Source organism: Selaginella moellendorffii, unplaced genomic scaffold, assembly GCF_000143415.4.
Source record: "Selaginella moellendorffii unplaced genomic scaffold, v1.0 SELMOscaffold_46, whole genome shotgun sequence".
Taxonomy (NCBI): domain Eukaryota; kingdom Viridiplantae; phylum Streptophyta; class Lycopodiopsida; order Selaginellales; family Selaginellaceae; genus Selaginella; species Selaginella moellendorffii.
The window spans coordinates 1,243,960-1,297,340 of NW_003314307.1; the positions used below are offsets into that span (position 1 = coordinate 1,243,960).

The 53,381-nt window shown below is 42.1% G+C and overlaps 3 protein-coding genes across 4 annotated transcripts; 1 reads left to right on the top strand and 2 right to left on the bottom strand.

The window, feature by feature from the left end:
• Positions 1-26,278: 26,278 nt before the first annotated feature.
• On the top strand, positions 26,279-29,466 carry LOC9657024 (receptor protein kinase TMK1). The gene is made up of 2 exons (XM_002980804.2): positions 26,279-28,888; positions 28,940-29,466. Exons 1-2 carry the CDS (start codon positions 26,578-26,580, stop codon positions 29,428-29,430), a joined length of 2,802 nt encoding a protein of 933 aa, XP_002980850.2. The 5' UTR covers positions 26,279-26,577; the 3' UTR covers positions 29,431-29,466.
• Positions 29,467-29,529: 63 nt separating this feature from the next.
• LOC9657025 (ethylene-responsive transcription factor ABI4) lies at positions 29,530-30,675 on the bottom strand. Its single transcript, XM_024685897.1, has one exon. It carries the CDS (start codon positions 30,640-30,642, stop codon positions 29,560-29,562), a length of 1,083 nt encoding a protein of 360 aa, XP_024541665.1. The 5' UTR covers positions 30,643-30,675; the 3' UTR covers positions 29,530-29,559.
• A 947-nt stretch (positions 30,676-31,622) lies between these two features.
• On the bottom strand, positions 31,623-33,641 carry LOC9657617 (probable polyketide biosynthesis zinc-dependent hydrolase PksB). Of its 2 annotated transcripts, XM_024685901.1 has the most exons (13): positions 33,462-33,641; positions 33,358-33,408; positions 33,206-33,289; positions 33,058-33,135; positions 32,941-32,994; positions 32,779-32,877; positions 32,686-32,724; positions 32,507-32,629; positions 32,364-32,441; positions 32,223-32,314; positions 32,118-32,168; positions 31,959-32,048; positions 31,623-31,906 (listed from the first exon to the last, which is right to left on the bottom strand). In XM_024685901.1, the coding sequence occupies exons 1-13, from the start codon at positions 33,639-33,641 to the stop codon at positions 31,792-31,794; spliced, it is 1,134 nt and encodes a 377-aa protein (XP_024541669.1). In that variant the 3' UTR covers positions 31,623-31,791. The 2 variants fall into 2 exon arrangements, with proteins under 2 accessions (XP_024541669.1, XP_024541670.1); XM_024685902.1 differs by lacking the exon at positions 33,462-33,641 and having other exon boundaries at positions 33,058-33,142; positions 33,358-33,381.
• Between the last annotated feature and the right edge of the window lie 19,740 nt (positions 33,642-53,381).

Sequence of the window (53,381 nt, forward strand, 5' to 3'; positions counted from 1 at the left end):
AAGGGGAACACAGAGTGGGGAAGTGAGGAAATCAGGTTCAGAAGGAGAGGAGTTCACCTCTATCCCAGCTGGAACCTCTCTGATCTTCAACTCGGCTTCACGACTGTGGAAAAAACGAGCTGGAAAGTTGTCGAGTTCGGGGTCGTACTCCACCGACTGGAGTCTTGAAACCTCCACAGCGTTGCACTCCACAACGAGAGGCACATCCTCCACCAGGTCCTCAACTTTCTGGAGCAACTCCTGACCGAGAAACAGATGTTCCTCGGCTTCCTCCAGCTTGTCCAGTTGCAGCACCAGGAACCGGGTGGTGACCAGAAACTCTCCCACGATCAGAGCAACTGTAGGGATGAATCCACGAACCTGGTGGTAAACTCCAGGAAGTATCTCCAACAGCAGGCCTGGAAAGCCGAACTCCTGCACATCATACTCCTCGGCCACCGCAGCAGTCATGAAGCAGGTCTGCACCTCATGCAAAACCTAAGCTCGGAGGGTCCCCACATCCACCAAGCGAACGTCCACCACTTGAGCCGAAGGCAATGTGATCACTCGGAGCATGTAGCAAGGGGGATCAAGCTCTCCTCTTCGAAAAAGGTACAGCCTGCTCCGCTGTCCGAATTCATCTGTTGTGACCACAGTCTCGTGCAAGTAGTTCATCTCAGCATTAGTAGTCCTCAGCCAGTCTGATCCAAGGACAACAGCAATGTCTCCTGGTCGCTTAATCACCAACAGGTTCACGATGAAGCGTTGGTTGCCGAGGAAGAGAAAAACATCCTCCACCTTGCCGTAAATGGGAAAAACGTCCCCATCAGCACATACGGCCACTTGGTCCTGCTCAGTGATGGTGATCCGCAGCCGAGCTGCTACAGCAAAGTCAATGGTGATGAAGCTCTGCAGCGCTCCAGGATCCACCAACGTCAAACAATCGAGGCCCTTCACGTACCCCATGGTAAACAGTGAAGCATCCAGCGCAGGATCTCCCCGAACGTTAGGAGGAAAAGGAAGTATCTCCGCTTGGATCATAAGGAAAGGAACCTGGGAAGAAGCTCCCAGCCGCTGAAGAAGATCTTGACTGCTCACCGTTGAGTGGTGATCGGGTATGACCAGCTGCAGCTCTTCATCAGCTCCATTCTCAGAAACGTTCTCCTCAGCCACGAGCTGCTGGAGCTCCACACCGGGCATCTCCTCTTCCGACACCTCCTCTTGAAACACATCCTCCTCAGTGGATTCAGATGTAGTATCGGAGTCTCCATCTTCTGGTTCCACAGCTACTGGTTTTTCCCGCTTATATCCCGGCCTGACATGCACTTGGATTGGAATTCGGAAGTTCCCATCCCCGATGGTCAGCACCCCCGTTCCCCAGTTATGCTCAGCTGATGCTTGAAGCAGCCAGGGCCGGCCCAGCAACAACGGGTAGTTGAGACCTGCTCCCTCCTTCATTTTGAGGACCACGAAATCAATGAAGAAGTTTACTCCTGCGATCCAGGTTTTCACACCCGAAACAAGTCCCACGGGCTGAACTCTCCGTTGATCGGCCATCCGGACAGCAAAATGAACTGGCACAGGCGTGGGAAGCTCAAACCTTCTCCACGTTTCCAGCGGCATGATGTTTACACCGCTTCCTCCATCGAGCGTGCAACCACGTATGAGTTCCCCCTGAATCTCCACATCCACGCAGGGAGAACTCATATCCGCTATGACAGGCCAGGCAGAGTTCACCACCGCCTCTTTGTGTGCCTGCATGGCTGTGGAAATAGCCTTCCTCAAACCCGGTGCCAAAGCTAGAAGCTGAGCAAAACTGATACTCGGCTTCTGATTCTTTAAATCAGCGAGAACGTCGTACGGTGGGGGCTGCAAGTTCGGCACACGCTTGTATCTGCGCCCCTTCTTCCTTGATAGCCCGGCCTCGGGATCTCTCACGCCTTCCTCAGCACTTGCCTTGCCACACTCCATCCTTCGCTCACCACTCGCTTGCTGCAGATGCCCTGTTTGTGAGCCGATGGCACTCTTTAGCGCCGTTCCACCAAGTGCCGTGGCGCTTCCTTCCAGGGGCTTGGCGGATGAACCCGCATCCGCTGCCGCCTTTACCTCCGCGCCCCTTCGCTGCTCGGCCACCACATCCCTAATTCCAAAATTAGGGTTCCTGAGTAATTCTGAATTCTTCGCGTGTGCTGGCGGCGTTGATTCGAATGCACGGTGCAGCGCTGGTTTGTTCTCCATTCCCACTTCCTGCTCCTTGAGGCGCCTCCGGAACCTGCGTACAATCGCCTCTGGATCATCCACGTACTCCCCTGGAGCACAAGATTGAACGCCTCCTGCATTCTGCTGCTGCTGCACTACTTGTGAGCGTGTGGCCACGTTCAGGCAAGGGCGATCGGCTTCCATCTCCCCAGCTCCAAGGTGAATTCCTCCCGATTGCTCCATACTTTGTTTTCCCCTTAATTCAAAATTCGATTTTTGAAAATTAGGGCTCCCGCCAATCTGGGCATTCCCTGTGATGGTTGTAACTCGGCTGCTATCCCCTCGTCGAAGCTGGTGCTGATTCTTTTGCTGCTGCAGCTGCCTGTATTCCTCCTCTGGTTCAACATCAGTGTAGACATCTGCTGCATATCTTCCCTCAGCTGTTTGTTGTGCGTTGAACACGCTTGGCTGCAGCATTTGCCCAGTGGGATCAATTGCATAAGCTTGGGCATTTGCTGTGTAGTGCTCATTCCAGCTGATCGGCTGAACGAAAACAGCCTGAGAGTCAACCACGTTCTTGGCCCTGGTTTTCTGAAGCTTGTGAGGGCAGTTTGCTTGCTCGTGAAGCCCCTGAGTTTGGCAAATGCCACAAATTGGTTGATAACCAATTTGCTTTCGCGGATGCGGGCAATTTGGAGAAATATGGCCCACTTCTCCACAGTTGTAGCATGTCACAGGACCTCTCCTTGGTGGTGCTCGACCCCTTCCTCCTCCTGTAACCCCCGCAGCATAAACTGGGACCATCTCACCCGTATAAACTGGAGCATAAGTAACCGGTGGAGAGTACGGTTGAGGAAGCATGTGGAGTTGTTGCTGCTGAGGCATTCCTCCTGGTGTAGCATGGATGTAAGCTGCTTGAACCTGATTCCCCGGCTTATAGTGGCAATCTTCTGATCTATGATTCGCTCGCTTGCAATGCTTGCAACGAGGTATAGCATCTTGCGGGCATTCGTTGGGATAATGCCCGTAACTTCGGCAACGAACACACCAAATGTTGTCCCTGGTCTTCTGCTGTCGTCCGGGGCTTTGGACTCCCTTAATCCAATTGAGCTGGAGGTCCGACATCTTCTGAGTAAGGGTTTCCACCAAACTTTCTTGTGCTTTCTTCACTTCGGCTTGTACTTCAGCTTTCACATCCGGAACCGGTGATTGTTGATAAATGCCATAAGGCATTTGCTGCTGCATCATGGGAGAAGGAACTTGACCAGGTACCGTTGAGTATGCCATCTTTGTATAGTCCATAGTTCCCATTCCCGCAGGTGCAACTCCTCCGTGGAGTCCACTTGTTGAATACATGGCTGGATTCGTCGTAGCCATGTTGGCCATAGGATTGGCCGATGAACTTCCCGAGCTCATCATTTGACGATTCACTCCAAGATGGGCTTGTTCCCAATTCCCAGCAAAAGCTATTGCGGTATTCAAGTCCGCTGGGCTTTGGCACTTCACGTGAATCTTCAAAGGGAGGGGAAGACCTCCCACAAAGTATCTCACTTGCTCTTCTGCCGTAGGTTGTGGAGTTCTCTTGAGCAAGAGACCTTTGAATCGCAAGGTATAACTTTGTAAGCTCTCTCCGGGCAACATTTGGAAATCATAGAGGCTATCCATGATCCATTGATTGAATCCAACAGGTCGAAACGCTGTTAGGAACGCTGCTCGCAACGCTACCCAATCAGCTCCTGCCGGAATAGTGGTCATCCACTCCGCCGCCACTCCAAGAAGGGTAGCAGGAAATAGCTTCCTCCTTTCCACGGCTCCAGCTTCATCATTTGCTGTAGTGGTGTTCTCAAATGCCATCACGTGAGCGTCTGGATCTCCAACTCCCGTGAAGGTAGAGTATTTCATCTTTGTTGTCGCGGTTGCCATTGCTTGTGGTGGTTGTTGTTGTTGTTGCTGACCTTGTCCTTGTGCTTGTGGTGGTGATGGTGGTGGTGTAGGAGGTGATATCACAACCTCCTCTTGCTCTTCTTCTTCTTCTTCTTGTTCTTCTCTAGATGATCCAACCGGAGATGTCTCTCGGCTTGGTCTTGGGCTTGTCTCCGGAGTGGGTGTAGGGCCTTGTCTCCTACGATACCTCTCCTCCCGGAATAACCTTTGTGCTTCTCTTCTCTCGGCTTCTTGTTGTCTCTCCTCAAGCAATTTCTGGTACTCGTACTGCGAACGGCGCATACACACCCCTCCTTTAGTGAAGTCGCCGAGCTGTCTTCGGCTACCGAGCTGTCTTCGGATTCTTCACTCCATCGGCAGAGCAGCAATGTGCATACCTTCCCGGGCAGTGCACCAGAAATGAAGCTCGAAAGGAAAAACCCCAAGCCCCAACACTACTAGTCTAGAACCCAAGGATCTTTCCACTTGGAAAGTAGCACACACTGCTTTGCCAAAAGGTAGGATGGTTTGCATTGAATGGATGTGAGTATATAAACACAAGGAAGGGTTGCGACCCTTGAGTCGAGGATCAGTGATGTGTCCAAAGGAGGCATCCCTTGGAACCTTGTGTCAACAAAGTAAGGGATGTGACTTATGGATCACTGAGGTGGCGGAGACTCAATGACCCTTGGTGGAGATTGATGAAGTGTCGAAGGGGTGCCACCTAAGGATGGTCTAAACCCAAGGTTTAGCCCTAACCCAAGGATTAGTACTAACCTTAATCCCAAACTCACCACTTAGGCTCAACCTTAGCCCAAGCTAAGTATTTAGGCCATTTTTGGGGTGCGACACTAAGCCCAAGCTCCACGTTGCTCTAGTGGGTGGGGTACCCTCCTCCTCGCGTTAGGCCACTGATATGCCAAAATTGTGCCAAACTCCATCTGACACCATTTTGCATGTAGGTGCTGGATACGGGGAGCTGGTGCTTGCGGGATTGTACCGGACCCTTGTTTCATAGCGCAATAGGCTTGGAGTTCGGCTTCAAATTCAGGTGCGCTACATTTGGTATCAAAGGAATTGTCTCAACAATTTCTATCCAACTTTTGTCAGGTTTTTTTACTCAAGTTGCATACGCAGAGACTCTTCTAGTAGATCCAAAGCAACCTATGTAAGATTAGTGGGATTGCACCATTTAGTAAGAACATTGTATGCATGTTTAGTTACTGATAGAGGCATGTATGCAGCTAGTGGGATGGTGAAAAGGAACCGTATTGATGATGTTGAAACCTCTAGACGGGTGAATCAAAAGGAAGAAACTCTTGCTAGAGATGTTGTAGAAGAGGCTGAAGCTAAGTCAGAAGAGGAAGAGCCAGATGCTGTGGTGCTACAGCGTACTATAAGGAACCAACTCGCCAAGGTGTCGTAGGCTGAAGGATCCCCGAAAGCATGACCAAAATGACAAAGAGTTCATCGGATGGGACTGAGTCGAAGATCGAGTCCAAGACCGACTCTGAGACCGAGTCCAAGGTCGAGTTCGAAGTCGAGTCCAAGATCGGGTCCGAGATCAGGTCCGAGATTGAGTCCGAGACTGAGTCCAAAGTCGGGTTTGAGATCGAGTCCGAGATCAAGTCCGAGACCGAGTACTAATACTACGAGTCAAGGGGTGAAAGCCCAAAGCGTGCGTCTCCCGGGGGGGGGGGGGCGAGGGCTGCAGGGGGTTCCAAAAGTATAATAGGGATAGTGAGGTCCAAGAACCAGTCTTGAAGGAACTTTCCAGTGGTGCTTCCAAACTGACTTGAGGTTGAGACTGGGGTTGAGGGGCCTTGGGTGGGAGTGAGCAAGGACTTGGGTGGTGCCGGAGGGGCCACCCCAGGAAGTGCTCAAAAGCAGCTCCCACTCCTGAAAAGGAAACCGACTGTAGTGCTTCTGGCTCATGTGGAGTGGTGCCCCATTTGAGTACCATGCAGCTCATTGGTCCTCACCCTTCCTAGGGGCTTGGGCCTTCCTTCGGGATGGAAGTGGGGGGGTAGCCCATACTGGGTCATTAGGCCACGGTGTTTCGCCCCAGTGTCCCGAAGCAAGTGTTGCACCCAAGATTTGAAATTTAGAGGGTCCTATGATTAAGTCTTGTGGTACCAAGGTGTGTTAGGAACCTGGAGGTTTGGTGTGCTTGGCTGCTTGTGCCTGCAAGGAGTGTAGCCGAACCTTAAGTCTAATTTAACCTGGGGAGGGGGATTGGGAGAGATTTGGGAATCCGTGGATGGATAGCTAACGCTCCGTTACTCGTGCAGTGAGTAGCTGAAACCAAGTAGGCCCAAGTAGGAGTTGATACCATAGGCGGGAATCTTGGCGAGGGAACTTAGCAAAAGCCAAGGCAGTGTTGGACAGGTAGACGAAGTAAGCTAGCAAATTGGAAAGGAAAAAATTTATGGCTTACAATTTGGTATCAGAGCCTTTTCCTCAGTTCTAGCGAAGGATAGAGGCGGATTGTTGGGAGATGGCAAAGGCAGGGCGGAAGTGAACCAAGGCAAAGACGGAACTTCCTCCAGAGCTGGAGCCTCTGGATGAGGAATCCTTGCATGGGGAGGACTCCAGTGAGGAGACTTCCAAACAGGAGTTTGGTGGCAAGGTTTGGTCGTCCAAGACTCGATTGGACGTTCTATAAGGACAGTTGGCACAGACCAATGCCTTGCTGGAGACTCTCATATGCAAGCTAAAGCGTGACAACAAGCGGAAGAAAAAACGAAAAACCGCGGATGTTGGCAGTGCAGAAGGTGCGGACCCTTCGGTAGGGACTGAGGCAGAACCAAACAAGGTCTAATAGACCAAAGTGGAATCAGTCCCTCAAGTAGTTCCCAAGTACAAACCAAAGCCCCCACTGGTCTTCAAGGGAGTGAATGACTATAAGGTGGTGGAGGATTGGTTTTACGATATCGAGGACTACTTCCGAGTGTTGCGATTACCAAATTCGGAGAAGGTCCCATGTGCAAAACCATACTTGGCAGATAATGCCAAGTCTTGGTGGAGAACGACAGAGACCAACGAAGGACCGGTGGCCACTTGGGACATGATGAAGGCAAGGATCCGCGCAACTTACGTTCCTCCGAATGCTACTCTACATCTAAAAGATGAGCTAAGTAGGCTGAAATAGACCGGAACCATTCAGGAGTATGTGAATGGGTTTATAGTAAAGAGGATACTTGTCACAGACATGGGGGATATGGATGCGTTCCATGCCTTTATATCCGGTTTGCAAACCTGGGCTCGCAATGAGGTGATGTGCTGGAACCTGACCAACTACAAGGAAGTGTTGGATGCGGCCATCAAGGTGCATTTCAACGATAACCTGCGAAAGGGAAACGCGACGGGGTCGGGGTCCACATTTAGCAAAGGGGCCAAACCAAGGGGAACGTATAAGAAAGGGAAATTTAAGAAGAGTTTCTCTAAGAATGAGTCCTCGGGGTTCCGGAAAGGCAAATCTAGTGGCCAGCGAGCGAGTACGTGGGGGAGTCAAGCAAAAAGAGACAAACCCACAGATAAGAAAGTCAAGTCGTTTAGCAACATGGGAAATAACGTATGCTACAACTGCGGTGAAGTGGGACACTTTTCGAGGGAATGTCCCTACCCGAAGAAGGACAGAGCCAATATGGCCATTAAGTCGGGTGAAGTCTAAACTGAAGTATGTGATCCAATCCCTAGCTCAAGGTTACTCATTACACGAGCAACTTTCGCAAAGAGTTGTTCGCGACATCTACTAGCCCTCCGAGGGAAGCTCGGGGGTAGCTTTGTTAAGATCCTTATTGACACGAGTGCTTCGGATAATTTTGTGGCTACAGATATAGTCCGGCAAGCCAGACTAACAGTGCAGCGGCTGGGCGAACCAAGGACTATAGAGTTTGTTCAAGGTAGCGAAAGCACCAATGAGGTACTTTGACAAGCGAGTGTTGAAGTAGAGACTTGGAAAGTAGACATGGATTTCACTGTGTTGGACATGGCGGGATTTGATGTGATCTTTAGGATGGATTGGTTCAATCGATTCATGGTAGCCCTGCATGGATATGGTAGGAACCTTGTGGTACTAGCGAATGCCCAAGGAAAAAGATCCAAGGTAGAGGCCCAAGATCTAAAGGTAGGGCAATGCAAGGCTAAAGATTTGTGCCTAAACCTGGTGTCCACGAGGGGACAACTTACTAAAGGGACTAAGGCTGCATTTTTGTGCTTACTCTCGGTGAAGAGTGACAAAAAGACAGGAACGGAAAAAGTACCTTTAATGATCTAGCGGGTGTTGGACCAATTCCAAGATACCATGTCGGAGGAGCTACCGGCAGGGTTGCCCCCCACACGACCGATAGAACATAAGATTGAGCTAGTCGAGGGTGCTGAGGCAGTGGTTCGCCTTCCCTATCATTTGAACTAAAAAGAACTCCCGAAGCTCAAGCGCCAACTAGAGGAGTTGGTGGACAAAGGGTATGTTAGGTTGAGCAAGTCGCCGTATGGGGCGCCAGTGCTATTTGTGAAAAAGAAAGATGGATCTATGCCCATGTGCATAGACTACCGGTTGCTCAACAAATATACAAAGAAGAACAAGTACCTTTTGCCAAGGATTGTGGACCTGTTCGATAGGTTGGGAAAGGCAAAATACTTCTCGAGGATTGACCTAAGGTCAGGATACTACCAAATCAGGGTAGCAGAGGAAGATGTCGAGAAGACAACCTATCGAACGAGGTATGGGAGCTTCGAGTTTCTGGTGATGCCCTTTGGGCTATGCAATGCACTGGAAACGTTTTTGGCATTGATGAACCATATCTTTGTACCCTATTTGGATCACTTTGTGGTCTTCTATATTGACGACATCCTGATCTATAGCAAAATGCTAGAGGAGCATGCCAAACACTTGACGAAGGTGTTTGAAAAACTAAAGGAACACCAGCTGTATGCTAAAGAGAGCAAATGTGACTTTACTCAACAAAAGGTAAAATTTCTCGGGCATGTGGTGGGCAAGGACGGGCTCAAGGTGGACCCTGAGAAGGTCCAAGCGATCTAGGATTGGGAGCGACTATCGAATGTACATGAGTTAAAGGCATTCTTCGGGCTATGCAACTACTATTGAAAGTTTATCAAACACTATTTGAGAGTAGCCTTGTCTTTACAGGAAAAGGGAAGATGGTATGAACAGCGGAATGCGAGGCGGCATTCGTCCACCTCAAGGGGAAGTTGAGGAAGGCTCCCGTGTTAGCGTTACCAGACTTTGGTAAGGACTTTGAGGTAGAAACGGATGCTTCAGACTTTGCGTTAGGCGCAGTTTTGAAGCAAGACAACCATCTAGTAGCGTTCTTCTCGAAGAAGTTGGATAAGGCTCAACAGAAGTGGCCTGCCCATGAGAAGGCATTGTTTGTGGTGGTCAAGGCGCTCAAGGAGTGGCAACACTACCTTGGGAGACACTTCAAGGTTTACACGGACAATGTGGCAACGAAACACTTCTTATCACAGCCCGACCTGAGGGGAAAACAAGGTTGGTGGGCCAATACTTTGGCCGAGTTTGATTGCGAGATTCTATACAAGCTTGGGAAGAGCAACATTGTGGCAAATACGCTAAGTCGAAAAGCGAGCTTGAAGTTAGCAATATCCAACGCGACAACAATCTTTTGGGATGATGTGCGGACCGCATACGAGAACGATGGCCTAGCATAAGAAGTGTTGCTGAGGAATCTAGAGGCATGGGAAACTCACCAGAGAGGTGAGCTGCCAATGGAAGAGAAAACGCGCTATACGGAATGCAATGGACTCATATATTATAAGCAAACAAGGGTATATGTTCCAGAAGGGGAACTAAGAAAGGTAGCCTTAGAAGAGTGTCATGACGGACCTTTTGTGGGACACGGCGGAGTGCCCAAAACAATAGGCTTACTCAAAAGAAAGTACCACTGGCCAGATATGGCTAAGGACGTCCAAGATTATATAAAGACATGTCCAACATGTCAGTAGGTCAAAGCCGTGACTAAGGCTAATGGGGGCTTGTTACAAAACATCCCAATTCCAGATCGTCCGTGGAAATGTCTTACGATAGAATTCATCACGGGACTCCCTCCAAGCAAAGGGGTTTGATGCGATATTCGTGGTGGTGGATCGATTTTCGAAGATGGCACATTTCATACCCACCACAACGGAAGTGGATGCGGAAGGTGTGGCAAAGCTGTTCTTCAAACAAGTGGTTCGAGTGCGGGGAAGGCTAGAAGAGATTATCTCAGATCAAGATAAGATCTTCACCAGTAGGTTCTAGAGAACACTCCTAGAATAGTATCGCACCAAATTGAAATTCAGCACAGCCTATCACCCACAGACAAGTAATGGGTATTAAGTCAAGTTTGATGGCACTAACACTTCTTGAGAGATGGACAAATGGAAAGGGTGAATAGGCAGCTGGAGGATTATTTGCAATGCTATGTCTCAGGAGACCAGACTGATTGGGTAAGTGGTCCCATGATCAAGTCTTGTGGTACCAAGGGGTGTTAGGAACTTGGAGGTTTGGTGTGTTTGGTTACTTGTGCCTGCAGGGAGTGTAGCTGAACCTTAAGTCTAGTTTAACCCGGGGAGGGGGATTGAGAAAGATTTGGGAATCCGTGGATGGATGGCTAACGCTCTATTGCTCGTGCAGTGAGCAGCTGAAACCAAGTAAGCCCAAGTAGGAGCTAGTACCATAGGCAGGAACCTTGGCGAGGGAACTTAGCAAAAGCCAAGGTAGTGTTGGGCGGGTAGATGAGATAAGCTGGCAAATTGGAAAGGAAAAAATTTATGGCTTACACGTATAGCTCAGGAAGTCGAGATAAAAAATTTGCGAAGGGAGATTCGCAAATTGAAAAAGGAGAACAAAAACAGGAAGAAAGAAGTTGAGGCAGTTAAACTAGCTAAACCTAAGCAACCAAACTCCTCTTCAAGTTCTGAGGACGATGAAGTTCTACAACCGTCCTCGGTTGCACGAGTTTCGAAGTTCAAACCTCCAAAACCACCCAATTTCAGAGGCATGTGGGACTATCATGTTTTGGAAGATTGGGTCTATAATAGGGAAAATTATTTCATAGCAGCAGACGTAGATGATCGTACGAAAGTTGCATGCGCGCAATCCTTTCTCACTGATCATGCCAAAACTTGGTGGCGCTAGGTGTATGCTGAAAAAGGGCAAACTAGAAGTTAGACCAAGATGTGGTCTTGTATCTGTAAGGAATACTTGCCAGATGATCTTGGTTTGAGACTATGCGTGGAGCTGCGGCAATTAAAGTAGTGAGGGACCTCATGCATTACGTTAATGTGTTTGCTTAGAAGTGCATTATAATTGCAAATATGAGTGACGAAGATGCTCGAAGTTATTTCCTAGAAGGTTTAAGTTCACTTTCTCGCAATGAGATTTTGAAGTTTAAATCGGAGATGTACCTGGAATGTAAGGAGGCAGCACAGCAAGTTGCCTTTAGTCACTCACTCATAGAACAATATCAACAGTTGTATACTAGTACCTCAGACAAAAATAAGAATTTTGAGAATAAACAAAGTGATCGGAAACAAAGGGTGGAAGGCAAGTTTCACCCTGGAGGCTCATAAGCAATAGTTAACAAAGGCGGTGGTTGGAGACCACTAGCAGCTTCTTTTGGTCTTAGGCCTTTTGTTCCTCCTTCTGGTGGGTACAAGCAACAGCAACCTACGAAACTTGCTCCTAGTGGAACAGGTAGTGTGGGTCACTGTTTCTATTGTGGAGAGTTAGGATATAGGTCCTTGGAATGTCCCAACAAGCATAAGACAAAATCTCGTGTTAATGTCATGAGGGAATACGGTGGTGGTGAAGCTGAAAGGATTGACGAGTTGATCAATGCAGACTATGAGGAAGAGGAGGTGAGTTATTTTTGTTGTTTTCCTCAAGCTTTACTCGCAGTTAATGCAAACACTGATCTGTTAATATATTTGGTAGGCTTTGTTCACGGACACCAAATTCAAGTGATGATTGACACAGGAGCTACGCACAGCGTGATATCCAAAAACTTAGTTAAGTTATTAGGATTGAATGTTGGGCAAATGTTGCCAATGCACTTCCGGTTTGCGGAAGGTGGGCAAGTAGCCAGAAAGTTTATGAATGATGTTCCAATAAAAATATTCAAGTGGAAAGAAAGAGTGGATTTGATAGTGTTGAAGATACCAGATTTTTAGATGATGTTTGGTATGGACTTCTTTAACAAATACATAAAAGGGATTTATGGTGCTAAACAAAGTCGTATCACGTTGAAGTTAGAAGGATGTCTTAATGTGTCCTTCTAGTTGCAAAAGCGTTCCTCAAAGGATTGGGATGCAAAGTTCTTGATTGCAAGGGCCGCTAAAAAATCAGCTAAGAGGGGATGTTGGACCTTTTGTGCTCAAGTGATGGAAGCTGAGGGTGTTGGTGACTCAATTCGAATCAATGATGGAGTTCATGCTGTACCAATGAAGATATTGGAGTTGTTGGCAAGGAATTAGGATATCTTTCCGAAGGATTTACCACTAGGGCTACCTCCTAACCATGAGGTTGATCATCGGATTGAGGTTATTCTGGGTTCTAAACCATCTATGAAAGCTTGATATCGATTTAACATCAAGGAGATGGCTAAACTCAAGAAGCAACTCATGGAGCTTCTTGACAAAGGTCATATTCGACCAAGCAAGTCATCTTATAGAGCACCGGTCCTTTTTGTTATGAAAAAGGATGGAACCATGAGGATGTGTATTGATTATCGGGCACTCAATAAAATCACGGTTAAAAACAATTATCCTTTGCCTCGCATTGATGACTTGTTTGACCAACTCTTAAAGGCTAAGTATTTTATGCGACTTGATTTGCGGTCCGGGTATCATCAGATATGGGTGGTGGATCAGGATGTGGAGAAGACAACCTTTAAGACTTAGTACGGATCTTATAAGTTTCTTGTCGTGCTGTTTGGGTTATGCAATGCTCTGGCAACGTTTAGCACTATAATGGATAAAATATTTCAAGATTATTTGGACATATTTGTTGTCCTATATATCGATGATGTTCTAGTCTTTAGTGAAACATTGGAGGATCATTTGAAACACTTGGAGCTAGTGTTTCAAAAGTTGTGCGAACATAAACTATATGCTAAGGAAAGTAAATGCACTTTTGGACAATTGTGCGTAAACTTTTTTGGACATATAGTTGGTGGTGGAGTAATTGAGGTAGATTCAAAGAAGGTGGAAGCGGTGAAGTCCTGAGAAGTTCCGACCACTATATCAAATGTTCGTTTTTTTCTCAGTTTGGTGGGATATTATTGCAAGTTTGTCCACAGTTTTGCAAGAATTGCTCTTCCATTGACTGAGTTGACAAAGTGTAGTATTCCGTTTCATTGGACACCAACTTGTTAGCGTGTTTTTGTACAGTTGAAGGAGATTTTAACTATGGTTCCTGTTCCCAAGATTCCGGATCTTGATAAACCCTTTGAAGTGCATTGTGATGCATTTGGCTATGCTATTGGTGCCATGTTACAGCAAAATTGTGACAAAGTGGTTGGTGTTATGCTAAGGCGACATAGTTTTCCCGTTGCATTCTATTCCAAGAAATTGGATGAAACCCAACAAAGATGGCCAATACATAAGAAAGAGATGTTTGTTATAGTGTCGGTGTAAGCTCCTGAGTTTGAACTTCCTGGGAGGTCACCCAACCCAGTACTATTCAAACCCAAGGATGTTTAACCCCAAATATCCTAAGACCCTTAACCGATTAAAAAAGGGGGTGCACTCTTGTTCATAGGCCCTTTCCCTCTATATTTGAACCCCATGGATCATCTCTCAAATCGTTCTCTTTAGTTTTTTACAGTTTACCAACCTTCCCTGCAAGTTCACGCCTTTGTGAATGGAAGCTAAAATGGATCATCTCTTAAATCATTCTCTTTAGTTGCTTACAATTTACCAAGCTTCCCTGCAAGTTCATGCCTTCGTGCATGGAAGCTAAGAGCTATAGCTCTCGCAAGAGCCTTGTTCTATTGACACCCTACCCCTCAGGTCAAGCCTAGTGGGAGCAAACTAGACCAGCCAGATGTCAATGAACATGTGGTGTGATTCCCCTAGACATGGTAAGCTATCATATAGCAATATTGAGGGACTAGTTTCAATATGTAAGGGTTCTTGTCACTAGCAAGTGCAAAACAAAACGAGACAAGAACTCCTTATTGAGCTAAGTATGCTTAGCTAATAGCACGTAAGAATTCTGTCCTTATGCTCATCCCGTCTAAGTGCACATGTGCTGACCAGTTTCTCAACTAACTTGGGCGGAGACCATAGCAGTACCAACCTCTTGCCGTCATGGTAGTAAAGAAAGAGTATCCGTAAAGATTGGCTAACAAGTATCTTTCGATACCTGAAGTCACATTCATGACACTCTCCCCCCTTTGGGGAAGATCGACGTCCTCATTGATGTATACTCGAGTCTAGCAAACCGTCAAGGAAACAACTCCAAAAGTTAACAGAAGGCACACTATATAGGAAATACACTAACTTAAATGAGTTATGGAACAACTTCTCCTCTATGTCCAAAACGTTAAGACTCAGACACCCTCCGGCTGTCACTGACAAGGAAATGACTAACAGAGTTAGCCACCCTTGCTGCTTCGAGTACCATTTGGCTTACAAAAGAATGATACATCCCTACCCGCAGAGATAAAGAGAGAAGGCCGGAGGCCCAACTTCCCCTGAGCAAGAAATCAACCCCATCAGGAAGATTTAAACAACTATTATAAATTGGCAAATTAAGTTATTTACACAACCATGCCCCTTTTTAAAAATGAGTCATTGAGAGAGAGGTGAGGACTTGTGATTAGTCTATAATAGTTATCCCCATGGTTATAGATTGGACCCATGCACTGAAGTGCCGAAGTCAGCCTGCCAAAACTAACCCAAGTATTAACGAACAAGAGAAACGACACTTTGATTTATAAAAATATATTACTTTATTAATTTGCAAGATTTATTACAAGAGTTACAAAATTATTCTTTATTACAATTTTCATACTCTATGACAAGCTCACGAGCATGTCCAAGATTCCTAAGAGGTTCCCAAGTTGATTCACAAAATAGGTAACCTTTCCACTTAATTAGATATTCCTTCGCATGAGCCTGTCTCTAAAACCGAGAATCCAAGATAGCTTCAACTTCATATTTTGGTTCACTATCCACAACATATGGTGGCGGACAAATCTTCCCATGTCATGCAACATCCATAGTGTAAGGAGCCAAGAGATTGGCATGAAATACATTATGAACATGGGATATCTCCATAAGAAGATCTAATTAATATGATATATCACCAATTTGTTTCAACACTTGATAGGGTCCAATAAATCTTGGTAACAGCTTCCAAGACAAAGATCCCTTAATGTTCAAGTTCTGAGAAGATAGCCATACTTGATCTCCCACTTGATAGGATACATCCCAACGATGTTGATCCTTATCATGTCAATACCTATCCTGAGCTTTGCCCATCGCCTCAGTAGTTCTAGACCAACCTTGGCGTAACTGCTCCGCATAAGTCTCAATGGCCAGGCTAAGACTTTGGACATTGGTTTCGGTACAACAATCTATTGAGGCACCCCACAAGCATTCCCTTGCAACATCTCCCATGGAGAATAGCCAATAGTGCTATGAAATGTGTTGTTATAACAAATTTCAGCTGTGTCCAAATGCTCAACCTAGTCGCTTTAGTCTGCCGTGACATAGTACCGCAGATAATCCTCAACTTGAGCATTCATGCGTTCGGTCTGCCCATCAGTTTGAGGATGATAAACCGTACTAAACTTCAATTTGGTACCGAACAACTAGAATAGTGTGCCCCAAAACTTCCCCGTAAATCTCAAATCTCTATTCAGAATCATCTCTTCGGGAAGACCACAAACCCGTACTACTTTATGGAAAAAGAGTTTTGTTGCTTGCTTCACATTCATTGTTCCCACAGTTGGAATGAAGTGTGCAATCTTCGACAACCGATCCACAACCACCATCAAAGTATCATAACCTTTAGATTTTGGCAAGCAAGTGACGAAATCAAGTGTCACACTCTGAAATGGCCATGCCGGTGCTAGAATGCATAACAACTTTCCAACCTGCTTCTCAATTCTATGCTTATATTGCTAGCATATAATGCAAGAATGGACATAGTCCGCTACATCACCTTCCATGCCAAACCAGAAAAATCCCTTTTTCAATAAAGCCAGGGTCTTTTGCTTTCCACTATGTCCTGTTGCCAGAACATCATGATGTTCCTATAGAAACAACAGCTGTAGATCCTTAGAGGGAAGGTACAATCTTTCTTGCTTATAGAATATAAGCCCATCCCAAATTGAAAAGTGAAGTTTCATATTGGTTCGACTAGCAACTTTCACTGCTTCACTATTAGGATTCTGCTTTGACAACCCTGCACGACATAAGATTGTCTTTGCCAATGGATCACTTCCATACGAAGCATAAATGTCCTCCAACTAGTCCAAATTGATTGCCGATATTGCCTGAAACTAAGCCTGACAACTCAATGCATTCGGAACAATATTGTCTTTACCAGTTTATATATGATTTCAATATCATATCTAGCAAGCTTCTCTTGCCAATGGGCCTACTTCAGCATAAGGTTAGGCTACATAGCAAAGTAGCTTAGTGTGTTACTATCTGTATAAACCTTGGTATGTCCACCCAAGTAGTATCTCCAATGTTCTAATGTTGACTGTAAGCAACCAAAGAGAATAACTTGAGAGATAATCCATGGGGTTCAAATATAAAGGGAAAGGGCCCATGAACAAAAGTGCACCCCTTTTTCCAATCAGTTAAGGGTTTTGAGATATTTGGGGTTAAGTGTTCTTGGGTTTGAATAGTACTAAGCTGGGTGACCTCTCGGGAAGTTCAAACTCAGGAGCTTACATTTGGTATCAGAAAAGTCTCGGATCCGACTCTGTTGGTTGGCTACCAAACACCCTTATCATACCCTTTGTGTTAGTCTCATTTCAGTCCCAAATGCTATTTATGGAAAGTGTCTAGATTTGCTCATTTGGCATATCTACAAAATGTCGAGATTGACCTAAACACAATGGTGTTTGTCCTGTGTCCAAATTCACAATTTAGGGACATTCCATATTTAGTAAGTTTTGAGCTTGTCCCAGAGACTAACTCCTTGTACTAAGGGAGGCTTGGGGTGAAAGCCCAAAGCATGTGTTCCTCAGGGGGGGGGGGGGGGCCTATGGGGGGTTCCAAATGCATAGTAAGGATAGTGGTTGGAATGCATGTCCAACCACCTGAGGCATTAATTTGGCTCTTGCTAGGCTATGTTGCTCCTTGTTTTGCGTCTGGCTTGAGTCTAAGCCCAAACTCCATGCTGCTCTAGTCAGTGAATTACCCTCCTCCTCGCATTAGGCCATCAGTATGCCAAAATTGTGCCAGATTACGTCTGACACCATTTTACGTGCAGGTGTTATATACGGGGAGTTGGTGCTCGTGGGATTGTATCGGACCCTTATTTCATAGCGCAACAAGCTTGGAGTTCGGCTCCAAATTCATGTGCACTACATTGATTAATTACCTATATACAATAATTTATCTAAATTTACTAATGGGTTTGGTTTTTTTTTACAATGGTTAGGCCTTTATCTTCTCTTTCTATATCACATATAGATAGAAGCATTGTAAGTGTTTAATTTTTCTATTCTACTTTAGTCATTTAACCACATCTTTGACCATTTGGAAGAGTCTTATTCACAACCTCCATAAATTCTATTGCAGAATTGGGGACTTGCAAGCCCCGTGAATGGCCTTTATACCACTTTGTCTTTACATTTGGTCCAAGTGCTCCACGTGTCCATTCTCACTATAGACATATAAAGGTACCACTAACATATTCGCCTGTTACACTAAAGGTATGTCCATTTACCTTTGTCTTATTGGTAGTCCAAGACAACCTATACCATAGTTCCGTCTCTTAAAGGCTAAGCTATCTATTTATGAGTGGTCTTCCTAGCACCACACCTTAATATCTTTAAAATGCCCAGAGACATAGGGAATAGCCTTCCCTAATATCCCTTCTTCAGTCCCTATCAAGTCCCTCTTCGTCCACGGCCATGTACACTAACACTACTATTAGAAAGTGGGGAGAATACCTATGAGGCTTGCGTAGGGCTATAGTGTTCTAAAATGTTCTCCCATGGAAAGGAAGAAGAGTGGTCCTATGGTGTAGTGACTAAGGATACGATCATGTGGTAAGGAAATCCCAGAGGACAATGGACTTAGTGGTCGGGCCTGTGGGCTTTGTCCTAGTGGTAGTGTTGGCAAACACAGCCATGGACACATACTAAGAAAATTGCGCAACTCAACCACTGTAGTCGATGTAGGTTAATTTTCCACCATAGTCACCTTCCTTGGATCCATCTTGACACCCTTAGATGTCATAATATGGCCTAGATATTCCACCTTTGCAAATTCATATTTGCTCTTCTTCACATAAAGTTTGTTGTCTTGGAGTAACAAAAAAACCTTGCGCAAATGCACCTTATGCTCCTCCATATTCTTGCTAAAAACAAGAATATCATCCAAGAAAATCTCCACAAACTCATAAAGATAACGCCTAAATACCTCCGTTATCAACCGGGTAAATGTGGCTGGTGCATTCGTCAAACTAAACGGCATATCTCTAAACTCAAAATGTCTGAAGCTTGTATTGAATGCTGTCTTGGAGATAGATGCATCATCCATTGCAATCTGAGGATATTCACTCCTCAGATCAATCTTGGTAAACATTCGTGCTTCACCAAGCTTATCCAGGATATCATCCACACGTGGCATTGGCATTTTATCCTTCACTGTCTTTTTGTTCAAAGTGCAGTAGTCAATACACATCTACATTGAACCATCCTTCTTCTTCACAAGCAAGATTAGGGCACCAAATAGGGACTTACTTGGCTGAATAAATCTAAACTCAAGTAACTCTTTGACTTGTCGTTAAACTTCTTGCTCCTCCGCATAACTTAACCAAAATGGACGCATTTCCGGCTCCAATGTAATCCCATGCTCCACACCTAGTAACGGAGGAAACCCATGAGGAAATTCAGATGGAAAAACATCAGAAAACTCGTCAAGTACATCCCGTATTGCTGCTTCTTCCCCACACGTGCCTTGGGCCCCCAAGTCATGAACAAACAACAAGTAACTCGAAAGTGTTTTTCCATTACGACAAGCCCGCTTCAAAGATGTAATAGAGAGCATAACAACTAGTGATTAAACACCTTCGCCAAACCACTCATCTTTAACGCCACCATACTCTAGCAAGATACATTTAATACTCCACTTTATCTCTAAATCCACCTTCACCAACTATGGCATCCTAAGAATGAAATCCACACAATGGATATCCGCGAAATAAAAAATCTCCACAAGTGTGGTTTTGCCAACCAACACTTCCAGCCCCTCAACACAAGCATTAAAATGTTGAGCAAAGGTAGTTGCACCTTCCACTATGTATAGAAGAACTCTGCGTGTGACCAGGCCATGCTCCACAACAAAATTTGCCGAAACAAAGTTGTCATCGCTCCCACTATCTAGTAAAATCCGCACTGGATCACCATGGAACATGTCCTCCAGCATTAAAGCTGATTCACGCATATCCTCGAGCTCCATCTTGTTCCACACACAGTTGAACTGACGAGCAATGATCAAAAGTCTCTTCCTCCGACCGAAATGGTCGTTCTCATCATCCTCATGCTGCAAAGTTTGCAACTTTTTAGTATCTGACTTACCGTGAGAAGAAGATTAGCCATTCTTCTTGTCCTACTACTTGTTCTTCAACTGCGGACAATCAGTCTTGTAATGTCCAAGTTCACCGCAATGATGACAACCCTATCTATAATTCTTCACAAAGAACTTCTGCTAAGTAGTCACCACTGACTTTAACTTGTGATGCTTGTTCCCATTTTTGTGTCCACGGCGATCATCACAATGATTCTTAATAGAAGGACTCCACGAATGCTTGCGAGACTTGTGCTTGTCATTGTCAAGTCGATGAGCCGCATCAAAGAGCTCCTCCAAACTTTTTGTAGGCTGAGAATGATGCAAGTGTTGCCACATGCTCTCACTATGTAGGCCATCAATGAAGTAGGACTTGTTTTAATCTGGATCCTTCATTGGAACATGACTAATCAAGCAAGTAAGCTTCTCAATATAGTCCCCGAGTGTCATTTTCCCTTGCTGGAAATGTCAAAGTTCTGTATGAGTATTCTCCACGTCGTAATGAGGGGCAAAACGTAAACGGAAAGCAATTTCAAACTCATCTATGGTAAACACTAGTGGTTTCTTATTCGCAACACGAAACTCCTCAAGCCAATTCCACCATCAAAGGCCCGCATCACGCAAAACCATTAGAATAGTCACTAAAGCCTTTGCATCTGGAGTTCCCCTAGCAACCAAGAACTTCTTCATATTGGCTAGCCAAGTGAGACACTTGTCCACACCACCATCACTGGAAAAGGTTGGAATTTTGAGTCGATCTACCAAAGAAGGCTTACTTGGAGTGCTACCCTGTCCAGCCTCGAGTGCCTCAACACGCCCACACATGGTATCTATGCATCTCATCTTGCATCTCTTGCTGATTTCGATTAAGGGCTCACAGCTCGTGAACCACATCTTGAATAGTCCAAATCTCCGCAGCTTCATCAACACCATCGTCGGCACCACCATCGACAATAGGATTCTAGCGTTTAGCTTGGTCAGCCATTGCAACCAACTCCTCTGATACCAATGTTATGATCCGGCGCAAAAAGACAAAGATTTAGTCACCCTAGACTATGTTACGCCACCTCTTAAGGTTCCAACCACCTCTAAACTACCTCAAAAGCTCCACTACGCCACCACTCCTCTATGAGCCTTTGGGTAGGTTAAGTCCCCCACCCTAACATGCCTTAATATATCCTTGAGCCTCCCTTTGACTGACATTGATCACATGGTCAAAGTTGGTGCCTAACACGGGACTATGATGCAAGTGGTGTTGGACCATCGGTGTGACTAAGGTGAATGGGTATGGCCTTAGCGTAACGGGTTAATATGTCTATGGTACTTTGGGGTGTCAGTTATAGGATCGGATACATGGAGCACTTGGATTAACTGCAAAGGTTGAGTGGCATGGATGCTATTCTTGGGGCTAGCAAGCTCGAAGTCCTGAATTGGATTTATAGAGGTTGTGAATGAAACTCCTCCAAGTGGTCGAAAATGTGGTTAAGTGACTAAAGTTTAATGGAAAACTTAGTCACTTACACAAGGCTTGTGTAAGGATATAATGTTTTGAAATGTCATCCCAAACTCTCAAACTATGGAAAGGAAGAGGAGTAATCTTTTTATATAGTGACTAAAGGTATGATCATGTGGTGAGGAAATCCTAGAGATCAATAGGACTTAGTGGTTAAGCCTTTAGGTGGTAGTGTTGGCAAGTGAATAGAGAGGGACTTAGTGAGGACCGAAGAAAGGATATTGTGGGAGGGTGGTCCCTATATCTCCAAGCATTTTAAGGATACTAAAGTGTGGTCATCCTTAATAAATGGATGGCTTAATCTTTGAGAGATAAGGCTATAGTATAGGTGGTCTTAGACTAATGAAATAAAGGTAAATGGACATGGATTTAGCATAATGGATTAATATGTTAGTGGTACTTTTGGGTGTTTATTGTGGGATCAAACATGTGGAACATTTGAACCAAGTGCAAAGGTAAAGCGGTATAGAGGCCATTCATAGGGCTAGCAAATCCCCAAGTCAGAAATATAACTTATAAAGGTTGTGAATGAGACTCCTTCAAATGGTTAAATATGTGGTTGCTATATGTCAATTTTAACATATTATATGATTCTTTTAGCCAACTAACAAAGTCGAACTCGAGATCACTCTAATACCAAATGTAAGTTCCTTAAATACCAATTTTCATTTAAAACCATCTTTTTGAACATACAAGAATTGTTTCCTTAATATTGATAATTTTACCTTATAACAGGCTTCAAAACCATGATCCTGTTACACTAGTCTTGAATTATATGTGTGCCTATAAACCATTTATACTCAACTTCCTAAATATTAGCTTACTCAAAATTTGTATTAGGAACATTCAAAGGACCACACCCCTTAGTTTATTGAGACCTCTCCCTTCATAAGCTTTTTACTTGTTATTTGGTCTAATATGGTCACTTTTATACTCTAGACTCTATAATACCATATTTGTAAGTAGTAAACCCTTGGGCTTACATTTGATTCCTCACTCAATTTATATAACCATTTTTTGTTATATCCCTTAGTTTTTATAGTTTGGTTATATCCCTTTACTACTTACTTTAGCTCCATAAGTTTTTTTGCTTATTTTTCTTTATGCTAGGGTAGTTTTGCACTTTCTACTCACATCTTAGTGTATTCTTAAATATAAACCTACTCAATAACTTAGAAAGTGGTTAATCAATTTAGATATACTTAATTTTGTAATCCTACACACAAAGATTAATGTTGTTACTCATAGGCTCTATATGCCCATTGCTAATTGTGTCAACATTATTTTTTCATTATCCACTTTAGATATACAAACTTCCTATATATTTAATTTTCCTTAATCTTAAATCTTAAATATCACTTTTTATTTATTATCCTTTAGGGATTTAATCCTTTGGGCCTTATCTAATGCCATCATGATACTAAACACCATTTAATGCTTTAAAGTGTTTATGTGTTTCAATAATGGACTTTTTAGACAATGAATATTTCCCTTTACAACAATAACTCATTATACTATAACATAAGTAACTTATTCATTAAGAGATATGTCTAACTTCCTCTTTATTCCAACAAGAAGTCTTGAAATGTTAGTTTTCACTATTCCTAATAATAATATTAAACTAATGTTTAGTTACTATAGTGCACTTGAATTTGGAGCCAAACTCCAAGTTGTTTTGCTATGAAATGAGGGTTTAATATACACTCAATATCCTTTATGAGCACTAGCTCCCTAATATCTTTTTCAAGCCGTATAATTTAAACTATTTACTAAAGTTGAAATTAACTAGAGACCTCTTCACTAATTTGTATTGGCTTATAAAAATAGAATGTTTTTTAGGTTAAATGAAAAAATAAATCAATAATTGGAAAAACATTAAAAACATTATAGAAAAAATTTTTATTCAAGAGAAAGAATGACTCTCAATCCAGAAATCAATCCAGAAATACATATTTTTAAAACTCAACCATATTCCTTCTACCTACAACGTCATATAAATTCACCTCAACATAACTTTTTATGACCCAACAGTATGCTTAAGCATTCAATAACAAGCTCATATATCCACCAATGATATCCACAAATGCTAATGAATACTCTAGATTTAATCATGAAAACCATATATTTGCATATTTATATTGCATTAACACTCTTCTTTAATCACCTTCAAGATCCTATATAAAGCCAAAACATTAACAAAAAAAATGATATAAAAAATTAAGTTTTAAAGAAACCTTCTTTTCATTTGAAATAATAATATTACTTCCACTAACATAAATGTTACTAATATCAATGCCTTAACTACATACTTTCTCCATCTAACAATCTAATCTAAGTGTTTATAGAAGTTATAGTAAATGAACAACTTCTCTAAAAAACCTTAATAAGCAAATATTCAAGATATCAACACTAGCTTAGCATAAAATGGATCAGTTAATCTTTAGGATAATCATGAAAACTTATTAAATATGAAATACTATTAAATTACAAATTTTAACATGGAAGCAACACTATTGTGTTTAGGACAATCTCTACATTCTATAGATATTCCTAAGTAGCAAATCTAAGAACTTTTTATAAATAACTAATGGGACCAGAACAAAACCTACATATAGCAAGGATGTTTGGCAAACACAATAAGGTATCATGTTCTGATATTAAAAGACTAGAGCTCAATATGCAGTGGTTCTTATCACTAGCCAATGCAAAACACAACTAAATGAGAACTTTTTATTGAATAGCCCTAGAATATTTAACATCCCAATGTTAAGACTAACACACAAAACAAAGCTAAATAAAGTCTAACACTATTTTAACATACCGATATCCTATATGTATTCCACCAACTAACATGGTTTGGAGTTTAGGCTTAAACTTAAGTCAAATGTAGAATAAAGACAAACATGCTAGCAAGGAGCTAAATTATGTTTTTGATTGATTGATTATGCATAATTACTCACTATCCCTATTATACATTTGGAACCCCCTATGGCCCCCTCTCAGAAATGCATGCTTTATCCCAGGAAGTTAGTCTTTGGGATAATCATGAAAATTTACAAAATATAGAATGGTGCTAGATTGTGAATTTGGATGTGAAAACAACACTATTGTATTCACGGCAATCTCTACATTCCATAAATACATTTGACTAGTAGACCTAGACACTATCTATAAATAGTCAACAAGCCCAAACAAAATTAACATAAATAGCAAGAGTGTACAATAAATTATCATGTAGTGAGTTTTAAAAGATCAAGTTATAAGCCATAAATTTTTCTTTTCCAATTTACCAACTTATGTCATCTATCTGACCACCACTGCCTTGGCTTTAGTTAAGTTCCCTTATTAAAGTGCCCACCTATTATACTAACTTTTACTTAGTTTCAGCTACTTAATGCATGAACAATAGTGTTAACCATCCATTTACAAATTCCCAATTTTTTTCCCAATCCCCCTCTCTGGGTTAAATTAGACTTAAAATTTGGCTACACTCCCCACAAGTATAAACAACCAATCACACCAAGCCTCTAGGTTCTTAACATCTCTTAATATAATAACACTTGATTATAAGAGCCTCTAAATCCCAAGCTTTGGATGCATCTCTTGCTTCAAAACCCTAAAGGGAAACATTGTAGTCTAAAGGCTTAATATGGGTACTTTTACTCCTCCACTTCCATCCTAATTGAAAGGTCTAAGCACCTAAAAAAGAGCAAAGATCAATAAGCTACATAATATTTAAATAAGGCATCACTCCACTTGAGTTGAAAACATCATAATTAGTTCCCTTTCTAAGAGTGGGAGTTGCTCTTGAGCAGTTCTTTAGGTGGCCCTTTTGGCACCACCTAAGTTTGTGCTCACTCCCACTTAAGGCCTTTAACCCCTAGTCTCAACTTTAAATCGATTTGAAAGTACTATTGGAAAGTTCTTTCAAGATTGATTCTTGAATCTCATTATCCCTATTATACTTTTGGAACTTCCTGTAACCCCCCCTAAGAAATAATCACTTTGGGTTTTCACCCCACAACTTGTATTAATATTTAGATTCAGTCTCAGACTCAATCTTAGACTTGACTTTGGAGTTGACATTAGCCTCAATCTTGGACTTGGTCTTGGACTTGATTTCGGATTTTAGATTCGGTCTTGAACTCGGTCTTAAACTCGGTTTTGAATTTGGTTTCGAAGTTAGTCTCAGACTCCATCTTGGACTCAGTGCCATTCGACAAACTCTTTATTGTTCCAATTATGGTTTTAGAAATCCTTTAGCCTACGACACCTTAGGGAGTTGGTTCTTTACACAAACTCAATATTGAGGTCCTAACATTAGCAAGTGCAAGTTAATAACATGAGTTTCTTATCACCGTGTCAAATATATTTGAGTAAATTATAACTTTCTTTTCTTAATGCCAATAATTTGAATTTTGAGCTATATCGCAAATACATTTATTTTACAATGGTTTCTGACAGCCATTAAATTCAATTTGTTTTTCAATTGCTTGTAGACTTTAGCTCATATAATATTAACTATGGAGAATGAATCAAGATAGTTAAAATATGGCTTCTAGAAAAAAAAACTATGATAAGAATAGCAACCTTGTCACAAAAATTTGCCCCATTATATCTCATGGAATTCCAATCGTTCCCCTGACTAAAAACTGCTGCTCTCTAGGTCAAACGCAGGCATGTGGAGAGCATGTGGGCGCCAAAAGTTTAAAACACGGATCGAACGGAGCATATTCTGCCAGTCCTGCCAGGAGTGAGCTGGCTGGCAAACGGTGGCTGGCCACTATTGGAAAAAGCGGTGGCCATTTGTACGACCAACCAATCGTTTTCCGGTGTAAAAGACAGTTGGAATGGGCGGACAGATGTAGGGCCAGGATTGACGCTGGGATTACGTATGCGGAATGTCATGGTTTTGTGGAGCATTCATTCGTTCGCACCGCATTGGCATTGGGAAACGAAGAAAAGAAGGCCGCTCTCTTTCTTGAAGCTACCTATAGGGTTAGAATGGGCGGTGGGATTGATCCATGGCGGCGGTGAGCGGGAGCTGGAGGTCAGTGTAGGTGATTTTCTTCCTTCAATCCTTGCTGCTGGATCTAGGCGCAAGAGTTTCGTCGCGAAGAAGCAAGCGAGATTTCAGTGCTGCCAAGATTCTAGGAGCTCGTCCTCGTCGATCGTCTTCGATGGAGAGATTTAGAGCTGGGGCCATGGCGGGAGCGAGAAATCTATGGAAGAAGCTGCTCTTGCTGGCACTGCTGCTGGTATCGCTGCATTGGAGGTGCACTGCGACGACGAATCCCGGGGACCTGGCGGTCTTACAGAGTTTTCTCCAGGGAATCGACCAGAAATCAGTGCTTACAAACTGGAAGAACAGCGATCCTTGCGGGGACCGATGGATTCACATCAAATGCACTGGCGCGGCCGTCACAGCCTTGGAGATGAACAACCTCCAGCTCGGTGGAACCGTCACTCCCGACATCAACAAGCTCAGTTCTCTGGATTCGCTCCAGCTCCAGCAGAATGGTTTCACGGGATCGCTCCCATCTCTCAGCGGATTAACGTCCCTCTCGCGAGCTTACTTTGGTGGCAATTCCTTCGACACAATCCCGGGCGATTTCTTCACTGGGCTGACAAACGTGATGGAGATTTTCCTCGAGGACAACCACGTCAATTCTACACCGGGGTGGTCGCTTCCAGCGGACATCCAACACTGTTCCAATTTACAGACGCTGTCCATCACCAACACGACCTTGGGTGGAACAATCCCAGATTTTCTCGGTACGATGAGCAGTCTCAAGAACCTCTATCTGGCCTACAACACTCTCCGGGGTGGCATTCCGGCAACTTTTGCGGGCTCCAACTTGATAAAGTTCCAGGCGAACAACCAGCAGGGAAACGAGCCACTTACGGGATCCATCGATCCCGTTGCGAGCATGCAGTCGCTGACGACGCTCTGGCTTCATGTCAACCAGTTCTCTGGAGTGATTCCTCCCGGTCTGGGTAACTTATCGTCACTGCAAGATCTCAAGCTCAACGACAATGAGTTCGTGGGAGTTGTTCCTCAGTCGCTGACGCAGCTACCGGCTCTCAAGAATTTCACCATCAAGGGGAACATGCTCGTCGGGCCCATGCCGGAGCTTGGCTTTTCTTACGATGGCTCCACCAATGGATTCTGCCAAGCTACTCCAGGTTTGCCGTGCGATCCCCGCGTCACAGCTTTACTAGACTTTGCTGGCGCCGCCGACGCGTTTACGTCTCCGTGTATGACGACATGGAAAGGCAACGATCCCTGTAGCTGGACCGGTATAAACTGTGTCAGGGGGACCGTGACAACGATACAACTTCCGAATTGCCAGCTTAACGGCAGCATCTCCACAGCGCTGGCAAACTTGACGGGTCTCACGGCACTGGATCTCCGGAACAACCATATCTCGGGCTTGCTTCCTGCAGCAATCGTTCAGATTCCGACGCTGAGAAACCTCAACCTCTTCAGGAACCGCTTGTCTGGGCCGCTGCCACCTTTCCCGAGTGGCTTGCAAGTCAATGTGGATGAAAATCCGCTGACGCCCGTGTCGCCTGCCTCAGGGAGCGGAGCCAGCCCGTCGGGTTCGTCCGGTACTCAGGCTCCAGGTTCTCCGAACGCTCCTTCTGGAGCGGAGCAAAGTACCCGAAGGAAAGTGTCACCGGCGGCGATTGCTGTGCCAGTTGTAGGCGCTGTGGCGGCAGTGGCTGCTGCCGTCAGCGTCTTCGTGATGTGTAGAAGAAAGAGGCCTCGGTTCATGCGGGTACAGAGCTCCAGCGCGATCGTGGTGCATCCAAGGGACTCGAGCTTCGAGAGAGAAACAGTGAAGTTGCCAACGAGTGTTGCTAAGGAAGGACACAGCGGGCCGAGTGAGGTGCGGGTAGAGACTGGCAACCTGGTTATCTCCATCCATGTTCTACGCAAGGCAACAAACGGTTTCAGTGAGAACAGCATTCTAGGCAGAGGTGGCTTTGGCGTCGTCTACAAGGGGGAACTTGACGATGGAACAAAGATTGCGGTGAAGCGGATGGAGTCAGCGGTGGTGAATAACAAGGGACTTAGTGAATTCCAGGCAGAAATCCAGGTCCTCACCAAAGTCAGGCATCGCCATCTCGTGGCACTGCTCGGCTATTGCATACATGGCAACGAGAAGCTTTTAGTGTACGAGTACATGCCACAGGGAACACTGAGCCAGCACCTCTTCGAGTTTGCAAAGCACGGCTATCATCACCTTACGTGGAAACACCGGTTATCGATTGCGTTGGACGTGGCCAGAGGGATCGAGTACCTTCACGGGTTGGCGCACAAGAGTTTCATCCACAGGGACTTGAAGCCGTCAAATATTCTACTCGACGACACTTTGCACGCCAAAGTCGCGGATTTTGGACTGGTGAAGCTTGCACCAGAGGGAAAGGTCTCTGTGGAGACGAGGCTGGCAGGCACATTTGGCTACCTTGCGCCAGAGTATGCAGGTAAGCAAATTATCAACTCATACTTGTCGTTGAATCTGTATTTCCTTGCAGTGACGGGGCGGGTGACTACGAAGGTGGACGTTTACAGCTTTGGAGTAATTCTGATGGAGCTTATCACCGGTCGACAAGCTTTGGACACAAGCCGCTCGGAGGAGACGATGCACTTGCCAACTTGGTTCAAGCGCATGAGAGTAAACCGGGAAACCTTCAGGAGCTCTCTGGATCCCGTCCTGGAGGTGACGGACGAAGAGTTTGAGAGCATCTGTAGCGTTGCGGAGCTCGCGGGCTATTGCACAATGCGAGAGCCGTATCAGAGGCCCGACATGAGCCATGCCGTCAACGTGTTAGCTCCAATGGTGGAGAGGTGGAAGCCGTCAATGGATTTCGATGCCGAAGAGGGTGGTATAGACCTGGGATTGAGCCTGTCGGAGGCGTTGAGGAGGTGGCAAGAATCAGAGACAGGAATGGACGAGACGCGGACGAGCCTTCCAACTCGGCCTCCTGGCTTTGCGGATTCATTCTCTTCCACGGACGTGCGGTAGAAAAGTCTGGTTCGCAACGACATCTATCAGCTAGAAAGAAGATATTGGATTCAACGAAAAAAATGGCAACAAAAACTGGGAAGAGATGGGAAAAGGAAGAAAGAAAGAATTGATCAGCGCGGACGGAGCTCAACTATTTGGTGACAAGCTTGTGCTGCTGCTGCTGGTGTTGGCGGACAGGATCTCGTTGACGGCCGCTGACGAGTCGAACATGTCGGGAATCCAGTCAAAGGGTCCATGATTTGCGACTTTTTTATCGTTAGAATCGTCAACATTGGAGAGATGCCAGTGAATCCCGCTGCAAGAGCTTGGAGACGAGGGCCCTCCTGTCAGCTGGCTTGGGCTTGATTCGGAGTCGCTTAGAATGCTGTCATACCAGACGTCCGGATACTTTTGCTGCTCCGGAGGCTGTACGCAACAAGAACAGGCAACCGAAAAGCTCGAGTTGCTGCTCAAGTTACTGGTTCTTTGCAAGGACTCCCTGTATGCTGCTGCTGCTGGGTACAAGAAAGAAGAGGAAGAAGAAAACGAGGAAGAAGATCCCAGCAGTAGAGGACCAGTACCAGCAACAGCAGTGGCGGCGGTGGCATTTGGAAGCGGAAATAAAGAGCTGGTGGCGGCTTGATGAGAAAGGAATTGATTGAAGTTGGGAATTTGGAAGTGGTGGTGAGGAGGAAGGCTCATCATTCGAGGACGCATGGAACTTGGAAGTATGATCCTGGGCTTCGCAACGCTGCTACCACCAGCGCTCCCTTGTCGAGAAGACGAAGAAAACGACGGGGGTGATGGCCGGAGGTTGAGCTGAGCTCGGGAGCCGTAGAGCCGCCAGGCTGCCATGTCGTAAGCTTGAGCAGCGTCTTGAGCAGTCGCAAATGTTCCCAGCCATACCCGAGTCCGCCTCCTCGGCTCGCGGATCTCGGCTACCCATCGTCCCCAGCTCCGTTGCCGGACACCTCTGTACGTGTAGAGACCGTTCTCTGGACCGCCTTTCCCTCTGGCTCTCGCTCTCCTTCCTCCTTTCTGGGAAGAAGGACGGGCATTGGAAGTAGCAGCAGCACCAGCAGCAGCAGAGCTCACTTCCTCCGCGACTCCTGGAGGCTGGATTGGCGCTGGTGGTGGTGGTGATGGTGGTGTTGGAGGCGGTGCTGAATTATCCATCGACGGTGGTGGTGAAGCAGCGCCGTGAATTGGAATGCTTTCCAGTTCAAACATCTATCATCCGAGCTGCTGCTCGTCCTTTCTCAAGTAAGCATCCTTCCTCTACTCTACTCTAGCACTGATCTAACTCTGCTTTGTCTATTCTTTCAGCTATAGCACTCAGCTCAAGTCCATCAAGGACAACGGTACGAATATATAGGTAGAACTCGTCTTCTCTCTCTCTCTTCTCTGTCCCTGTCTCGTTTCTTTCCTCTTGAGTAAATGGTCTCATGTGATTTTCCTCAGTTGTTTTCCAGTATGGGAAGTGAAGAAGATCTACAGATTCTCGGCTACCTTGGACCTCGAGCCTTGACTATTCACGCGCTGGCTGGCTGTTTGCTCACAGGCCTTGAGGTATAGTAGCACACACTCACGCTCTCCGCTGCAGTAACAGGAATCGCCAGGCTCAAAATTCTGCCTTTTCTTTTCCTGCCTCTGGGAGAGCAAAGAGATCGCCCAGTCCAGATTCTCACGGAGCAGCAGCAGCAGCAGCAAAATCAATCCAATTCACGAGCGACGAGATCGAAGACAACGAGACGAGAGAGCGCGTGAAGCATCGCTCGAGAGAAAGAAGCCTTCGATCGAGAAGAGAGAAAAAAAATAATAGAGAGAATTATTTGGTTTCGCGACCCATGAATGAATGAATGGCGTACGGCAGGGGCAAACACGTGTCGTACTGATTTGCTTGCTGCATTCCCAACAACACAACATGGTTGTGTGACCCAAAATAGAAACTCTCTCCGGCCACATTGTATTCCAAAATAGTATCAGCACATATAAGTTATTAAACTCTCCCATTGTTTTTGTGGTGTGGACATTACGTAAGTGTAGTATGTCCTTGTTTGTAAAAGGAAAAGAGAGAGTGGCAAATTAGCAGTGCCTCTAGCGATCGCCATCCAAAACCAAACTGGCCCGGCGAAACACCCGAGACGAGGAACAAAGAAATGGTGGTATAGTTTTAAAGCTTTTTTAACTTCATGGAAGGGGACATTGGAAGCGAGGAAACGAGATACGCAATTCAATTCCAAATCGAGTCACAGGCCGCCAGCCTTGTTACTTGGGACACACCACAACAACCATGATAATCTGTGCCAAACTTTCTCCCACGGTCAACGGGAGTCAGAGGTGGTCAAACACTCTTTGACTCGACCGCTTCTTCGCGAGCTAGAGGCGGTGCTGCTGGAGCCACTCTCTCTCGGACATCGGTCGCAGGAACCCGTGCTTCTTCTCGTTTGCGATGGAGGTGGAAGGGCCACCATAGTTGTGACCAGGATAGACTCTACAAGGAAGTAGCCAGCCATGGAGATACATGTCAATGGAAACAACGCTACCTTGTGGAATCGGGCAAGGATGCGAGTTTCTTCTGTAAGCTTGTGTACATGGCCTCGACACTGCAATCTGGAAGATCCAATCTCCCGCAGCTACGTTTTTTGTTTTTTTGGGAAACATAAGAGCGTCGTCTATCACATAGAAGAGTCGATTTAGAGTACCTGGAAATGAAGAGAGTATCGCCGGAAAGAAGGATGTCCTCAGCCGGAGCTCTGGACAGCATTGCTTTATCAAAACCGGAGAAAGAAGAGGTGAGTGACACGCACCGGTTGATACGAATGCACTGGCTTCCCGGAGTGTGACCCGGTGTGTGTATGAACTCCAGTTTCACGCTTCCCACCATCACAGTGCTCAAATCCTGAAAAGAATTGGAAATAGACACTCAAAGCACGACGATCACCACTTACATCCAACTCGACTATAGACTGCGCGGGCACCTCGTTCTTGGTCTTGATTGTTCCAGCGTCATGCTTGTTGACATAAATCTATAAGACACAAGAAAATGGAAAAGGAAAAGTTAGAACCAACACAAGAAATACAATGGCTGTACCGGGAGATTATCTTCGACTGCCAGTTGACGCACTCCCGGCAGCTTGATCATAAGTCGATCGAAAGGAGGCGGAGGGGGGCCTCCAGTATGATCAAAGTGATAATGAGTAGCTACAGCACCGACCTTTAGCAGAGAAAGAAATTCTTTTAGAATAATCTCCGAAAACAGAATTCACTTACAAGGTTTATGTGTTCCGCATCTGCGAAGGCTTTGATTCCCTAGTGGAACTCCAATAAAAAAAAAGGATTTTTTCCACGCATGTAAGGACTTACTTTGACGTCCCATGCCGGATCGACCACTACAGCCTCGCGAGTTTTCGCATCGCCAACCAAATAGACGTAGTTTTGCATCTGAGCTCCAGCGTTGAAAATCTGAAGTAAACATCTCAATGTGGCGAGCTATACTTTGAGCAGCAAAAAATAAGCCTCACTCACCTGCGTTTCTATTATATTCCCGGGGTTTAGACAGAAATCTCTTCCCGCTAGAAGCTAGAAAAAAAGTGGTCTTGTATCAGTCAAAAGAAATAAGTAAACTCCAGCGAAAAATCATACCTGTCGAAAGTAGAAGTTCCCATTTACAGCTTCACGCGTGAGACGGAGTTTTCTACCGATGGTTTCATCTGCTGGAGACTGCAAGCTACACAGATAAAGATAAAACGAAAAACTCGAAAGCAACAAGGAAAAGAGAGCGAGATCGTACCAGTTGAGCTGCTTGTGCATATGCTTCCTCCGCACGACCGTAATCCCGCATCGCAAAGTAAACTTCCCCGCATCGAAAGTGAGCCTACATGTAAAGAGGAAAGAAAAAAAACTTTCATCACATTTTCTCCAAGGATCCAAAGAGCCGCTTACTTTGCTCCATTTGCTGTTTGCATGCACGGATTTAATTGCTTCATCCAAGGCCTAGTTGGATTGCAGATGATCGCATTTAAAGTTATGATTGATCGTTTCAATACCTCGATCAGTTGCCCCAGCTTGAGGTGCGCAAACGAGCAGTTGCTGTGCAAGGCCGCCAGATCATCCGCTCTCGCTGGATCCGCCACGGCAATCGCGATCGCCTGCTTGTAGTGATCTAGAGCTTGGGCGAAATCGCCCGCCTTGACCGCCTCGTTCCCCTTGCCTTTAGCCTCCTCCATCTCCGTAACCTAAACACTGTTGACTATCATTGACTAGTGCCAAATTTGATTTGCTTGTACTACATATTCTAAAATTGGTGCCATGCTACATAAATGTGACAAATAGGCTGCAATGGATGGCGCCACATTACAATCAAGCTTAAGGTGGTCAGAGTTTTATTGAAGCAGATGGATAGTATTGCATAGGAATATAACCTGATGAAAAAACAAGATCAAATGTCAAAACTGGTGTTGACCTAATTAAAAGGTTTGTAAAAGGAGTTAGGCCTCAAATTTGTACCCTGAAAAGCCCTGCAAAGGCATGTTTATCTTGCATTTGAGGATTGCCATGCTACTTGAAGGGTAGGGTTTGCCACGTGGCATACATTTTGAGGACAAATTCAAAATATTTTAGCCCTATCAAAGCATATTATCTTATTAATATTGATATGTAGGGCTTGGCTGAAATGGAAACAAATAAAAAAATGTTGATCACGAATCATTGTCAAAGCTTACATAGAAAGAAATCTTATTAAACCAATAGATGGGAAAAAATGGAAAAGAATTTGCCAACAAAAAATGGGTTAATGGTTTTCAGAGATGATATTTCCATGATAGATATATATTATAATTTGATGGAACTGTGAAAAATCAGCTTCTTGAAATTTTTAAACACTTGTTTGTGCTAAACATGGATTTTCTTGTCAAAATCAACTAAAAACTACTTCAAGATGCTCTCTACTTTAGATAATTTTATGTTCTTCTATTTAAATGGTGATGATGACTACAATAAGATTAACTAGGGGCATGTTAATGATAAATGGCATCAAAAAGAGAGAAGGATTTTGTGTGATCGAACTAGTTGTATTAGAAGCATTTTATATATATAAATATCTATATATTAGGAAGTATAAGTTAAATTTTTATCTTGCACAATAAAGGACAATTGTAATATTCACCTTTCCTATTGCAAGGCAAAATAAATTGCCTTGTAAAATGTAACACTTAACTACCTTCCAAATTTAAAGCTTGCAAAGAGTCTGATGTAGTTAGGCGACATCTTTGGGTAACACATACTTTGGGAATGATTAAATCCAAAACTTGTAATGAGCAATAAGTTGCCTAACCTGTCACAAGGCTTATTGCAAGAGTATGGCTTCAATTTAGTTTATGGCCAATCTTGAGCCTTCAAAGCTATTTCCAGCTTGTAGCACAAGGCTATGATTAAGAAGAAACTCAAAAACACAAATGAAGCACCAATTATATTTTTTTGTTTCAATAAAAAATACAAAACTTAGATCTTCTTGGTTGGAAAATATTTCATAACAATATATGCAAAAACATATATTTATTGATTAAATGCCGTATAATATAATATTATGAAACTTTAATCAATATATCACTTAAGCATATATATTTTGATTGAAATTACTTGATCTTAATAATTATTCTCTAAGACTCTTTTGAACTATTTTTCTTGAAAGTGCATCAAATGTTTAGTGTCCCTTAAGAACCAATAACATCGTACCCACTAAAAACTAGGTGGGGCTATCTTTATGGTGCTTATATCTTTTAACATTTACAATAGAGAATGAAGATTAACTCTATTACACAATGCAAATATAAAGTGCTCAAACTTAAGATGAAGAAGTGGTTCATAATTTTTCCCAATCCCCCTTCCCGGATTAGACTGGACCTAATGTTCGGCTACACTCCCTGCAGGCATAAGTAGCCAAGCACACTAAGCCTCCAATCTTAAATTTTTATCATACTCATCTATCATAAGTTAAACTTTTTATTTCCAGAAGTTAAACCATTGTTTACTTGGATAATTTCACCATCAAATGTCCATTATAAAAAGAAGAGGATTTCCACTTTGATCACTTTTAAAGAAATTAATACCTTTTATAGAACCTATATTTAATCCAAAATAACTAGGTAGTATTGGAAAAAGTCATAGTCAATCCTTATATCTAAAAATACAACTCAAATCTCTGCACAAACGTATATATGATCTAATACAATAAGAATAAATATTCCCAAACTTATTGGTAGAATAATATCATAGGATATCCATTATAATGCTTTAGCAAATCCAAATTCAAGCTTAAATTACCTAGTTTACAATAGCACTTTATGCTTCTTAATACAATTATTCTTAAAGCACATTTTTTAATAAAATTTTGAAGTAGTTAATGCAAGTTAGTGCAGGCACAATACTAGAGCTAAATTGCCATGGACACATATCAAGTTTAGAGCTTAGTTAAATTTCATCCTAATCAGTATAATGGTTTTTATTCAAGTATTACTTTAGAGGTAAGGAATTTGATACCCTTAAAATCTTATAATACTCTAAATCACAAAAAGGTTTTATTTTATTTTATATAGAGTTTTTATGAGAAAGATTAGATGCTACAATCCTTCAGTTTGTGCTTATGTTTGATAACAATAGATGGTTTTGGTGTTAAATATTAGTTTTAGGAGGATATGTGTCAAAGAAGAGTTTGCTGATAGCCAAGTTGTGAGATGAGTTTATTGTTATGGAAAAAACATTATTACTGTGACAAGCTTTTCTTTAGTGACTTCCAAAACAAATTCTAATTTAGAGACAATTGCAAGATATAACATATTTTTTGCCAGCATTTTGTAGTTCATATTTATGGATTACTTTCATGGTAAGAGAAAATTTAACTAGCTTTATTAATGTTAAATAGATTATATATGGGGAAATTGATGGGTACTATCTTCATGAGACTCCTAGTTTGTGACTAATGCTAGTCATGGTAGGGATGGTGGACACAATTATAAATAAGGTCATGGACGAGGAAGAGGAGGTTATGGTTGTGGTTCATAAGGATACTCATTAATAATGAGCTAAATTGTTATATTGAATAAAATTGATAGTAGTGTATAGAATTTTAGACCATATTTGTTAAGAAATAAATCATAACCATCAAACATTAAAAACTCTGAATCGATCATATAAAAATAATATCTCTAAAGTACCATTTATTTTTCTGACAAAACACAACTCTTGCATCTTTAATAACGAAAGTGTTTTATAGGTCTAAGTTGTTAAGGCACTTATTATCTTTCTAAAGAATATCCATCTTTACTGTCTGTTTCATTGGAATATATATATATCTTTACCCCTTCGCAAGCTCTAAATTTTGGATAATATAGTTAAAAAATAATAATTTAGATATTGAACTAATACATCTGTTTTACACTTATTTGGATTTACCAAAATACAAATAAGCATTTAGATGGATATCCCACAATATTATACCAATGAGATTGGCCTAATTATAACATAAAATAGTATTAAGGAGTTTATAAAATTATATACTTATCATGAGAATGAATTTTTTTCTTATATACATTTTTTTCATTTTAAATTCATTAATATTTGTATTGTCACCACCTCCTACTCCAGCTACTGACCCTAGTGTGGTTTATATTAGAAATCCCTTTGTTCTTAATGTAAATATATTCAGGCGCACTTTAAGGCATACTTTATTGTATATTTACTCAAGGTTTCAAGATGGCCAAACATATCCCCCATCATTACAAACTTTGATCATCATCTTTCGTAGATCAAGGATTAGGATGACTGTAAATTTATATATTTTAGCTCCTGGAGTCACTGGTCCAGAGAGTCTTGTATCACATACTTGCACAACTGATCCAACAAGCCGATTTGGTTATCAAGGTCCTGAAATTAGAATAATTTTTGAAAGAATTGTAACCTCTATTGTTGACTATGCTGCATCAGACCCTCATCGTATATCTTTTTGTGCAGAAATTCGAGTTGTATTTTTAAATCTTATGATTGACTATACCTTCTCTGCAATGCTTCCTCATGATTTATTAATGCATATCAATTCTACTGATAAACCAATATCTATAATTCCAATAAAAAAAGTAATTCCTTTGCAAATAAAGGATGTCTATAGTGAAAATTGTTGGGCATTTTCAACTGTACTTGTTGGGCAAAATGCTGATATAGTTGGCTCAACTATTGATATTAACAATAGTATAACTTCAGGAAATAGAAAATTTAAACTAACCTTAGATAATAATTGCAAGCTAGTGCTATATAGGATTGGCTATAACACTATCCTTTGGACTAGTAAACATAACTTTAAACCTGTTCAAAATTGTTATGCACATTTGCAAAAGGATGGTAATTTTGTGATTAAAGAAGATAATACATATCTACAACCTAAAGATGATAATAACAAATTTATTTATTGGGCTAGTAATATTTATTGCAAACCACAACCTTCATGTGAGATCACAACAACACTAGTTATTACAAACTATGGTAATGTTATTATTTATTGGAAAGGAAGGGTCTTTTGGAAAGCTCTTTAAATTACTAATTTAAAAATTATTAACTTGAATAAATTTTTTATTAGAAAATTAAATATTATGAAATTCATTTAAAACACTTCTAAGACTTTCATCATTAAACAGTAAGGAATGCCACATGGCCATGGCCTACTCTATACCCTTCTGACCCAATTCAATTGCAAGTCACTCATTTTTTTTGTCATGACTTCCACTATATCCTCCTTTATTTTCTTCATCTCTGCTTGGATGTCCACTATAGTTGGCATTAGATTTGGAATTGCACTTGTTGAAACTTGCCATTGTCACTGTTGTTAGCAGCTATAGTCCATCATCCCAAGGCTTGTTCCAAATACTCCAAAAGGCTGTTGTCCAGTAGGCATTGGTTGCTACAGCAAGGACCTCCCATCATAGAATTCATCATTCCATCACTGAAAGCTCCCAATCCAGGATTACTATAGTGGCATTTCATCTTGAGCTACACTTGCTCCCATGTTCCCACAAGACAAATTGCATAGGCCAAAGTTTGTGGATTATGGCATGAGACATGAAAGTTAACTGCATGAGGCAAGTCATTTATGTAGTATTGTGCTTGCTCCTCTTCTGTTAGCTATGGTTGCTTCTTGAGGATCAATCCCTTGAACCTTAATGTATAGCTTTGTAAACTCTCACCCGGCAAAATTTGGAAATGACTCAAATCACTTATGAGTCGTTGTGAAAAGCTTATTAGCTAGAAGGTAGTTAAAAAGGATGCCCTCAACACTACCCAATCTATTGCTGCTGGAACTTGAGCCATTCATTCTTCAACTACGCCCTGTAACGTGGCTGGAAAAAGTTTCCTATGATTTGTTGCATTTGCCTCATCATTTGCTATGGATGTATTCTTGAACGCTATCATGTGGGCATCTAGATTTCCTATACTATTAAAGATGGTATACTTCATTTTTATCATTGCCATACTCCCTATTTGTTGCTGTTGAGGTTGTTGTACTTGTTGAATTGGTGGCTGCTACTACTGCTCTATTGGTTGTTGCTGTAGTAGTGACAACTGGAACTCTTGCCACTCATCTTCTTGTTCCTGATTGTTCTCTTGCTTGCTGATAAGATTGCTTGGCTGAGGATTTGCACTCCTTGCTTTTGGACTCTTAAGATCATAAACCAATGGTGGATTTCTCACAAGAATTCTCACCTCTCTCTCACATCTTTGCTTTGTTTGTCTTTCCTCTTGCTCTTGCGCTTGTACAAGTCTTGCCAAGTACTTTTAACTTCTTTGGCTCATACGCCAGGAAGGAACAGCCTTGATCTAGTGAGGGTAGCCTAGCTTCTTCTAGTGCTCACCCTTCTACCACAATCTTCATGCTTGCTTTGCTTCCTTGGCAGTGCACCAAAAGATGTCGCTCCTCGCAACAACACTCTAACGAAGTGGATAATCATTGCTGCCTAGTCTCGTCCCTAGCCTCTTCGGCAACCTCTGTTACAACCTTTGCCAACATCCTAACCCAAGGCTGCCCACAGGTTGGACAACTCACATAGATTGGTTGATCTTGAGTGATTCTTGTTATGATGCACTCCTCAAACAACTGTAGTTGCTGCTGCATTGCCAACCTCCACTCCACGTGCTCCAAAGCTGTTGGATGAGGCATCCTTCCAAGAACCTTCTCTTTTATTTCACTGCCTCACTTCTACACACATGTTATGCCCGGAAATTGGTTGTTTGCCCTCTTTTCAACCTCTGGCACCAAGGGTAACATCCTGTTTTCAGCCAAATATTTCCTTATTCCCTCACTATAACCAAAAAAAGAAGGAAAAACTCCCGACTTCAACCAAGTCTTATTCTTGAGCTGGCTTTGGCCCTCAACAATAGGCTCAAAGGGTGGAATGTTAGTAGTGCTAGAGGCCAACAATTGTAGCACTATGACAGTTATACAACATTTTTGTTTTATTACATTCTTTTATTCAGTTTCTCTATGTTGATTCCATTTACATAAGCTTAGGTGTAATCAAACTTTTTTGCCCAAACATCATAAAACAAAGAAGAGTGAAGTAGAACCATATTAAAGTTTTTTTTTGTCACTCTTTTTTGTAAATCAACAGATAAGTTACGCTAACATATTTCATTGATAGACATAATTTCTACACATTCAGTAGGAAACCATTGAGTCCAACATAGAGTTTCATTAGAGAAAAAAAATTTTATTCACCATAAAATTGAAATGCAAATGTGAACACTATGGCTAAGTAGAAAAGAAGTCCCATGACACTAGCCACCACCATGCCCCCTCATAAAGCCGCTATGGCCAAGTAAGGCTAATGTAAACCATACCATTATCTATATTGAAATCATGAACAACAACACTATCTTTATTAAAAACTATATTATGTTCCAACCTTAGAATAATGCTTAAAATAATTATATGTTATCTATATTAAAAACAATATTGTGTTTCACATATAATGTGCCATAACATTATCTATATTAGAAATCAGATTGTGTCCTAGTTTTAAAATTGTGCTTGAGATAATCATATGTTATCTACATTAAAGACCATATTGTGTTCCAATTTTGTATTACATATATCATCAAATAGATTATATTCTGTTTTTAAAATATAAAGAGAACAATATTTTTTCTACATTAAAAAACAAATTAATTTATAGTTTAAGAATAATACTTCAGTGAATCATATGTTATCTACAGACTGATTTATAGTTGCATAATAGGATTCATAGAATCAAATGTTATGTATATTGATAACTTGATTCAGTTCCAGTTTCATAACTATACTTTGGAGAGAATTATGTCAGAACACATATATGTATACTATAGTAATTATAAGACTTTGATCCCAAATCAATGTACTCTTGCAAGGGAATCTTGCAACCTCACATGGTTGAAAAAGAATATTCACCTATTTCATTTTATTCAATTTTTGTGAGAGTTATGTGAAAAACCATATAGAAAAATAAAAAACCATATATGTCATATTGACGGGTGTGCTGTGGACAAAGCAAAAAGTCCACAATGTCATGCACGCTCCCATGCATCCTGCACCATTACAAGATACACACATGTAGACTCATAGTTCTCCTTGCTGCAGTCCTTCTACAGCTCAATCTGACAAGTCACAAAAACCAATTATGTTTTCAATTGTCTCCCTATCATATTGCATAGCATTGAGAAACAAAAGATTGGCTTAAGACATTGAGAAGCAAGAGTCACAACTTTTCCTAAAACCACAAACCTCATTTATGAATTGGAAAAATATATCTGGCTTCTCAAGGAAAGTTTTGAGTGATGCCCTGATTTGTCCTAATGAGCACATGACATAGGGAAACAAATAAATCAACGAGATATCTGATTCTTGGATGGCTTCTCTTTTCTGCCGCCAACTGTGATCTGTCTACAGCTTTCTCTATTTGAAACAAGAAGCCAAAGTCTCCTCCTAAGACTGAATCTAATGCTGCTCTTTTCGCCATATGGTGGACGCTTTGGCCTAAAGATAAGGTTCTCAAGGGCCTTATCAGCCACAACACTAACCATCACTGACTGCTTGAAAACATCATCCATGGAAGGATATCCTACTATATCTTGACCCTCTAACAGGTACTCCAATTGTAACCTTTTCCATGGCAGCCAGAGACAATGCTTCCACCACACACTTTTTTCATTTAACACTTTTGCTAGTGGAAGTGGCATTGAGTTTTCCTTGAAGCTTATTTGCCATGTCATTTTTCTACCCCACAATGGCCGAACAAGAAGCCACCACTTGATTAGTGGGCAAGCTTACATTTGACAGTCTTAGGGTGACGTCACAGTATACTTATATAACAATTTTTTACTTGCTTGAAGGGAACTGACTTAGATGTATTGCAATGTGGCCCCATGATCATGAGCTTACCCAGCAGCCCTTGTGACAAGGTTCTATGGGATGTAGATGCAAGCTTGAGGCAGTGCACACTTATTGTAAGTTCCAGCCAATTATGATGTTTGAGATTGAGAGCTTCGGGCCTCTCCAGAGTCAAGCATGTTAGTGTGTGCATCACTAGCAGATTGCTAAGTTGAAGAGGCCAGTCGACTGACTGAGTATACTAGAGGTGGTGTGGCCGCTCGAGTGCCAAGTATAAACGGTGTACATATCACTTGATTGTGTGCAAAGCAGGTGAAGGCTGAACTGATATGGTTGCCGCTCATTTCCAACTTGATCTGACCATAGGTGTGCGCTGAATCAGGAGTGTTGTTAAGGTCAGTGGGTAGCTCACGGTGGAAACCCGTGCGAGGATTGCAGACGGCCACATGCACGCGTGGCCAATCTGGCACGTAGTCGTTTATGTCTCCTCCATGAATGCCACACACGAGGCCGCAGGAGCATGAGGCCACAGGAACGTAGCCCACGGCAATAACCTGTTTGTCACCACTTCTACCAGGTCCACCTAAGAAACAAGAATCCTTTCTAAGGCAAGACGAAGGTGGTGAAGCTCCTGCGTGGCATGCCGCTGTGATGATTCAATGAAGCTGAAGAAGATGACGGGGAGGCATAATTATAAGGTTTGGGTTTCAGTGTGGGAGCCCTAAATTTTGAGCAAGATTTCCATCCTTATAACATGTCTAGGTCCAAGAGAAGAGAATGGCGATGGCGCAGCTCAACAAGGCGCTGTGGTGCGACCGCGAGGTCTTCGCCACCGGAGGTGAGATCGATGTAGCAAAGTTTCGGATGTGTCGCAACTGGTGGAAGGTGCTGAGAAGATCGATCTTCCAATCAAGTTCGCTCCATACGGCCTTGGGGAGAGAACTCTCGTTGACACGGATGTGAGGCGAGCTTGGCAGATCAATCCCGAGAGGGTCTCTTGCCCCGAGGTTCCAAACTTCTTCTCGTCCGTGGCTCACGACTTGGCCGCACATGGACTCTCCGTCATGGGGTTGGATTCGACTGCTCTGGGGCTCGACGTCAAGCTCTACAAGCTGCTGCTCTACGAGGCTGGCGGCCACTTCAAGTTCCACAGGGACACGGAGAAGGAAGATGGCATGTTTGCGACGATGATCTTGCAACTTCCGACGAGCATGGGACACAGCGGCGGGGCTCTCGCGGTCCGCCAGGGACGGCAGTGCTGCGAGTTTGATTTCTCGGACGGGAGCTCCAGCCACTACTTCTCGATGATCTTCTTTTGCGACTACGAGCATCAGCTCAAGGAAGTGACGAGCGGGTCGAGGTTGTGCCTGGCTTTTAGCCTGGTGAGAAGCAACGTGGAGTTTATACCCGCGGAGAACGTCCCGTCGTTCGTCTCGGCTCTTCCCCGAGTGAGAGCTCTCTTCCAGCAATGGGCTGCTGGCACTGGTGATGATCAAGCAGATCAAGCAGAAGGTGATGATATAGATGATGATAACAATGAAAGATGATGATGACGAAGACCATCAAGACGTCAGCAAGAGTGACAGGAAGGGTCGTAAGCTCCTGGCGATTCCTTTGGCTCACAAGTACTCGAAGACGAGCCTCTCTTTTGTGGGGCTAAAGGGTCACGATCGCGTGGTGGCCGCTCTCGTGAGAGCTTGCGAGTTTCTGGAGCTCCATCTCTTGCCTTTAGCCTCCTCCGTCTCCGTGACCTAAACACTGTTGACTATCATTGTCTAGTGCCAAATTTGATTTGACCATCATTGCTTAATTTTTAGTCTGAACGAGAAGTACTACATATTCAATTCTAATGCTTTTCTTGTTCTAATGCTTTTCTTGGGCCAAGAGTCAGGTCAAGGGGTGACGAGAAGATGATACTTATACTGCTAGGGCTCCTCACAGTCAAAGAAAGCCCCAAGCTGACCAAACAACGTTGCTCGAAGCTCATCAAGGACTACGAGGCAACCGGGAAAGACTTTACCTCCACGTACCATTTGATGGTGGAGTTTGGTCTTGACATGGGCTATGTTACTGGGTTGAGTGCACTCAAGCAACAGAAAGCGCTCGGGCAACTCCTGGATAGCACACCAATCGATAAGCCCGACATGTCCAATGTGAGGAGCTGGGTCGGGTTCAGAAATCCAAGTCTAGGGAACTTGCTCCCGGCCAAATCAGACTGCGACTGCGAGTGTTGTGTTGTCTGTGCTGGGATTTTCCTCGGTGCTACCGTCGATGCTGGTGCCGTTGCTGGGGCCAGCATCAACTACCTTTGCCTTGCCTTTGTATTTTTTTGTGGCTGGCCCAGTGTCAGCCTTTTTTTCATTGCCAGTGTCATCCTCGACCTTGATGTCGACTGCGAGTGTGCGGAATTCGCGCCTTGCCTCCCTAGTCCTGTCGTACTGCTCCTTGGTGACCTCATACTCCACGGCAGAGGAAGCTGCTTCCTCTGCCTTGGAGAGGTAGGCCGGGAGCAAGTTCCCTAGACTTGGATTTCTGAACCCGACCCAGCTCCTCACATTGGACATGTCGGGCTTATCTATTGGTGTGCTATCCAGGAGTTGCCCGAGCGCTTTCTGTTGCTCGAGTGCGCTCAACCCAGTAACATAGCCCATGTCAAGACCAAACTCCACCATCGAATGGAGGTAAAGTCTTTCCCAGTTGCCTCGTAGTCCTTGATGAGCTTCGAGCAACGTTGTTTGGTCAGCTTGGGGCTTTCTTTGACCGTGAGGAGCCCTAGCAGTATAAGTATCATCTTCTCGTCACCCCTTGCTGGATTTGCTGGGAACTCACTCTGGCGAGCAACCCCACAAACATGCTTGAGCTGGTCAGGAGATGAGAAACCGTCCCACCATACACATGGTAGGACACCACCCATACAACACGTCCAAAAAAAAGCACGGAAGGAACTACGAACCCTGGTTTGTAAAATGATCTCCTGTTTGCTATGTATGGGACGGCGTCGTCTCAGATCCCCTTGGACAGCAGCTCCTCGAGCGCCTTAGACCTCTCCGTATTCATGCTGTGGGTTAAGGCGTAGGGTAGCTGGTGCCCTAATATAGTGGATTCGGGCGACCAAATATGGCCCCGGGGCCATATTTGGCACGGACTGGATACTTTACCATACTAAACGCGCGGCCAGGATGGCAGCTGAAAAACACAAGGATGGAGTTATGGAGGTACTCCACAGCCGAATGGTGGAGTTCAAGCCCTGCACGGCGCTTTACCCATATGTCCCGGATGCAATGGCAAATGCATGGAGCGCACTAACGGCTGGAGCGATTGGAAACGCACGGACATGTGGTGAGTGTGGTATCACAGAGCTAGGTGGGACAAAGGGTCGAGAAACATTTGTAAGAGAAGGCGTGGGAATGGATCACCACCATGCACACAGACTAGTGGCTTATTTTCAGACAAGGCGGTCGTGAGCTCAGGTGAGGGCTGGACAGAGTGGTGGGTATGCAGCATCTGTAACCTACACCCAGACAAGAGGAAGCCGTGGCTAGTGACAGTCTCAAGAGCATATGCAAATGGTATAGCAGTCTCACACACCGGGCTCACACAGCGCATGTCAATGGTAGATGTGACCGTCGATGTGCACAGGAAGTTCAATGCAATTGCAAAGGGTGGCATCTCACGTCCAATGCTTTTGGAAAACCCCATCGTCGACTGGAGAGGTACACACGAGGCGGTACCAACAGAGTTACAGCAGCAGGTGTTTGAGTGGCTATTGGAGCAAAACCGGTGCACCAACCCACTCTTTAGGCAGTTTTTCACGCTCCATGACCAGTCTGCAGATGACTATGGCCTCTGTTTTGTGTCACGTGGCACCATGACGGCTATTCTCAACACATCTGATAGCGAGGGGCCGTTTAAAGACCATGACACAGGGAGCACAAACCAATACACACTGCTCGATGACCCCTGTGCCGGTACTTTTAGAAAGAGAAAGGCACAACCATACAACCTTGCCCCACTCGAGTTCCTGAAGCAAAAGCGGCTCAAGATACGGGATTGCAACACTGTTGTTCGGCCCCAGCTCGAGGCGCTGCTCTTCCCATACCTTTTCCCACAAGGTCAAGGATATCTAGCTGATGGAGATGACATTGTTGACTACATGAAGTACGGCATGTCATGCTTCTTGACACCATTCACCATGTACAAGCCATACGTTCTTGCCATGTACCAGGTATGCAGAAGCAGATCTAGGCATCAACCTAAACAAAAACTAACAAATGAAGACAGGTCAGGCAGGCGCTGTACATTTCACGGAACCTTGCCAACGACAAGAAGATTGCATCACTGACAAGAGCGTTATAAAAGGGGAATCCAGAGGCAACAGAGAGTGATGTGACAATGCACCTATGGAAACATGCTCTGCCAGAGACTATCCCAAACACGCCGGAGTACTTTCGACGGAACCTGTATGACCTCCTCGCAGTCACAGCGGACATTGGCCTCCCACATCTGTTCCTAACTCTGACATCGGATGAATCAAGCACAACCAGGTTTGTTGAGTACAGTGACCTCATGGCCCGTGTTGCACAAGTTTCTGGAGGGCTATCGTGGGCAAGTTTCTGGAGGGCTATCATTAGTTTCTGATTTGCCTTTGAAACCTTGCATTTGATTTGCCATGCTACTTGAAGGACAAATTCAAAATATTTTAGCCCTATCAAAGCATATTATCTTATTAATATCCTATTAAACCAATAGATGGGGGTTAATGGTTTTCAGAGATGATATTTCCATGATAGATATATATTATAATTTGATGGAACAATGAAAAATTATCTTCTTGATATTTTTAAACACTTGTTTGTGCTAAATATGGATTTTCTTGTCAAAATCAACTAAAAACTACTTCAAGATGCTCTCTAAAGATTAAAAATTTAGATAACTTTATGTTCTTCGATTTAAATGGTGATGATGACTACAACAAGATTAAGTAGGGGCATGTTAATGACAAATGGCATCAAAAAAGAGAGAAAAGGATTTTTTGTGATTAAACTAGTTGTATTAGAAGCATTATATATATATATATATATATATATATATATATATATATATATATATTATTTTATATATATATATATATATTATTATATATATATATATATATATATATATATATATATATATATATATATATATATATATATATATATATATATATATATATATATTAGGTAATAAAGGAAAATTGTAATATTCACCTTTCCTATTTTCAAGGCAAAATAAATTGCCTTGCAAAATGTAAAACTTAACTACCTTACAACTTTAAGGCTTGCAAAGAGTCTGATGTAGTTATGCCAACTTTATCAATGGTAGCCATCTTTGGGTAACACACACTTTAGGAATGATTAAATCCAAAACTTGTATTGAAGCAATCAATTGCCTAACCTGTCACAAGACTTATTGCATGAGTATGACTTCAATTTAGTTTATGGCCAATCTTGAGCCTCCAAAGCTATTTCCAGCTTGCAGCAAAATGCTATGATTGAGATGAAACTCACAAATACTCACTCACTAACACAAGTGAAGCACCAATTATATTTTTTTGTTTCAATCAATGACCAAACTTAGATCTTCTTGGTTGGGAAATATTTCATAACAATATATACAAAAACATATATTGATTGATTAAATGCAGTATAATATATGAAACTTTACTCCCCATCCAGGAGCTTGTCATAGTACGTGTCCACATCATTTCCAAACACCGAGATGAGTCCCATCCCCGTGATCACCACCCTCTTCTTGGGATCGGTCTCGCACTTTGGAGCCGCAGCAGTGGCCGCTGACGCCATGGCACGGCATTTTCTAGCGTGGCCTGTCTTAAACATATATATTTTGATTGAAATTACTTGATATTAATAATTCTTTTCTAAGAGTCTTTTTAACTATTTTTCTTGAAAGTGCATGAAACATTTAGTGTCCCTTAAGAACCAATAGCATTATACCCACTAGAAACTAGGGGGGGCTATCTTTATGGTGCTCATGTCTTTTAGCATTTACCATAGAGAATGAAGATTAGCTCTACTACATGATGCAAATATAAAGTACTTAATCCATATTTAAATCTTGAATTTTTATCTTATTGAAGAATACTCATCTATCATAACCTAAACTTTTTATTTCCAGAAGTTAAAGCATTGTTTATTTGGATAATTTCATCATCAAATGTCCATTATATAAAGAAAAGGATTTCCACTTTGATTACTTTTAAAGAAATTAATACCTTTTATAGAACCTATATTTAATCCAAAGTCATTAGGTAGTACTGAAAAAAGTCATAGTCAATCCTTATATATAAAAATACAACTCAAATCTCTGCACAAATGTAAATATGATCTAATACAATAAGAATAAATATTTCCAAACTTATTGGTAGAATAATATCATAGGATATCCATTATAATTCTTTAGCAAATCCAAATTCAAGCTTAAACTACCTAGTTTACAATAACACTTTATGCTTCTTAATACCATTATTTTTAAAGCACACCTTCTAATAAAATCTTGTAGTAGTGAATGCAAGTTAGTGCTGGCACAATACAAGAGATAAATTGCATGGACACATATCAAGATTAGAGTTTAGTTAAATTTCATCCTAATCAGTATAATGGTTTTTATTCAAGTATTACTTTAGAGATAAGGAATTCGATACCCTTAAAATATGACAAAATGTTTTGGCAGCTAATCTTTCTCTCTTTCTGCAGGTTTAATATCATGAAAAGGAATAAAAACTCTATATAAAATAAAATAAAACATTTTGTGATTTACAGTATCATTCCTTCAGTTTGTGCTTATGTTTGATAACTGTAGATGGTTTTGGTGTTAGAAAAACGATATGCAATAGATATTAGTTTTAGGAGGGTATGTGTCAAAGAATAGCCAAGTTGTGAGAGCATTTAGTATATACTACTTGTGATGTAACCATTAACACAAGGTGTGAGCTTATTGTTATGGAAAAAGAAATATTACTGTGACAAGGACTTTGGCTTTTCTTTAGTGACTTCAAAAAACATTTCTAATTTAGATACAAATGCAAGATATACAATATTTTTTGCCATGTCAAAAGCATTTTGTAGTTCATATTTATGGTTTACTTTCATGCTGAGAGAAAATTAAACTAGCTTTATTAATGTTAAATAGATTATATAAGGAGAAATTGATGGGTACTCTCTTCATGAGATCCTAGTTTGTGACTAATGCTAGTCATGGTAGGGATGGTGGACACAATTATAAATAAGGTCATGGACGAGGAAGAGGAGGTTATGGTTGTGGTTCATAAGGATACTCATTAATAATGAGCTAAATTGTTATATTGAATAAAATTGATAGTAGTGTATAGAATTTTAGACCATATCTGTTAAGAAATAAATCATAACCATCAAACATTAAAAACTCTGAATTGATCAAATCGAAATATAAAAATAATATCCTTAAAGCCCCATTTATTTTTCTGACAAAAGACAACTCTTTCATCTTTATTAACGAAAGTGTTTTATACGTCTAATTTGTTAAGGTACTTATTATCTTTTTAGAGAATATCCATCTTTACTGTCTGTTTTATTGGACTATATATATCTTTACCACTTTGCAAGCTCTAAATTTTGGATAATATACTAATTTATTAAAGAAGAATGAACAGATAAAATAATTTAGATATTGAACTAATACCTGTTTTATACACTTATTTGGATTTACCAAAAATACAAATAAGCATTTAGATGGATATCCCACAATATTATACTAATGAGATTGGCCTAATTGTAACACAAAATAGTATTAAAAACTTTATAAAATTTTATAATTATCATGAGAATGAAAAAATTTCTTATATATTTCTTTTTCATTTTAAATTCATTAATATTTGTATTGTCACCACCTTCTACTCCAGCTACTGATCCTAGTGTGATTTATATTAGAAATCCCTTTGTTCTTAATGTAAATATATTCAGGCGCACTTTAAGGCATACTTTATTATATATTTACTCAAGGTTTCAAGATGGCCAAACATATCCCCCAGCATTACGAACTTTGATCATCATCTTTCGTAGATCAAGGATTAGGATGACTGTAAATTTATATATTTTAGCTCCTGGAGTCACTGGTCCAGAGAGTCTTGTATCACATACTTGCACAACTGATCCGACAAGCCCATTTGGTTATCAAGGTCATGAACTTAGAATAATGTTTGAAAGAATTGTAACCTCTATTGTTGACTATGCTGCATCAGACCCTTATCGTATATCTTTTTGTGCAGAAATCCGAGTTGTATTTTTAAATCTTATGATTGACTATACCTTCTCTGCAATGCTTCCTCATGATTTCTTAATGCATATCAATTCTACTGAAAAACAAATATCTATAATTCCAATAAAAAAAGTAATTCCTTTGCAAATAACAGATGTCTATAGTGAAAATTGTTGGGCATTTTCAACTGTACTTGTTGGGCAAAATGCTGATATAGTTGGCTCAACTATTGATATTAATAATAGTATAACTTCAGGAAATAGAAATTTTAAACTAACCTTAGATAATAATTGCAAGCTAGTGCTATATAGAATTGGGTACAACACTATCCTTTGGACTAGTAAACATGACTTTAAACCTGTTCAAAATTGTTATGCACATTTGCAAAAGGATGGTAATTTTGTGATTAAAGAAGATAATACATATCTGCAACCTAAAGATGATAATAACAAATTTATTTATTGGGCTAGTAATATTTATTGCAAACCACAACCTTCATGTGAAATCACAACAACACTAGTTATTACAAACTATGGTAATATTATTATTTATTGGAAAGGAACAGTCTTTTGGAAAGCTCTTTAGATTAGTAAATTAGAAACAATTAACTTGAATAAATTTTTATTAGAAAATTAAATATAATGAAATTAATTTAAAACCAAATGTACACTTTTAAGACTTTCATCATTAAACAGTAAATAATGTTTTAGATATTATAATACAGAGGTAATATGAGTGTGAGATCATTATTGTATATAAGTGGTTTTTCTTAAAAAAACACATAATGTTATTATCAATAATTTAATTATATTCCCATAAAAATGTATCCCAATGATTCAAGATTAAAATTTTATACCTCATTTAACTGGTACACATTGAGATCCATTGTTTTTCTAAAGTAGTCGGACTAGTTGCGAAGCGACATGAATAAGAGGTTTATTTAAGAAGCAATTTATGATCCAATCAACTTTGCAGTAGTACTTGAGATCAATTTGTTGATGTATCTCTCTCTTCTTTCTGCTTCCTCCAATCTATGAATGTTTCTTGGACTGTCCTCCTAAAGCATGGATTATAGATGTATGCATATTGACTGACAAGAGACTTGAGAGATGATGCACACTTGCTTCTCCCTCTCACTTCTAAAGCAAGATAAGCCTATAATTATAAGTCAATGAAAATGAACCACAAAGTTAAAAATTACTAGAATATAGGTTCTAGATTTCCAATTAATGCCATATATAAAAGAGATTGAGAAATCAATTCTCATGAAATTCTTGTCTAGGGTAGGAGGTAGTCTTTGGAGGTGTTGCAAGTGCTTGTCTCTAGCAATCTTGCAAGCTCCTATATGATTGTTACTGTTGCTTGCATTTTGTAAACTCACTTACTACAAGGTGAGTGCTTCTCTTGTGTTGTGATTTGTAAGGTCTTCTTATGCAAGCTTTTCTATCCTGGGAGCTCTTCTATCTCTCTTCTTGCCACATCTCTTGTTATTACATCTTGCAATGTCCAAATGTGTGTCCAAGCAGGAGAAAAACTTGAAGTTCAAGCACCCAAAGGAGGACCACTACCCCTAATGGCAGTACAAAGAAGAACTTCATTCACTGGAACAAGCTGTCTAATGAAGGCTTGGGTGCCCACACCCTCAACCTGATGAGTATCCTAACTATGAGGTAGCTACAAGTGGGCCAAGCACAACTTTGAGTGCCAAGCGCACTTGGTGTTCAAGGCATCTCTCTCCATGGCCAAGAAGGACAAGAGAATACATTAATGTTCTTCACTTGGCACTTGCCAAAATTCTTTTAAACTTTAGTCTTTCTGACCTTTCCAGTCAAAAGTCAAGCATTCTTTATGCTTTCAAGTGGCCAAGCTCTTGCAGACTCAGATGAAAAGGACAACCTTTCTAGGATCCTCGTACACTGGACTTGGTTGCAATGATTTAATGCTCATCAAGATTACAACGCCCACACTGAATTCCTAGATGATTGTTGATTGAAGCTGACAAACAAACCAAAACAAAAAAGACATACCATTTACAATTCCCATTTTTTGTACACCAGCTACCATCAGTAGATTAGGCACCCATTAGTGAAAGTTTGCATATTCTTTTTTCATATTACTCATTTGAAATTATTTTTTCAATGAATAGGACATTGATGACATCCTATTCAACAAGAAGATCTTTTAGTGGATGAATTTATCTTAGCAATAATGCTCCCATTGATCAAGTACATTTTACCAACTCCTCAGCTGCATCATCTGCTACCATAGGAAAAAGTGTCTAAATCAGGTGCAAGTTCTCAAAGGGACCTCACAATTACCTATGCCATCTCAAGCTTGGGGATTACAAGAGATGACATCAACTAGACTAGGGACTAGCTTAAGTTGTTGAGAAGCAGGGTAGAGCCTAGGCTCTGTAACTAACAATTAGTCAAGTGAAAACTAACATGGGCAAGCACTAAGGACATTTGATGTAGTTGACACTCTTGCAATCTGTCAAGTCACGAAGCAAAACCTAAAAAGCCAAAAAGATGTGGAATAAATCTAGTAAAGCTCTCTCAAGACAACTACTGGCTAAGACAAGCAACTACCATAGTTATTATAAGCGATTTAATTGGTGTTACAGCTCTTGTGGATAAGAGAATTTTTTTTAATATACCTCAATTAAAGTTAATATTTTTTTTAGTTGTAATTTTTGCAAGTATGACTCAAGAACAATTCATCAGCCCATATAGCACCCTGATTGTGAACTGCTTAAAACAACTAAGGCTGTGTAGAACTGAGGGAATATTCCATTTGCCGCCACATCAGCATTAGGGTCACGACCATTGGGGAGGGGAAGTTCACTTAAGGGGGAAAAAACAGGGGATCAATTGTATGTGAGGAAGTGAAGAAGAGAATAAAGGAAAAAGGATGCCTTGATGAAGAGGTCCTCAGCAAAGCGCCCTCGATCGTGTGAACGAGCGACTTTGGATACGACGAGAAGCAAGAGAACGTCAAGCCACTATGAGCATACCCTGTCCTCACTGTGGGCAGCAGTTCTATTTTAGAGCAAACTCCTAGATATTCCCTGGGGTGTCTTCAGGCTGTACAAAGAAACTCTAAAACAGTTATCCACCAATATTGCATTGATGTCATTGTTGTCCCTTGAATCTAAAGATGTTGCATCAAGAGCATTATTTTCATTATCTAAAAGTCTATAATGACTAGAGTCACAAACTTATCTAGGCCACAATCAATTCAATTTCCCATGTAATACAGATGGTGA

Bases quoted from the DNA above. Each gene is read 5' to 3' on its own strand.
- LOC9657024 (XM_002980804.2), top strand. From the start codon at position 26,578: ATGGAGAGATTTAGAGCTGGGGCCATGGCGGGAGCGAGAAATCTATGG. The intron at 28,889-28,939 runs GTAAGCAAATTA...ATTTCCTTGCAG, and splicing joins CCTTGCGCCAGAGTATGCAG to TGACGGGGCGGGTGACTACG.
- LOC9657025 (XM_024685897.1), bottom strand. From the start codon at position 30,642: ATGTTTGAACTGGAAAGCATTCCAATTCACGGCGCTGCTTCACCACCA.
- LOC9657617 (XM_024685901.1), bottom strand. From the start codon at position 33,641: ATGGAGGAGGCTAAAGGCAAGGGGAACGAGGCGGTCAAGGCGGGCGAT. The intron at 32,315-32,363 runs GTAAGTGGTGAT...AATTCTTTTCAG, and splicing joins AGTCTATAGTCGAGTTGGAT to GATTTGAGCACTGTGATGGT. The intron at 32,169-32,222 runs GTGCGTGTCACT...AATGCTGTCCAG, and splicing joins CAGTGCATTCGTATCAACCG to AGCTCCGGCTGAGGACATCC.